The sequence below is a fragment of the Rattus rattus genome, chromosome 6 (genome assembly GCF_011064425.1).
Source record: "Rattus rattus isolate New Zealand chromosome 6, Rrattus_CSIRO_v1, whole genome shotgun sequence".
NCBI classification, from domain to species: Eukaryota; Metazoa; Chordata; class Mammalia; order Rodentia; family Muridae; genus Rattus; species Rattus rattus.
The window spans coordinates 151,044,842-151,108,058 of NC_046159.1; the positions used below are offsets into that span (position 1 = coordinate 151,044,842).

Genomic DNA, 63,217 nt, shown 5'->3' on the forward strand with positions numbered 1-63,217 from the left:
CCCAGCTCAAAAAAAAAGAACCAAAAAAAAAAAAAGAAGAATATTCATAACAGCCTGTAAATGTGCAGAGTGGAATCTCAATGTCAGCCTCCAACTCTCCGCGGCTTCTCTCGCAGTCTCCTCCAGTCGTCTCCTCCTCTTCCCTCAAACTTTTCTCCCGCCCATCCTTCCTTCTCATCCAATGACAGGCCTTGTTCTATCTTGTACCTGCCTTCACCTGTATGACAATCCTACAGGCTTCCATGACTCAAACTGCAATGAATATTCCAGTAGATAATTTTCTGTTATCATAACCCTTCACATCCCTGAAACAATGCCTAAGACAGTATTGGCAGGGCTGCCATGTAAGTGTCCACACCGGTCTGGAATTTTACATTTCTCCTGCTTTGTATGAACGAGCTCTTTTCCATGCATCCTTGCCGGGCTTTAGCGCTGCTGCTGTTTTCGTCTGGCCGTTCTCCTCCATGTGTTGGGGCAGCACATTTCTCTGGTTTTCTTTCTTCTAATGGCCAATTGTGTCGAAGGATTTTAATCTAGCAGCATGGCTACTCTGGCTGGAATACAGACACCTTTAAGACCAATCAATGAGGGTAACGTTAGTTTGTAGAAGGAAGCACCCTGGTTTGAAAGTGATGTCTAATTGAGTGGGCAGACAAGTGATGAATCAGAGAAAGATTTGACAGAATAGGCTACCCCCAACTCTCATGAGAAGAGAGAGGAAAGGGAAGCTACTTAAGAGAGCAGTGCAGAGAGAGGAAGCAGTTTTACCAGGACAGTTATGCAGAGACAGGTTATGGAGAGAGAACAAGCTAGACACAGGCGAAGACAGAATGAGTCAGAGAATGAGAAGGAGCCAGAGGGTAGAACATATTGCCAAAGTTAGTGTGAGGCTAAGTAGAGAAAGTCATTAAGAATCTGAGAGAAGGGGTTGGGGATTTAGCTCAGTGGTAGAGCGCTTGCCTAGCAAGCACAAGGCCCTGGGTTCAGTCCCCAGCTCCGAAAAAAAGAAAAAGGGGGGAAAAAAAAAGAATCTGAGAGAAACCAGACTGAGTCAGCTTGGAGAAGAGTTTTGATCCAGAACAGCTGAGTTGAACCAGCCACCGATCAGAAAGAACTGGAAAGGGTGAGCCTGTTCAGTGGTAAGTCTCAGAGGCAGAACACATTCTAGGCCTACATTAGATTGTGCGGAGACCAGAAGCTTCCAGGACTAGGCCTAGGTTAGCAGACTGAGGCAGTGAGCCTCACAGGCGAAAATTACCTCAGACAAATAAGTTACAGTTTACAGGAAGGGGAGAAGCAACTCCTGTAACTTGGCCTCTGACCTCCTCTGCAGGCTGTGGCAAATGTGGCAGATTCGTGCCCTCCCCATCAGTAAACAAATGTAATTTAAAAGTAGAGCACATTCTAGGTCCCAAAGGATATCCAAACAAATCAAATCAAATCAAAAGAATTCCCTGAAGCTCACCAGACTGCAGGGGACGGCGGCAGACAGGCATAGCGAGAGAAACCACAGCAGCTAGAGAAGCTGTGGAGACTAAACGTAAAGAGACACAGTGGAGGTGTTTGGGGGCGTTACAGCAAACCCCAAGGAAGGCCACAGTTTGAAAACTCATATTTCAAAAATTTGGAAAACTCGAAATGGACAAATTCCTTGATGTTCGTGACCTGCCAAAATTAAAGATGGGGGTAGGGGGGAGTCTAAACGATTTAAGCAGATCTAAAGCAACAAGGTCATAGCAGTAACCTTTAGCAAAGAAAAGCTCATCCCTACATAGATTTTCCCCCAGCTTCTTGCAGGAGAGGTCATGCCAGTGTGCCTTAGACCAGTCAATAAAATACAGAACGAGAAGGAACACTGTCAGATCCTTCAGGAGCATTACCTCGATGACAAAACTGGCTAAGGACAAAACAACAAAAACTAGAGAAGAGAATCTCGATACACATAGACACAACTCGGTGTTTTCGAGAAGACACCGGCAAATTCAGTAATGTGTTAAGTCATACCCCATGACCAGCCTGGCGTCATGCCATAGATACAGTCAGTGATGGTTTAAATCAATACATGCAATACCATATAAAGGCAATGGGGTAGAAATCACATAACCATGTCAATAGGTGCAGAAATCCTTTCATGATTTGGAGGAACTAGGAACAGAGGGCGCATACCCCAACATAGTAAAGACTACATACAGTAAACCTAGAGCTAACGTTACACTAAACAGAGAAAAACTGAAAGCATTTCCCAGAAATGAGGTGGGGGTGGGGAGTGGGGAGGTGGGGGTGGGGAGATGGCGCCGTGGTGAACGTATTTGCTGTACAAATGTGAGGACCGGAGTTCAAATTCCTAGAGCCCAAGTAAATGGCGGTGAGTTCCGTGGCCTGCCTGTAATTCCAGCCTTGGAAGGTAGGCAGGGAATCCTCAGAGCAAGCTGGCCGGAGGGCCATATCACTGAGCTCGGGGTTGAGTGAGAGAGTCTGACTTCATGAACAAGGTAGGAGAGTGGTCAGGGATGACTCCCAACGTCAGCTTCACACACTGTGACCTTCACAGGCAACCTCTGTGCTCTCGCGCTCGCGCACACACATACAACACACGTATGCACGGTGGCACCTCCACCAAAAATATGCACAACGCATGCACACAAAAAATGGAAAAGAGATTTTTAAAATGAAAGTACAAACGACCAACAAATATTTGGGGGGAAATGCTCTCTACCCACGGCTTTCAGAGAAATGCAAATTCAAACTGTGTTGAGAGCGCATCTGTTCCAGTTTTCATTACTGTCACTGCGATAAAGTAACCTGCAGTTCCAGAGGGCACCCATCCACCCGTGATGGATAAGGCGGGGCGGCAGGAACAGGCGCTATCACACTGCCTCATGGCTCGGAAGCAGGGAGATCTGGAAGTGGGACCAGGCTGTGAAACCTGTGCCCAAGGACATACTTCTGCTGGAAGGCTCTACCTCCTAAAGGTTCCGTCCGCAACCTTTGCAAACAGCGCCACCCGCTGGAGGCAGAGCACATGAGGAGGTCAGAGGCTGGGACCAAAGATGACTTGGAGTTTCCAGTTTGGACGTTAGGATGAAGGGACCCGTGACTGGGTGCTCGCTATTACAACTATGGGGAGAGATGTAGGGACAAGGCGGGAATCCTAGTTTGTACAAACTGACATGGAGGTGCCCAAGGAATTTTCACGCCTGGTTGCTCGGTGGTGGATCTTATAAGAGGAGAGCCTGGGTGGGTAAGACAGGTCGTCGGGTGAAAAAGGACACCTGAACGATAGCGTGAAGCAGACCTTAGGCAACAAGGGGACAAGTTAGACCAAACTCCCAACTTCTAGAGCCACAGTGCACACTCTTTAGTGTTAAACAGCCTGCTAGGCAGCCAGGAGGAGTCCCCACTGTAAAATTAGCTTAGTAATAGTCTCTGCTTCCCAGGTAAAGTCACTCGCAGGGCAAGCCTGTCCCCCGAAGTTCCACCCCCAGAATTCACGTAGAGGGAGAAGGAGCAACTGATTGCATAAAGTTGTCTTCTGACCATAGTTTGCAGTGGTGCGCACCCACGCCCTTCCCATAATAATAAATTAAATTAAAAATTTTAATTAAAAAAACGTGCTTGCTATTTGTTAAGCCTCAAACCCCGGGACAAATGGAGGAGGTGTCTGTTTAACAAATCTTAGTTTCGTTAAAGGGTACGCGGACAAAGGGGCACCCAGGACCGTGAAAAGGCAGTTTGTTTAGGCAGAGCCCTAAGACGTGGAGGCAAACGACATTAAATCGTGGTAACAGAAGGTGAGACTAGGTTTGTAAAGCGTCTGTCTTTCAGTAGCAATCTCGTCAAAGGTATTCCTATGGAATGGAATGAGCAAAGCTATAAACATTAGAGCAACAACAAAGATACATCTTTTCCTCTCTGTGTTCTGTCCGTCCCGTACTGGTTCTTTCTGATTAATTCCAACCGTCTGGGGATACAGGTTCCTTTCACTTTGTCCCATGCGTGCCTTGCACATCATTTCTACAGACCTGATTATTGGAGTGAACTGAGGAGGGAGTCAAGGAGTGAAGGGACTGGGGGTACTAAGTCCAGACACAGAATCAAAGGAATTTCAAAGGCTGCAATCCCCGTTGCCGCCACAAGGTGGGGACAGCTTCCTATTCTGGGACCTGGAGTCACGACCCGGAAGTACCTCTTCACCTATCCACAGCAGAGATGGCGGCGGCGGCTGTATCCCGGACGTTGTTGCCGGTGGCCCGACGGCGCCTGTGGGGATTTACGCGAAGGCTTCCGCTCCGCGCCGCCGCTGCTCAGGTGAGCCTCACTTCGTCGCGCCCCAGAGGCTCCCGGTGCGCTCTGGACCGGGCCTCCGGATCCCCTGCCCCGGGGCGCAGGCGGCCGGGCTGCAGAGGGGGCGGGGCGGCTGCTCCCTCCCCACCCCGGTGTGTGTTAGTAAGTTATTACCAATGTTACTGTATGTCGGGCTGTTCTCACCCAAGAAAAGGAAACCAGGACAAGCGCTTCAATTTGAAGTTGGGTTTGCTTTTGTTTTTGATATTTTGAGACATATTTGTTACTCAGAGTTTCTCTGGGCAACATCTCTGGCCGTCCTGGAACTTGCCGCATAGATCAATCAGGCTGGCCTCAAACTCAGATCCGCCTTCCCCTACACAACAGGGCAGATCATGTCCTGTTACATTGATTGATCAGGGAGCAGGAAGCCTTTGGGTTACAGAAGCAGGACAGTGCAGGTTAGTAAAAGTTTCTTTTTTTTTTTCTTTTAAGAATTATTTATTTATTTTATGTATATGAGTACACTATAGCTGTCTTCAGACACACCAGAAGAGGACATCAGATCCCATTACAGATGGTTGTGAGCCACCATGTGGTTGCTGGGAATTGAACTCAGGACCTTTGGTAGAGCAGTCAGTACTCTTAACCATTGAGCCATCTCTCCAGCCCTAGTAAAAGTTTCTTAAGTATCGGTTTCTATGGCTGTGATGAAACACCATGACCATGGCAACTCTTATAAAGGAAAACACATTAATTGGGGCTGGCTTACCGTTCAGAGGTTTAGTCCATGATCATCATGGAAGGAAGCCATCATGGCAGCACATAGGCAGGCTTGGCAGAGAAGGAACCAAGAGTTCTACATCAGGGTTGGCAAGAGATAGACAGAGACAGACAGACAGTGGGCCTGGCTTGAGCATTTTAAACCCCATAACCCACCCCAGTGACGCACTTCCTCCAACCTTCTAGTAGTGCCTCTCCCTGATGACCAAGTGTTCAAGTCTATGAGCATTTCTATTCACACCACCACAGTACCGTACAGGCCTAGTGGTTAGGTCAGTCTCAGGGTTAGCAAATATGGTTTTCTCATTCCAACATGAAAACGCTGCTGAATGGTGAAGCGTCTGTAGTCAAACCAGTTGGCCAAAGAGGACGTGAGGCACCTGCCATGTTTCTGTCTGTCTCTGCCCACACATGTCCTTTGTGAACAGTAGCATCCTGTCTCACGTGTACAGTCAGTTTTATATTTTTATTTCAGTTCCTTTTTTTCCTCAGTGATTATGAAACATTTGTTGAGAGAGGCGCTTGAATTGTGTGGGGTAATGTAGTAACTGCTCCTGTTCCCGGAGAGAAGGGCATGTTCCTGGGGTGTTGCTGTTTGGGAAGAACAGTTGGTTAAGTAGGTGTCTTAGGAGGCTTTGACTGCTGTTGAACAGACACCATGACCGAGGCAAGTCAACTAAAGGACAACATTTCATTGGGGCTGGCTTACAGGTTCAGAGGTTCAGTCCATTTTCATCAAGGCAGGAGCATGGCAGCATCCAGGCAGTCACGGTGCAGGAGGAGCTGAGAATTCTGCATCCTCATCTGAAGGCTGCTGGAAGACTGGCTTCCAGGCATCTAGGATGAGGATCTTAAAGCCCACACCCACAGTGACACACCTACTCCAACAGGGCCACACCTTTTAATCCTGACACTCCCTGGGCCAAGCACATACAAACCATCACACTAGGCTAGCGCTAGAGCCCAGTGGAACCAAAGTTGAGGAAAGAATTTAGTTTTGTCCAGAACTGGGTCCTCATTCTGCATGCTTTCTGCCAATGGCACACACACACACACACACACACACACACACACACTCACACACTCACACACTGATTACACGCCCAGTCTAGGAAAGTGTGTTTTGGATGAGTCTCTTTGAGGGTTTTTGCTCTTTGGATTGACAGTGATGCCAGCATAGTAATGTTTGCTCTTCTTTCCTCCTACACCCATCAGCCATTGTACTTTGGAGGGGACCGACTCAGAAGTACACAGGCTGCTCCACAAGTTGTTCTGAATGTTCCTGAGACACAAGTCACTTGTTTGGAAAATGGACTCAGGGTAGCTTCTGAAAACTCTGGGATCTCAACATGCACCGTAAGTGACTGCTACAGCGTTTACTTGGTACCTCAGCTGGGAGGGAGTGGACGCACCGCAGCTCTCTAGTTGGCTGGTGGTTTGTTGGTTACTTTGCCTGGCAAGGCTCTCGGAGCTCCAGCCTTCCTCCAGTTCTACTTCTGTGCCGGTCCCGTGAGCCCCTCTCACTGTTGATGTCTGTTTTTGATGTTGGTGGGGCTAATCAGCTTCCCCACAGGCGGTGTCCAAAACTCACCTCATGTGTATTTGATAAGTTCAGGGGAAGTCAATGGCTGTGTCTGAGGTTATAAAGCTTATACGCGCGTTGGAGCCCAACTTTCTGACAGTCCCTGATGTTGCTGCCACAGCTGTCAATTGGATGAACTAAATGAGCTTCCTTAAGAATTTGAGTCTGATACTTGTATTTTGTTGTTGTTGTTGTTGTTGTTGTTGTTGTTGTTTTCAAGACAGGGCTTCTTTGTGTAGCCCTGGACCAGACTGGCCTCAACCTGAGATTTGCTTGCCTCTACCTCCCAAGGCCTCACATGGAGGCACGTAACACCACGACCTGGCTGAGTCTGAACTGTGTAACAGCCTGCTGGACATTTCAAGTCTCAGGTTATGGGAGGGAACTGTCACTTCACTGTGGTCAAAGAAAAGGGGTCAGATTAGAAAATATTCCAGAAAAGGGAATGAGATGACCTCCTGTCCAGAAACTGAACTTCATTGTATTGTGGGACTGTGCGTGTGAGTACAGGTACCCATGAGGGCGGTAGACGGTCTGCACCGGAGCTGGAGTTACCGATGGTCGTGAGCTGCCTCACATGGTGCTGGGAACAGCTCAGGTCCTCTGTAAGAACAGCGAATGCTCTTAGCTGTGGAGCGCTCTCTCCAGATGCAGGGAATTTGCCTAATTCGTTGGGTTTCATGCAGGTTGGGCTGTGGATCGATGCTGGAAGTCGGTATGAGAATGAGAAGAACAATGGCACCGCTCACTTTCTGGAGCACATGGCTTTCAAGGTGAGCTGTGAACCTTGCTCAGAGGCGTCCTCTGTGAACGATGATGTCAGCATAGATACTGTGTTTACGGACAAGACCTACTTCAACAGCATGCTGCATGCTGCTTTTATTTTTCCAGTATTTTTTTGAGATAATTGATGATAATTACTTTCTGATATTGAAGGCAGGGTTCTCTCGGGATATAGGAATACAAAATCCATGTTTAGTGAGTATTTTTGGAAGCCTAATAGACCTTACAAACGTGTCCTTGCATGACTGACACAGGCTTCTGTTCAGTGTACTTATTACCTGGTGTGTTTGGAATAGATGAAGGGTAAAAGGAAAATATCCTAACTGCTTTCTCCTCTGTTTCAAGGGCACTAAAAAGAGGTCCCAGTTAGACCTTGAACTTGAGATTGAGAACATGGGTGCCCATCTCAATGCCTATACCTCCAGGGAGCAGACTGTCTACTACGCCAAAGCCTTCTCCAAAGATTTGCCAAGAGGTATCGTTAGCCATACTGCTAAGAATGTGATCTTCAGAAGGCTTCAGACGTAATCTAGCACTGCGGCTTTTGCATGTCTATTGTAAAACTGACAGAAATGTAAAAGGCAAAGCAGCAGCAGCAGCGCGGCGGCAGGAAGAGAGGCATCTGTTCCTATTCTTGCCTCCGGGTACAGATCGAAGACTTGACGAGGGGTTCCTGTACATGGTTGACACGGCTCTCCACAGGCTCAGGCACTTCCGTTCCTGATGCAAATATTAGTCCTGAGCAAAATTAACAAATGCCTATTTATACTATTTACTTATTAATGGTTATATTAGCAGGATAGAAAGCTTTATTTTATAAAAATAAGATGATTGTGTTGACAGGGTAGCACATCAATTTGTATAGGATCTTGAGTATATTAATTACAGAAAACATTTTTTCCAGTAGAAGAATTAAAAACAACATAGCATTGCAAAGTTAATTAGTGAAATTATTAACTTTCATGGCTGCAGAGTGGTAATCAATTGTATTGCTCTAAAATTTTAGTTACTGTAGGGCTTTGTCAGTTTTGTCATGTAGGGGTAATCCACACAAGGACTCTGTGTTGTGGTAACCAGTGATTGCATCAGTTGCTCTCCACATTAGCTTTGGAGCCGTATCTCTCACAGAACCTGGCTCACCCAGATTTCTCTATACAGCTGGCCAGCAAGTTTCATGGATCCTCATGTCTCTGGCTAGCATTGGATTATAGGTGCTCCTGTCTATGTAGGATTATGTAGGATTATGGCCTGATTTTTTAAAAAAAAAAAGATTTATTTATTCTATGTATATGAATATACTGTAGCTGTCTTCAGACACACCAGAAGAAGGCATCAGATCCCATTACAGATGGTTGTGAGCCACCATGTGGTTGCTGGGAATTGAACTCAGGACCTCTGGAAGAGCAGTCAGTGCTCTTAACCACTGAGCCATCTCTCCAGCCCTACGGGCAGATTTTTATGCTCACCCATTCTTGATTGAGAGACTTGGACTGCCTCAGTGAAGAATATGTGCTGCTCTACCAACAGAGAGAATGAGATAGACATTCAGAGGAAACGTGTTTCAGACCAACACCGCTTTAGACTTCCAGTCCCACATAAGCCTGATCCTTGGCCGTCTGCAGCTCTCCTCACTTCCTCTCTTGCGTTATGAGTTTCCTGTCTGGGTTTTATTGATGATGATAAAAACATGAAATTGGTAATTTCCCCCTTTCACAGTCGTTTCTGTGAGCTTTCTCCAACAGCCTGCCGTGTCCTACTCTTGGTATTTGAAGTTAGTTGGCTCAGACAAGGCCCTTGGAAGTGAACTGAAACAGGGAGAGAAATTTACACTAGAGCAGAGCAGGAAACCAATCTTTAAGTTTATTTCTCCTTTAATACATTTATGTTGCTATCACAACACAAAATTTCCTTCCCCTTGGGCTTCTTACCACGTTCGGGCTTGAGCAGGCACAGCTCTGTCAGCAGCTCCTGAAGGCACATTTTGGTATAGCGAGCCTTTGCTTGGCTAGAGTGCAAGCTCATTGCTCTGTGAACATGGGTAGAAACACTTCCCATGCCTCTGGCTGCCCTGCAACTGCAGCCTGGCCTGAAACTCAGATCCACCTGCTCTGCCTCCGAGTGCCGGGGTTAAAGGCGTGGACCACCTCCCCCTGGCTGTTCGGATGTTCTATTTAGAGCCACCTGTGTTAGCAGCCACATTGTACAGTATGGCGCTTAGGACTCTCCAGGCTCTTGTGTACCCCGGGTTCACCTACATTTTAGTGTGCTAACCAAGTTAAACCTCTCAGCATTGCGTGATGGTGCGTGCTGTGGTTTCTGATGCCGCTTTAAGGGATTGTAATCCTTGTGTGTCTTCTGCTTTTTGGGTTTTGTTTTTCAATTAGCTGTGGAAATTCTTGCTGACATCATTCAGAACAGTACGTTGGGAGAGGCAGAGATTGAACGTGAGCGTGGAGTCATCCTCAGAGAAATGCAGGAAGTGGAGACCAACTTGCAAGAGGTTGTCTTTGATTATCTGCATGCCACGGCCTATCAAAACACCGCGCTCGGACGGACAATTCTGGGGCCAACCGAGAACATCAAGTAGGTGTATTTCCCTCGTGAAGACTTGGCACAAAAGTTATGACATAGCAACCAAAAATGTGTGTTTCAGAATACACATTTTCACGATAACTCTCACTCTCTTAATTTAAAATTGTGATTAGCTGTGCGTAGAAACTTGGGAACAAAACCAGGAATGTTGGTGCATTTGTGTTTCTTGATACAAAGGGCAGAACTTTTGCTGCTTAGCTCCTTTTGTGGCTGCTGTCAGCACTGAGAACACCTTTAAGTTAAGGTCTGTGTTCTTCACATGCGGTGTGAAGGCCTGCGCTGCTGCTTTCCTTAACGCTGCCTTCCTGGTAGGCATGCTTGCCTATGAGACAGGAAGATTGCTGAGTTCTAGGTCCCCCGTGCCACAGAGCGAGACCCTGTCTGCAGAGTGAAATGAGAGAAGTAACTCGTGTTCCTTACTGTTTACAGATCTATAAACCGTAAGGACTTAGTGGACTACATAACCACACATTATAAGGGACCAAGAATCGTGCTGGCTGCTGCTGGAGGTTAGTTATGTCTCCAGACACATCCTGAAAATATTTAAGCCACTGGAACCGGACCCCTTAGTAGGCTTCATTCACAGGAAAACTTGACGATCCATTCAGGATATAAGTGTCCACACACGGGGATTACTTAGAAGACCAAGGCTAAAGGACAAGCTGGGAAACAGTTAACTTGGAGGACAGTGTTGTGTAGTTGTGAGCTTTTTAGCTGAGGAGTGGCTTCATCCGTGGTCAGTCCTGGGATGGGAATACCCATTTATGTGTGCTTAGTCACGCACTCGGGAACAACTCGTACCCACAGGGAAGTACACAGGGAGCCCAGAGTGTGCGATGCGGAACAAAGCAAGCAGTGTAGTAAGATTTACCTAGGGGCCGGCGTGTGGGGTCTGTGAACGGGGTGCCCTGGTTAGTTGGGGTCTCACTGCCATTACTAACAGCATACGGATATAAATTCTATTTGGTCCATAGGTTCATTCAGACATTGCTGGAGTTGGAATATCCTAAAGTAAACTGTGTGTCCTGCAGGGTTAGCATTTGTCTTATTGGCTTATACATTTTTATTGTTTTGAAACAGTTTTGTCATATAGCCCAGGCTGGTCTTGAACTTGGAGCCACCTTCCCACCTCAGTCTTCTGAGAGCTGGCCCAGCTGAAGCCACCACGCCTGATGATGCCAAATACATGTGTTCATTTCCACGTCTTTTAAAAAATTATAGGTCCCCTGCATTTTAGGTGGGCTGTTAGAGTAGGATCTGTGAGTCTGGCTTGTTAACAAGATGGCTACTAGTTCTGATGGCTAAATAATGAGGGAAGAGATGGCCAGGCATAAGGATGGTTTCCCGGTTTCTCACTGTTCCTTTGACATCGCTGTCCTGCCATGATTCTGCGTTCTTACCTCTGGATTGATATCCAGTGACTTTCCTATATGGCAGTTCAAAAACAGTATGTCTAAGACTGTTGTGTTTCCATCACAGACTTGTTTGTTTGTTTGTTTGTTTGTTTGTTTCAGAACAGGGTTTCTCCGTGTAGCTCTGGCTATCGTAGAACTCACTCTGTAGAGCAGGCTGGCCTTGAACCTGGAGTTCTACCTGCCTCTGCCACATGCGTGCTGGGATTAAAGGCGGGCATCATCAGTGTTTGGCTATGTCACAGATTCATTTGGAAACCGTGGATATAATCTGCGCTTTTAATAGTTTCGTTCAGAGAAATATCGTTAAGATCTGTTCTTATGTGTTTTGCTTGCATGTGTGCATGTATACCACAGTGCCTGCAGAGGTCAGAAGGCAGTGCGATGACTTGGTCTGGAGTTGTAGATGCTTGTGAGCTGCCATGTGGGTGCTGGGAACTGAACCTGGGTCCTCAGGAAGAGCAGCCAGTGAGTGCCCTCTCTAGCTCTCTAGTCCTCAGCCAGCTCTCTAGCCCCCATTTAAATAAATCTTAATGGCAGTATTCACCCCCCCTTTTTTGGTTATTTTATTTATTTACATTTCAAATGTTATCCCCCTTCCCAGTTTCCCCTCCACAACCTCCTATCACCTCCTCCCTCCCCTTGCTTCCATGAGGATGCTCCCCCACCCATTTACCCACTCCCATCTCCCCACCCTGCCATTCCCTACACTGTGGCATCGAGCCTCCACAGGACCAAGGGCTTCTCCTTCCCTTGATGCCAGATAAGGCCATCCTCTGCTACGTATGCGCCTGGAGCCATGGATCCCTCCCTGTGTATTCATTGGTTGGTGGTTTAGTCTGGGGGTCTGCTTGGTTGGTATTGTTGTTCTTCCTGTGGGTTGCAAACCCCTTCAGCTCCTTCAGTCCTTTCTCTAACTCCTCTACTGGGGCCCCTGTGCTCAGTTAGTGGTAATATTTTTAAAGCATTTGCACAAGCCTAAGTATGTATCATATACATACAATTCCAGAACCTGGAAGCTAAGACAAGAGGATTACAGGATCAAGGCTAGCCTGGGCTATGTAGCCAGACCTATCTCAAATACATACAGATTACTAGGAGTTTAAGCTGATGCGTGTGTTCTAGAACGTTCACTGATGCATATCTTTGTGTCCCATGTTTTGAATAATAAGAAATGCAGGATCTCAATGATTTTTCTGAGGTTGGATTTCATGAGCACATGGGAAAATAGAAATGTTTTCACAATGTAGAGAATTGGTTTTGGTTCCAGAGTTCTGATGGCAGAACTCAAAGACTGAAGCATCTGTGTACAACTCAAAGATGGGGCCGTGTTTTGTTCTTTCTCACTTAACAGGTAACTTACGAGATGACTTTTTCTAGGGTGCACACTGAACTTTTATAACTTAACGTGATTTTTCTATAGAAACAGGGTTTTCTAAGTGACATTTAAAACAGCATTTTTAAAAAAATGTGATCAAATTTCTCCTTCTTGAACTGGCTTGGAGCTCTTTGCCCTGACATTTGTCCTTCCAGAAACAAGCCTAGAAAAGTCACCAAGACAATAAAAACATTTCCAGAAAATTACAAAAAAAAGACAGGAGAGGTCTCAGGCTCTGTCTTTTATCGGAAATACATTTATGTGGGTAAGCACCGACTGCTCAGAGAGGGACGCTGTGCAGAAAGTCGCTTGATTGGCTCAGAGAAGGGAAGTTCTTCATGTGGGAAGACCATCAATCACATTAGTCCTTGTCAGAGCGTTCTACTGCAGTCGGCTGACTTGCGTTGAGTGTATGGCTGTTCGCTACTTAAGAGCATGTTTTCTCTCACTTTAGGTGTTTGCCATGACGAACTGCTGGAGTTAGCGAAGTTTCATTTTGGTGACTCTTTGTGCGTACACAAAGGCGATGTACCAGCTCTGCCTCCCTGTAAATTCACTGGAAGCGAGGTAGAGTGGTTTCCGTCAGCAGTCGGCCCTTAGAAGCCTTACATCACTTAACTCTGAGTATAAAGGGGGAGACCTGACCCAACAGATGAAGATGCTGTGCTCAGAGGACCAGGGTTGGGCTCCACCACCCCAACTGGGCAGCTCACAGCCGCCTGTAACCACCATTCCAAAGATCTGACATCCTCTTGCACAATGCAGTGTATAATGTGGTGGGTGGAAAGGCTACCTTACAAGTCAAGGGGCTGAGTTTCCGCCTTTGCATTGGGTTGTTCTCGGCTTCACGGCTGCTCCACAGACAGCTGTGGGGATGGCTGTTAGAGCCAGAACTTGCAGGGTCTACTTCTCAGTACACTGTTATGCATCAGGCCTACCTAGTTTGCCACGTTACGATGCTTATAGTAATTTTTGGGAGGAGGTCTGATGTTGGCAGCTACATCGATTTATACCACAGTACAGATTTAAATTTGGATTAATAAAATCATATAAGATATTGGTAAAATAAGGGAACTCCTAATCAGGTGGAATTTTAAACAAGATGATCTGATGAAAGAAACTTACTCTGTAACCCATAAAAATCGTCTGAACCACACAGTGATACTGCCAGATAGTCAGGAGTCACAGCGAGCATTTTAACCTCACAGTTAGTGACTCCCATCTTCCTCCCTTACTTCATTAGCTGTCCTTGCTTGTCTTACCTAGATTCGGGTGAGGGATGACAAGATGCCACTGGCACACCTCGCAGTGGCTATTGAAGCAGTTGGTTGGACGCACCCAGACACGATCTGTCTCATGGTCGCAAACACACTGATAGGAAACTGGGACCGCTCTTTCGGAGGAGGAATGGTAAGTGGTTTTTGAAGTAACTTTTCATGGTAAATAATGTAAATTGTCTAGGTGTAAATTCTTTGCAAGACTCTTCCAATGTTCAAAGTAGCAAAAATAGATTATCATGACTTTTGACTTAATATTTATTAACTCATCTTGGATTGCACCTAAGCCAGGACAAAAATAAGGTCTTTGTTAGACTGGTAGCAGTTCACAAAGTAAGGGCAGAAGAATCTGATTTTAATGTTACAGTAGTCATAGTAGGTACGGTGGTGACCGTGGCTGTTCACATGTCTGTGTCAGCGTTAGTGTCCTTACTCTCTGAGCATTTTAGCATGCTCAGAAAACGTTTTCATGTGTCCACACTGCGTGTACTAGTAAGTACTGAGCAAAGTGTCCTTCCTTCCTTACATACAGGCTCACTGTTAGTGCATGGAAGGGTTTGTGTGGTAGTTAGTGGTAGTGTGCTTGCTTCCCAGGCCTGAGCCTGAGCTCAACCAGCAACAGAACAAGGAACTGGCTGTCTAAAGAGAGAAAGCAGACATGGCAAAAAGTAGTTCTAAAGAGGCAGAAGGGATGGACCTCTCTGTACTATAGATTAGTGTGAAAGCTCCATTCCATGGGACTATCTTGGGTTTCCTATGAGTGTCACTTCAGAATGCAGTCAGAGCCTTACATGGCCCACGACGGTACTGTATTGTCTTATGACTAAACCAACTGCAAGAACTCACTGTTTACTATTATGTATTGAACCAGATAAGCGTAACTGTTCCTTTGAATTCTAAAGTTACTGTTGAGGTGTTGCTGGGTAAAACTGGGAGCTTGAGCAGAGCATGGCGGTGCAGGCCTTTAATCCTAGCACTCAGGAGACAGAGGCAGGCAGATCTCGGAGTTTGAGACTAGCCTGATTACAGTGTGTTCTAAGCCAGCCAGGGCTATGTAATGAGACATCTCTAAAAACAAACTCAGAAACTGTTAACCCATCAGGGTTAGCACTCGCCAGTAGCTACAGAGCTCACTTTTTTGTGGGGACTTGGGTTCGTGTGCCCAGTTCACAAACCCAGTTGGATGTTTGCCTTTCCAGAATTTATCGAGCAAGCTGGCCCAGCTCACGTGCCATGGCAATCTCTGCCACAGCTTCCAGTCCTTCAACACCTCCTACACAGACACAGGGTTGTGGGGGCTCTATATGGTTTGTGAACAAGCCACAGTTGCTGACATGCTGCACGCTGTACAAAGGGAATGGTAAGGAAAAGCTTTCAGTGGTTAAAGTCTTACCTAGAATTTACTGTTTTAGACCAGTTTCCCAATGGTGGGAACATTGGCTTTTAAAATGGATGCACTGTTCTTAACAACAAATATTCCCTCTAAACCTCATGTGAAGCTGGCTTGAATCCCCAATACTTCCCAAGGAAAAGAAAAACAATTTGGCCTAGAAAGGCAGGTTAGCAGAGTGAGTGTAAATTTACAGTCATCAGAAGCAGTGGTTCTCAATCTTAGGACTGAGGCCCTTTCACACAGTTCATGCAGTGACCCCCAAGCATACAATTTGTTGCTTCTCCACATCTGTAATTTTGCTGTTATGAATTGGAAATCTGATGTGACCCACAGGTTGAGAACCATTGAGCAAAAGGATTAGTTATTAGGCCAAGGCAGAAAAATATGTAGTGACTCAGAAATTTGTGTTTCTTTATTAAGGGACTGAAGTCTCTAATTTAACTGGGATGTATTTGATCATTAAGCTAAATACTGGGGCTGTTACATTCAGTTGACTTGAGAAACCAAGGGGTGACCGTTGACCTACCTCTCTCAGCGTACATTGCCAGCGTCACAGAGAAGTATTTGAAGCCTCAAGAAGACTCCTCTCACAATGTGTCATTCTATTTTCACACTGAATCACTGTGTCTGCTGATTAACAGCTAGAATCTTTGAGATGGTAATGGTATTTGGAAAAAAGTACTTTCGTTTTAAGATTAGTTAATTTCAGCTGTTTGCTGAATTGAAATAGAATTGTTTGTATGTTGTGGTCTAACATAGCCGTCTTGCTCTTCAGGCCAGCCAAGTTAGATTTACAGCATTTCCCATGTGTTCTAGGATGCGTCTGTGCACAGCTGTTAGTGAGAGTGAGGTCGCACGCGCCAAGAACCTTCTCAAGACAAACATGCTGCTGCAGCTTGATGGTAAGAGGTGAGGCGGGCTGCGCGGAGCTGCAGTGTCTGTCTGGATGCTAGATGTCCTTCCTTCTCTACAGGGTCAACTCCAATCTGTGAAGACATCGGTAGGCAGATGCTGTGCTACAACAGGAGAATCCCCATCCCTGAGCTTGAGGCCAGGATCGATGTAAGTACTAAGCTTTGGGTGGTGCAAAGGCCGAGCGAGGTTCCCAGTCTAGACTCAGTTCAGGAAAGTCACGTATGTGGGATCCGTCCTCACTACACAAGTCCTGATGACGGTATCATCTCCATTGAAGGCTGTGGACGCGGAGATGGTTCGAGAAGTGTGCACCAAGTACATTTATGGCAAAAGCCCGGCCATTGCTGCTCTCGGTAAGCCCGACTCTTCTTACCCATACAGAGTGGCTAAGGACGTGGGGGTCTGTCCTAACTGTTTTTACTGTTCTTTTGAATTCACAGGTCCTATTGAGCGCTTACCAGATTTTAACCAGATTTGTAGTAACATGCGCTGGACTCGTGACTGATTTTTGTGATGAATTATCCTGCACATACATATTTATAAAACTGAGACCTAGAAGTTTTGAAAGACTGTTCATCTTCAAGTGAAAAAATAAAAACTTTATTTGAAACTTTTGCGTTAGTCTGTTATGTGTACTTTTAGAGGCTAAGTCTACAACCCTGACTGTCTGGTGAAATGACTGAACTTTGTGTTGGGAGCAGCACACTGTTAAATGATGACTAGAACTCCAAGTGGGGTGTGTACAGTATTTTGAGTTTTATTATAAAAGTGCACACAGACCGAGACTGCCTGCCCGCGTTACTTCCTGGCTCTGCTGGCATTCAGCACCTGCTCCTGAGCGGCTTTCTTGGCTTTCACCATCTCCACGAGCTCCTGGGAGGAAACGAGGTTGCTGAGGTCAGTATTTTGTCACCAGAGCACAGATAATACAACCTCAGCTGAGAGAGAGAGAGAGAGACCGAGAGACCGAGGGGGGGGGAGGAGGAGAGAGAGAGAGAGAGGGAGAGAGAGAGAGAGAGAGAGCGCAGAGCAGAGCAGAGCCAGGCCACCCTGGGCTACACAATGAGATCTTGTCCCGCAGACCAACACAAAGTCAGTACTGCAGCTGCTGAGCTCACCGCGGCCAGGGACAGGGTTAGTCTTACTTCCTGTAATAATTTTGGCCCTACAACTATTTTGATATTAAAGTCAACACTGTAATCACCCAGCCGGTTGACACATACGAGCACTGACTAAACTGTAATCTAAGGAGTCTATTACAACCACAACCTTGTATCGCCTCATGCAGTCCTTCTTCGTCCTGCCAGGAACGGCTTCCGCGATCTTTTCCCATCTTTCCGGAGTATTTACCGGGTATGTTTTCAAAGCCTGTTCTAGAAGTTTCTGCTCTTCTGTTGTCCAAGGGATGGAATCTATGCAGGGACCTGTTTAAGACAAATTTGTTTGAATGGTAGACAGTGATCTTGAAGCACTTCTTGAATGAATCTGGTGGCACCCATCTCCCCTATCAAGTGAGTGCCCCTTCAGGTACAAGCTGTGAACATAACTCATTCTAAAGGTGAGGAACATATGTTTACATATGAACTTCTATTTCTGAAAGAGAACCCAAGCACTAGTGTGCACACATCTCACATCTCACCTACAAAGCACAGTTTAAGAGGTGTCAGCCCCACAGTGCTGGTCTCCCCACATTTACTTTTTAGATGTAAATTTACAAAGTTGGATACTCAAAAAGAAAAGTCATTTAAAATGGAAGGTGGTGACACATGCACATCACCCCAGCTCATCTGGACACTGAGGAGGGGGATCACTTGAGCCTGCAAGTTTCATAGTGGACCTCTGCGACATACTGTCTTTGTCTCTAGGAAGAAAAAGCCACTTTAGATTTTGATTGTCTTTAGGACCAGGAAAAAGACATAAGTCACAAGCACAAACCCTTTTGCTGAACGGACCCTGGAAAACACTATTAGACAGTGGAAGCAACTGCTTAGGGAAACAATTGACTAAGCTTTCATGACACACAGGCGAACTCAGGGTAGGTTAGTGTTGGGGTCCTATGGTCTCACCATAGCTGCTAACCTCTGAAATGGAGAAGTGCTCATTATCTTCCATAGCCACTAATTTAGTTTTTCAGATTAGCCCTTTGGATTTGACTAAACAGCTAACTGGTTAAAAAAGGGCTAAGCATTAGCGCACTTCTGTGAGATCAGAGTATTGGATACTGAAAGTCAGGCTGGTTACTACTCTATGGCCAGAGGGAAAGGAGAGGAGAGCACCTAGACACTGCTAGGAGTCTGACTGCTGCATGCAATTACTGGCTCTCAACTAAGAAAGAAAAAAGGATACTTGCCCCAAACAAGGCAGAGAACCAGTCTCTTTATTTTAAGCCCAATAAACTAGGCCATTCTGAAGGCAGTTTTTAAGTTGTGGAAAGTGCTTAAGTCCAATGTTCTCTTACGCATCAAAGCTTCTACTTAGCCACACAGGCTTAATTCACTTCTTTGCGACAAAGATGGGTGACAGCATTAACTTCCGTTTTCTAATTACTTTTTCACAAGACTAAAAGCAAAACAATGTATGAGAATGACTGTTCAAATCACAACCCAAAAAACTGTGCTAGGGCTGTAAGTCAGTGATACAATGCCAGCCTAGCAGAGGCAGGGCCTGCATTTGATCTCCAGCATTGCAAAAAGCATCCCCACAAAACAGTCATCGGTGGATAATAAACCAGACTAAGAACACAGCTAAGCCAAGACCACGTAGGAACTATGTTCTGGAGAACCTAGTTAAAGGGTTGGCGGCTCACAAACTCATCAGGTGAAACAACTCAGAGGAAACCTCAACCACTGATAATTACAAAAATAAACACGTTGCCAGGCGGGCTGGTGGGACATAACAGTTCAGAGTAATTCAATTCACTAGAACATAGATGATAGCTATGGAACAGCTTTAAACTTTTATTTTTAAAAGTTTTCAGGAAAGAATCCTTCTAAACTGTGTATTTCCCAAATAAGAACATTTTCCAGCCCTGGCTTATTTCTTTACTATACCTACAGCCGTCTATTCTGAACTATTCGAGACTAAGTTATAGATACATGGGAACCTCCATATTTAAATAATTCAGTTTTTCTCTAAAAACATACATCTAGAGGTCAGAGAACCAGCTGGAGCGGTTCTCTCCTCCCACCATGTGGTCCTTGGGAATGAATACAGGTGGCGGGCCTGTGCCACCAGATGCCTCTATCCACTGAGCCCTCTCGCTCGCCCTACCGCACACCTTCTAAAACGAGGAGATGAGCCATGAATATTAAAATGTTATGTGGTCATATGTCCAGTATCTCCCTGTTAGCAGTGTCCACTGAAACGTCAGTTCTTCCTCTAATGGAATCTCTAGAGAGCTGCTGTTCCCAACTAATGGGGAGTTAGTTAAGTAAGCCTGCTATCGGGCTGAAAGTCTTGCTGTCACCACCTCCCGGACACTCTAGCTTCCAGGCTTTACGTCTCTGGGCAGCGCTCTATGCACAGCAACGCCCTTACCTTCAAATCGCTCTGAGGGTGCCGCGCTGTCAGCCTGAGGGGCCACGCCATGTTCTTTTTTAAACTTATCAAATGCCTTTTTGTTAATGTCATCTTTTTGGTGAGGGTCTGAGAAATGAAAAATAAACAAAAAAACAAAACATTAAAAGATCAACCTAGTGTTTGATTATTTCTTTAAATTACTTTAAAAAAGGTATTCAAGATAAACAAACTGATTTCTCAAAAGCAACTTACCAAGTTTTTGGAGGCTTTTAGCTTTACCAATAACATCTTTGGCAGTTCTTTTGACACCAGAAGAAGAATGTATGTTCATATAATTAGCAATGACTTCCCATCTAGAGAAACCAGTATATAAGTTTACTAAGGAAAAATAAGATAAAACAAAACCTATCACACATTTGCTGTAAGGCAGTGCTATGACCTGAAGCTCTAAGACCTGAAGAGGGCGCTCTAAACTAGCGATGCTGTTCATCTCCACTGCTCATATCGCCTTATCTGGTTCCAGTCAACCATCTGTGATCTCACTTAAATTCAGCCCAGTAGAAATAACATTTGGGGGCTCAGCAGTTAAGAGCACTGATTGCTCTTCCAGAGGTCCTGAGTTCAATTCCCAGTAACCACATGGTGGCTCCTAAAACTCTGTAATGGGATCTTGTACCCTCTCCTGGCGTGTCTGAAGACAGTGACAGTACCCACATACATAAGATTAAATATATATACACACACACACACACATATATATATGCACTGCTGGTTTATATATATGCATACCCTTGCAAAGGAGAAATCAATCTAGAAACAAGAGTCTCAGTTTACTCACACAGAACGAGTGAGTCTGGATTTCTACAGCTGGAGTAAGAATCCTAGCCTTTGAGATGAGCTCTGGTTTGAGGTAAAAAAGCAAGAGGAAGGCTGCAAAGGGGAAACCACACCACACACTCTAGCCCCTGCTGCAAGGCGCGGCGGAAGAGGCCAAGGCTGCTCACACCCCAGCTGCATCCCGCCCAGTTTCCTGGACTGGGATGCACCTGGCTGTGTCTGGAGAGGTGCAGTCAGAATGCACCTAGTGCTCGCATTTCCCACTGTGCTGGAGCTCAGTGAACGGAAGGCGTCTGTCTACACCCAAGCTTATCCCTATCTGTTTCTGTGAAGCTGCTACTTGGATATCCTGTTATCTCCTGGCCCCACTGCACACTGGACATTTCCACAAAAGCAAGTACCTTGAGTTTGTCCCAGCAGGGAAGAGATTGACAGCCTTAATTAATAATTGCAGATCATCTTCTGACCAGTTCTTACTGCCACTCCCACTTCCACCGGTTGACTTCTCTGCATTCTTAGATGCTTGCCGCATCCGGGCATCAGCTTCCTCCTTCTCTTTCCTCATCAGCTCATTGACTTCTTCTATCTACACAAACACAGAGGGCAGAGTCTCAGAAAGCACCCTGTGACCTCACCACCTCTGACTGCGGTGCTGTGGTCCTCAATTTAATGCCAACTGCATTCCAACCCTACACTCTATAGGCAAAACTCAAGCCAGGCATCGGCCTTTACCGAGCTTCTCCTCACTGCACAGGTTAAAGGACGAAAAGACACCACTGCAGCTGAAAGCCCTCGGTCTCACTGGCAAGGTGACTGGGTCTGGTTATTCACACACGAGCTCCCTTAAACCTCCCAAGTTCTTTCTCTGTGGAAATGCAGGCATGCAGGGAGGTTGTCTGTCTCTCTGTCTGTTTTGGAGTTCTGTGCTTTACAATGTTCTCCTCCTTACCTTCAAATCTGTACCCACAAATCTTTATGTGACTTAGAGCTCCTCTAGGTTGCTGCCTCTGAGTCACCTGTGACTTATTCCCCTTTCAGTCCCTCAGAACCATCAAGTCCCTATAATTCTAACTCCGACGCATTTTCCTGATTCTTGTCTTTCTTACAGAAAAATCAGTTATGTTTTTATCTGTCTTACGATTGTTCGCCAATAGCACATTAGTGCAGCACTGAACCTCCTGCTGACAGAGAGGCCTTGTGGGATGGAAACTGGTCACCTAAGTATTTAAAACTCAGTTAATAGTTCGCGTCCTTTCTCAACCGTCATTTTAACAGTGTCTCTCTCCAGAGCTGGTCCAAAGCTTGCACTGAGTCTCCCTTACCACTCAGACGGAGACGTACTTCAGCTCTTAGCGCTTGTTGCATGCCCGTGCATCCTTTGTGCTGCAGGGTCTTTCTTTTGACATAACTGTTCTGTCAATTTCTTTGTGACAATGATAGCACTGGATATTCCCCAAAAGCACCCATACAGATTACTACAAATGCACAGCCCTATATAATAGGACAATCAGGTTTTATTTATTAGTAAGTACCAATACTTGAACTGAATTCAATTTCTGGGCCTGCTTAATTACTTAAAATAAAAGGTGTAGATTAGAGAGAACAAAGATCTTTTTTGTTTATAAATGTTATCCTATGAAATACTCTGGGGATAATCAAAACAAATTTTACCCAATGCTTAAAAAAATCCTATGATTAATGTGCTAAAGACTATAAACTAAGCACTACATGAAGGAAAAATGTATAATTCCACAACTCAGGAGGCAGAGGCAGGCGGATCTCCAAGTCTGAATAAATTGGACACAGGTTACTATTTTATATAGTTTAAATTCTGTGCAAATAAAACATTCCCATGGCTAAACAATCATGCTGTATCCACACAATGAAATACAAAGCACTGGCCCGGCAGTGGTGGTGCAGGCTTTAATCCCAGCATTTGGGGGGCAGAAGCAGGAGAATCTCTTGAGTTTAAGGCCAGCCTGGTCTACGGATTGAGTTCCAGGATAGCCAGGACTATACAGAGAATCCCTGTCTTGAAAATCCAACCAACCAAACAGAAAAATGCTGGCATTTTAAATTTAAATCAGCAAAGCACTTAATATAAACAGTACAAACAAAATATAGTGAGAAATACACACCTAACAAAATCCAATACTCTATGCCTTTTGTAACACATGTATCAAGTGAAGAAATAGGTAAAATAATTAAATGGCAGATATAAGCAGAAGTGATCTATCATGTTACCTGTTTTTCAAGTGCAGCTTTTCCCACTTCTCTCGTAGATGATGCCAGTATTTCATTCAAGCACTGTAGGCTACAGAAGAGAGAGAGCGAGCTGGGAGTGTAGTTCCATGACACAGCCTTTACCTAGCAGGTCAAAGCCATTTTCATCTCTCTCTCTCTCTCTCTCTCTCTCTCTCTCTCTCTCTCTCTCTCTCTCTCTCTCTCTCTCACACACACACACACACACACACACACACACAGAGAAAACCGTGGGGATGGGGGGTAAGGCGTGGGTGAAATGTCTGTTAGGAGCAGTCCCTCGGAATACCTTGCTAGTTCAAGCCGATCACAGAGTTTTTCCACCTCTTCCATCATTTTAACACGGTCTGCCTCATTGTCCGAGAAGTGATTCCAGTTCTAGAAGTACAAGTGTGAATGATTCACCTTCCCTCATTACAAACATCCAAGGACACCATCAACTCAAGCACAAAGCACATTTTTCCCCAGAGCTTGTGGATGGGAACGCACACACTATCTTTGTGTGCACACCAGCTGTATTCTCAGGGGTCTGTCTGATCAGCAAGCGATGACAGGCATTATACAATGTCAGTGTGGAGCAAATCAGAAGAGAGTGCAGAATACCCATGGATGCTTTAACTCCCAGCAATTACTCAGGCACTTCAGGATCCACTCCTAGCTGTCTACTGCCTGGCTGTCCAGATGTGCTGAGTAGGAAATCTGCTGGAAAACTTAAATGTGAAAAACTTAAAGGGGTGTATAATCTGATTAACTGAAGACTATACTCATAGTATAACAGACTAATGTAAGTGAATGTACGACGAGTTAGCTGGAAAACACTTCCCAGCCAGTAAGTTGCTTCCATAGTCACATCTTCCATTTCTTACTTCTTGCTTCTTTTAACCCGTGGAACATGGTTCTTACTCAAGTCCCAAGGCTGCTTTGATGGTGGGCACCCAGGCTTCCACAGCACCACTACAATGCTTTTCCTATCTGTCAGGTCACTCCTCGGGCTTCTCTCTGAGCAGCCCAGTACCTCACTTGCTGTTTTCTAGGGTGACCCCCCTCCCCCCAGTCTCCACATCCTACGCTAATCTCATCTACTTGCATGGTTTCTGTGCTATCAAGATGTTGCCAAGTCTGTAGTGATCCTGCTTGTAAAAATTCTACACTTGTACAGGCCAGAGTCCATCGCAGTGTTCTAAGAAGCTCAACGTGACACACACCAGACCCACCCCTTTCCCTCAGCCCTTGTTCTTGTCTTCCATATCAGTAAGTCACTTCTCCTAGTAGTCCATGCAGAAAACCAAGGCACACGAAAAGTTCACTCCTCTAAACCATCACACAACCCGGGCCAACAGGCAGTAGCTGTCCTGCGTTAGACAGCCCTCAGCACGTTGTCCATTCCCACCCTACCCCATCCCCACCCCATCCCATCCTCATCCCACTCCCATCCCATCCCATTGCCATCCCCACCCCCACCTCATCCCATCCCCATCTCCATCCCCACCCCATCCCACCCCATCCCATCCCCACCCCATCCCACCCCACCTCATCCCATCCCCATCTCCATCCCCACCCCATCCCACCCCCTCCCCCATCTCCACCCCCATCCCCACCCTCCCCCATCCCATCTCCACCCCCATCCCCATCCCATCCCCACCCCCACCCCATCCCCATCCCATCCCCACCCCACCCCATCCCCATCCCATCCCCACCCCCACCCCACCCCCATCCCCATCATACCTACAGTACCCTCGTCCAGGCCACAATACTCTCTAACCTGCATTGTGACAATGGGTTCTAACTACTCTTTCTGGCTCTTGTATTCTGAGCCTCTGAGCAAAACTGAGTCAGGATCAGACTTCAGTCTTTGGCAGACTTCAGCCTTCGGTGACCCATGATACCTCCTCTCCCGGAGCCCCTACTCTCCAAGCCTCACTTGTCTGCATTCTCTGGATATGCCCCTCCCCTTCCCCCTGCCCCTAATCTCTAGTCACAGGGGAATTCCTACTGGAGACAGAAGGCCTTCCTTGCCTACTACCTTTCTGGACTCGTCATATCCTCCATCCTCACTTGAGGTGTGGGTGCCTGCTCACTTGTCATTACTGGTCAGAGGGTCCCTTGAGGGCAAGGAATGTTAATTAAAACTGCCTGGGCTATGAGACATACTGGTCTGGCCACCTGGTGAATGAATAAATCAACTCCTGCTGGTTAACAGCAATAAAACAGGAACCAAGACTAGAACGCCTACTCTAACTTATGAGTCCTGAGTAGACCAGAACGTCTACTCTAACTTATGAGTCCTGAGTAGACTAGAACGCCTACTCTAACTCCTGAGTCCTGAGTAGACTGAGTAGAACGCCTACTCTAACTTATGAGTCCTGAGTAGACCAGAACGTCTACTCTAACTTATGAGTCCTGAGTAGACTAGAACGTCTACTCTAACTCCTGAGTCCTGAGTAGACTAGAACGCCTACTCTAACTCATGAGTCCTGAGTAGACTAGAACGCCTACTCTAACTCATGAGTCCTGAGTAGACCAGAACGTCTACTCTAACTCATGAGTCCTGAGTAGACCAGAACGTCTACTCTAACTTATGAGTCCTGAGTAGACTAGAAGTCTACTCTAACTTATGAGTCCTGAGTAGCCTTTAAATAAAAGATCACAGCCGCATCCCATGCTGATTTGCAGTAACTGCAGTCCAAGCCATGGACCGCCATCTTAGGGGGTTCAGCTGTGCCCTATCATAAAAGCATTATCCCTGCTGGGCTTGTCAACTTCTTCAGAGGGTTGGGAGGGTCACAGGAGTCTCACCAGAGCACCCACCCACTCCCTAACGCCTGCTGTCTGTAACTGCATGGAGCCTCAGGGAGGGTCTACGGCAAAGCCCTCACTCCTGTTGGGTAAAGGCTGTTAGGAGAGAAGTGCCCAGAATGGGGAGGGGGTGGGATAGGGGGCTTATGAACAGGAAACCGGAAATCCACCGGAGAGAAGTGCCCACACGCCTTTAAGTAACCCCTCACCTATGATCTGAGGAAAACCAATAAATCATTGGCTCCACAGAGTGAACCTTGGTGAATTGTACCTCAGTTTGTTGTTGGGACCTTAGGAGGAGGGGCAGAAGGGCTCACCCCTCCCCAAGGAATTTGAGCAAAAATTTGCTGCCAAGTACTGCTTGCAGGTTGTCTCACTGGCTGCCTTAGCTTCGAGATCAGGTTGTTACCTCAGCTACAGGTACAGAGGAGGTAAGAGAGCACCAAGGTATTGAGGTTATCTCCGTAGGGCCCCATAGCTACAGTTCAAGCCAGGCTAGGCTCCACGAGATGCTCAGTCAGCTGCTGGAAAAGCTCAGTAGTTAAACACTTGCCCCAGCCGACTGCTAAATTCAATTCCCGACTGTGAGGAGAGAACTGACTCCCACAAGCTGTCAGCTGATGTCCACACAGCACATCGCGTGTGTGCCCACACACACGCACAGAGAAAAAATGTAATAAAAAGAGACTCTACCTCAAAAAACAAAACAAAACCACAATAAAAACAGAGCAAACCCCCAGATAATGCATTTCAAGATCTGTGTGCATGTGTGTTTGTGCATGGTGAAGAGGAAGCATCTTCAAGGTTCACCATGCGTGCTCCTGCGAGCAGCTGCCTGCAGTACAGCCTACCTTGCATGAGTTCCGAAGTTTCTGCCTTTCCTTTTTAATGGCTTTTTTCTGGATCTCCTTTTCTTTCTTGGCCAACAATGCTTGCTGTCTAACTTCTTCCTCTTCTTTCTCCTTAGCCAACCGAACAGCTTCTAACTCTGCTTGTCTTTGCTTTAAAAAGATGAGCAAAATCATTATTTAATAAGGAAACTAGGCTTCTAAATGCATTATGATCTTATTTAAATGAGTTTAGAAACACGATGGCATCAACTTAGTGAGGAATTAAAGTTAAGGAGAGCTGACAAAATTCTAGAAATTATAAAATTTTACTTATTAGAAAATATAAAACAGACAGTTAAAAAAAATAAAACAAAGGCTAGAGAGACGGCTCAGCAGTAAGAGCACACTGGGGTTTGGTTCCCAGTACCCAGGGCCTCAATCCCATCTCCATGGCATCTAATCCCCTCTTCATCAGCCATGAGTACACATGTAGCATGTACTAACTAGCACAGACACTCCCACATACACACAAGTTAAAATAAAAATAAATCTGGCGGGGTTGGGGATTTAGCGCAGTGGTAGAGCGCTTGCCTAGAAAGCACAAGGCCCTGGGTTCGGTCCTCAGCTCCGGGAAAAAAAAAAATAAAAAAAATAAATCTGGCTAAAAATAATTAAGTCTGGGTATAGTAGGGCACAACTTTAATCCAAGTTCTCTGGAGGCAGAGGCAGAGGCAGGCAGATCTCAGAGTTCAAGGCAGCCTGGTCTACATAGCAAGTTCCAGAGCAGCCAAGGCTGTATACTTGAGATCCTGCCTCAGATAAAACAAAACTTAAAAAGTCATCACTCAGAGTGGCACTCAGTATTGTTTCTAGTCATTCCACCTCCAGGCCTGAAGCCACTGGCATCCCGCACCCGTCTGAAGCCCACCACAGCATCGCCCTGACTCGGCCTTACCTTTTCTTTGGCTTCCTGTTCCTTCCTCCTGGCTTCTGCTTTTGCTCTCTTTTCTGCTTCTTTCTTGGCTTTTCCTTCTTCCTTAAACTTTTTTATCCTTGGGTCACAACTGTAAGCATTATCTACCCAAAAATAAGTTAGTCTTGTCAACGTCTAACATCCCGAGAACTTAAAACAAAGCCCATAAAGTATGCTCACCAACTAAAGTTCTTATTCTGTTCATCTCTTCCTTCTTCCTTTGTGCCCTCGTTGCTCTGTTCTGCTTTTCAATCCATTTCCTCTCATCACGACTGTAAGACGCAAAACATTAATGTCAAACAAGGACTACAGGTGAACGCCTTAAGAGACTAAGCCACTATAACTCGTTCCTAGTATTTAAAGGATGGCTTTATTTAGTATTAATTTTGATTATTTTTCCTGATATTTATGTCAAAAGACTTTCCCTACATAGTAATAAAAAACTAGAACTAGCTTCAGCAACCGAGAGAAGAGTCTACGGAGCTGGACTATTCTGACACTGTTTTTCCTTGACAGTTACTTAGGTGTGTTCTAGCCTTCAGCCCCACGTAGACTCATATATTAGGCGAGCAGGCTCAGAGATTGAAGCATCGCTGCTCTTCCAGAGGACCTGACTTAGGTGCCCAGCGCTTACAGTTGCAACTTAGAGCCCTACAAGTCTAGCTCCAGTGGAATGCAATGTTCTTTTCTGGCCTCTTGAGGCAAAGGCAGGCATGCGGTGTATGTAGGTACATGAAGGCACCCATAAATATACATCAAAGGAATAAGCCCGGCCTACTGCCAAAATGTGCTTATTAGTAATAACGTGGCCATGATTCAGTTATGGGTGACCAATCACCCACTTTGTGACTTGGATTTGAGGTCCACTCCAAAGGACAGAATTCAAGCCTGATAATGTAAACTTGGTCAAAACCTCAGGAATGGAAAGGTTATAGGCCTCCGTGGGGAATCGACTAGTGCTGCTTTGCTAAATGAAGTGCTGTCAGGTTGCCCTTCTAGGCATTTATCCGCAGGCTGGTGCAGCTTCCCCTTAGTCAGAAAGGTGCTGTTTACCGTAGGAAGTGGTCAATGCAGACTCCTTGTCAATGCACTCAGAGTAACTGATAGGAGCAGCTATAGCAGGGCCCTCGCTCCCTGACACCCAAGGGTTCAGGACATCATAGAATGAATGGGAAGAAGACAGACTGGGGCAGCTGCAGGATGTGGAGGGGTCTGTGGAGTGTCTTCTGAACATGCTGGGGCCCTGCAGTCATGAATGCACAGAAGCTGTGGCTCCTGCACAAGATTAAGCCTGCCAACCCCCCTCATGGACGGAGGAGGAAAGCCTGAGGGGCCGCCTCTAACCGAGGGGCTACCGGCACGGCAGTTAAAGGTTGCTCACGATCCAGCAAGTAACTCCACACGGCACATGCTCGTTACAAACAAAACTCCACACGGCACATGCTCGTTACAAACAAAACTCCACACTGCACATGCTCGCTACAAACAAAACTCCACACTGCACATGCTCGCTACAAACAAAACTCCACACTGCACATGCTCGCTACAAACAAAACTCCACACTGCACATGCTCGCTACAAACAAAAGGACAGGAAAGGAGGAACAAAGAGCACATGTGGCGGGAGGGTTCCCAGAGGAGGGGGCAGAGTCGAGAGGATGAACATGAACAAAACACATCCACATGTATGTGAAACTGTCAGGGATTAGACACGTTTTAAAAGGACAGAGTGGCAAGATGGTGCCAGTGCTTGCCTTCAGGCCCGAGGGATGAATCTGACCCCTGGGTGCAGAGGCAGGAGAGAACTCATCCCCACACCCAGGCAAGGACAAATCTGTGTCCCCCACAGAAAATAAATAACACAACATGAAGTGGCTGTGATGCAGCTTACTCTCCTACCTCATACAGGGTCTTAAAACCAACCTCTAACACGCATGTGCACAACTTTTCTTAAAGAAAATCTGGATGTGTGGCTCAGTGGTAGCAACTGCCAAACGTAGACGAGGCTTTGGACTTGGGTCTCTGCTCCACTGTGTGTGTGTGTGTGTGTGTGTGTGTGTGTGTGTGTGTGTGTTCCTCTATGACAACTTATATACATACCATTCTGCTTTTTCTTTTTCTTCTTCATCTAAGTAAGAAAATTCTCTCCAAGAATCAAAATTATACCTAATATAGACAAAAAAGAAATCAAGAAAGAATTGGAGAAATAAATCTTTGTAAGATTACATTAGATACCATTACTTTTCAAAGCAGTGGCAAGCAGATCAAATGTCTAAGGCCTCCCTCCCTGTTGCTATGAGACTAACTTTATGCTCAATGCAACACGACTGTGAAGCCAGCACTGCCTTGCCCGCCGTGAAGTGTAAAACATCACTCCTAGGTCAAAACTGCTGCCCCCGCTGCCTCTTCTGTCTCAGTTCTCACTGCCTACAGTTTGTTCTGAGACGTCTCCTGCCTTCACGCTAACTACTGAGATACAGCAGTCTTAGTTGATGCTTATTTTATTTCTGCTCTGTCATATGACTGTAAAAGCTACTCCAATGGACAAAACAAACTAGTTTTATCTAGAATGACTTTGTTTCTGTATTTATTAGCAGATAATGAAAAGATATACAACGAGGCTGGTTAAGAGCACTGGCTGCTCTCCCAAAGGACACCAGTTCAATTCCTAGCACCCACATGGCAGCTCACAACCAGTGCCCCCTTCTGGCTTCCACAGGCACCCTGTGTGCGGACACGCGTGCAGACGGAACACCCATACACATGGTGAATCAGAGGTAGAAGTGCTGTCTACTTCAAGAGCTCAGCTTGTCCTTCCTCTCACTATGTAGTCCTGTCTGGACTCAAATTCATGGAGATGGGCCTGCCTCGGCTCCTCAGAGGCTAAAGCCACGAATCATCAGACCTGGTCCAAGAACTCAATGAGGTAGGAGTGTCAGCCCAAGCCTTTAATCCAAGTTCAGAGGCAGATGGATCTCTGTGAGTTTGAGTCCAGCCAAGTTTATACCAATTACCCCCCACCCTCAAAAAAGAAAAAGCTGGGTATGGTGATGCCCAAGGCCAGCCTGCTCTACAAAGTGAGTCCTGGACAGCCAGAGCTAAGATACAGAGAAACACTGTCTTGAAAAAAAAAAAAAAAAAAAAAAAGATGGCCCAATGAAAGGCCATGTTAGTTCCCAGTTTCTATTATTCACTGCAATCAGGCCCTTGTTATCTAGATCTCATTAATACATCAATAGAAAGCAGACTGAGAAATCATAGAAGGCAGATACAGAAGATACAGAGCATTGCAGGAGAATCTTTATTCACTTCATACGCTTACTTAAAAGTTCTGCTCTTCCAGTGTGACTGATGAGCAATCAAGGACGTATGAACATCCTTAACAATGACGTCAGCATGTACGTACCAGAAGGAATAAAATGCATCTACATCTTCAAATGATGAGTTCATATCACCAAGTTTGGGAACATTTTTCTTATTTGACCATCTGAAATATTAAGACAAAAATTTGACTCAAATGAGAGATTTTGAATAGGAGCTCAACCTACAACCAGTTCTTTAAAAACAGCAGCTTTTCCTGATTAACCCCTTCCAACCTGCACCCTTTGCAATTCTCTGAAGTGGTGCATTAAGCAGTGCACGAGAGGGCAGGCTGGGGGACAGTGAAACACGACCCGACTATCTCCACTCCATGTAGGACAGGGGTGTAGCCGCTGCCAGGCAGGCTAACTAGGAGAAAGGGCTACTAGGCTTCCAAAGCTCACTCACTGCCGCCCCTTAGAAATGCAGCACAGAAGTAACCTGCAGGGCAGCACGGTCCACAGCGCAGAGGGATTTGCACCCGTTACTCTTTATTTCTGAAAAGGACTAGGAGATGAGGTGGCTACACTGTCCTAGTCTGCTCAAGAGCACAGACTCCCACATTGTCTACACCACCCCCAGTGAGAGCGGCCAGTCAGACCGCACCGCATCACTAACCAGAGCAGTCTCTCGGAGCACCAGGGTGTGAACAGTAAAGCAAGCCCAGAACTCTAGGACCCGGCACCTCAGGCGTTGCTCAGACTCGCCCTGTGACTCCTTGTGCAGTTACGGTAGGCGGAGAATCTGCTCGTGTAGATGGGGACCAGGAACGCAGAAGACAGCAACACCGCACACCATTTAAAACTCACTCGAGTGCAGGAAGTATGTACTGACCCTCACGATGTGGTAACTGACCCTTCCTCAGAGAAGCCTTATGGAAGAAGATGCCTAATAACAAAGGGATGGGGGCTGCAGATGCAGCTTAGTGTGGAGCAGGTGTGCAGCATGCAGCACTGCCCAGGGTTTGACCCACATCAAAAGCTTCCCTCAACTGCCAACACTGACTTGGTGCAGTTACGGGCAGAGGGGACACAGAGGGGACACGCTGTCACCCAAACATCCGCATTAGCATGTTACCACAGGCAAAGTGTCACGGCAGACAGAGTGCACTTTATTAGGGCTCAGCACTGCAGAGAAGAAAGGAGTGCAAGCTACTGATGGAGGAACAGTAGAAACCCAGAGGACAAGGCAGCCGTTGACATTAGGATCAAAGGGACGGTGTGGGGTTGCTTTAACTCACCTGGAATTCCTTTCAAACACTGGAGAAAACACTTGGAAAAAATTGTCCTTTGCTTCACTTTTAGAAGGAACTGAGTTGTCAAAAGTAGGATCTACACTGTTAAATGCCCGCCTTTTCACTGGATCAGACAACATTTCATAAGCTGAGAAAAAAGGAACATGGAAATACAATGTTATAGGTAAGGACACACAGAAATAGTAGTTACCTGCACTGATGTGCAAATGGGGTCATAGCTATACTATATAAACAGCTGTAAATAACTGTGTGATTTACTATTATATAACCAACAATTATTTTTTGCAATGCGGGGGCTGTACACTGACATGTGTACACTTACAGGTGCCAAGCAAGTGTCCGGCCCTGAGCATCAGCTCCATCCCGACCCATTTTTTAAAAACAATTTTTAATTTATTTATTTCATGTATGTGAGTATACTGTCACTGTCCTCAGACACACCAGAAAAGAGCATCGGATCCCATTACAGAGGGTTGTGAGCCACCATGTGGTTGCTGGGAATTGAACTCAGGACCTCTGGAAGAGCAGTCAGTGCTCTTAACCGCTGAGCCATCTCTCCAGTCCCCCATCTCAACCCATTTATAATTAGTAAAACCTCCGAGCAAATGGGCCACAATGATTTAAAAATGTCAAGAGCTTAGAATCTGTAACACCATATAGAGCACCCGTCCCAGGCCCGACAGCGCAGGCCTTCAGTCCCAGGAAGGCAGAGGTACACGGGCCTGCCTGGACTTTAAGGATGGCTGGACAGTTTGGTGGGACCCGCCTTCTTCAGAAAGGGCAGGCGTCTGGGAGGGGGAGCTGGGCTGTAGTTCAGAGGAAGGGTGGTTTCATACCTAGCACTGCAAACACTCCAATATTTATTTATACAAGCATAGGTATATGTGTATATATAAATGTTTTTATATGATCAGCTACAGGTAATCAGGGTTAAGAATCACCTGGGAGTTAATCTTATCTTAAAACAAAACCGAACCTGTCTCCTGGGGATGCTAATAAAATGCAGACTGTAACCAGTAAATCTGGGAGAAGCCTGAGATTCTGCATTCCTAATGGACTGTTGTGTGTGGATGTTAAAAGTCAAGGCAACCTTACTGTAGTGAGGTTCTGCAGAAACTACTAGAAATAGCATGATGCAACCAAAATGTTTTAACGTGTTATAATATATACGGCATGCACAGGAACTCAAGCCCTGCAAGCCACAGGTACTGCTCTTGGAAACCGCGTGAGAGGTATTGTCTTACCTTTCGTTATACAAGTGAAGTAGTCGTTGTCCCCTTCTTTGATGGGTTCCCCAGCCGCTTTCCGCTTGTCTGGGTGATGTTTCAAGACCATTGTTTTGTCTGCAGGGTCAGTCAGATATCACGGGTTTGAGTGGTAACTTTTTAGTGACTTGAAATTTTTCTTATTCAATTTTAAGTCATTTTTTATTGACATTTTCAAATCCATCGCACATCATAATCGCAACTAAAAGAGCAGCCTATAGTTTATCCTTTCCTGTTTCCCTCCTCCTAATCTCCCTGTCCCACTTCCTTCTTCTACTCCACTTAGTGACACCTCTAAGACAATAAAATTGAGCATCTCTACTCACCCACTAGTTTTAAACTATACATTAAGGCAGGGAACCTGCTTAGCATGCAACTCTGGTGTTTTTGTTTTTTTGTTTTTCATGTGCCCTAGGCATGAAACAGCTTTGGCCACCAAGCCAGGCATCAAGCTAGGATGAGCAAAGGCCTAATATGTGCTCTGCCCCTGACTGATGTAAGAACAACACCACAACCCATTGTCTCTCTGCCCACTGCCAGGGGGTGCAACCCTCGTTTTAAAACTATATACTACATTAAGACGATGAACTCACTTAGGATGCAACTCTAGTTGTCAACCTTTTAAGCTTTAGAGTAATGATTCTACTTTCAAAAAGTGAATCCATTAATACAACTTTCATCTCTGTCCAGGCCCAAAAGATAACATATATTTCCAATGTAACTAACTGTTCTCTTTAGGTTTCTTAAATCTTATCGGTTTCATTCAACTGGGATGAAATTTTCAGCAGTAAATGCTATTCCTCAGATTTTAGGTACACAGTTCAGTGTCCAGACAGGTGTATATAATGTAGCCATGACAATACCCAGAAGACAGAGAGGCCAGCTGCTCACTTCCTTCCTGGGACTCCTTTCTTGGGCAGCTCCCATCTGTCCCCTGCTCAACTGGGCAACATCTTCTAATTATGTCCCCATGGGCTGCTTTTGTGTGTTCTGGAAACACGCACGCACGCACGCACGCACGCACTAGCAGGTCTCTATGCCTGGTTTCTTTAACTCAGTACTGTGGTTTGAGACTCACATCCTCAGGCGAGTCTTGGTCATCTGTTCCTGCTCTGTTTTGCTGGGCATATTCAACTGTACCAGATGACACTACCTTGTGTATTTATTCCCCTGCTAGTGAACATTTGAGCGGGTTCCCTCCTGTGTACAATTTGGTAACACTATTGGGAATACTCCTCTGGAAATCTTCTTATGGGCACATCAAATCTGGCTATTTCTATATATCCTACAAGGGCTTGGCACTGTGAGATGCCTTCGTTTCCTGATGGCTGCGACTCTCAGCTTGGACAACGTAGCCACTGCTTCACCTATGAAGAGGCATCTCCCTAGTTCAAGTAGGTAAGCATTAAATATTATTAGGAAGGTCACAGAAATGCTCTAGAAACCCATGAACTGACCTGGATCACTCGGTCTCACACTGCAGAGCACCAGTCACGACCACTGCCATTCAGCCAGTGACAACTTGGACTTCTCTCTCCCCTGCTCCGCTAGCCTGGCCAGCAGAGAGATTCTGTGTAGCATAGCTAACGCATGCTGCTCTCTGAAATACGTGCTCGTCAGTGAAATCTAAGTGGCGTGCTACACTCACCACCTTGGGACACAAACACTACCAGGTGTGCAGGTATACACCTGCAGTCACGGCACCCGGAAAGCAGGAAGGCCACAAACAAGGCCATCGTGGCCTGCAGTGAAATACCGTATAAGCAAAACGGGGTGGGAGATGGCTCAGCGGCTGACGGCACACCGACTTTTGCAAAGGACTCGAGTTTTAGCACCCACACTGGACAGCTTAGACCTTCCTGTAACTCTCTCTGCAGCGATCTGACACCCTCTCTGCCCTCTGAGGATGCCCACATTCATGTGCACACACCCACACATACACATGTTGCATTTCTCAAAACTAAAATCTTTTTAGGAAGCAAATCTAAACGAGACATAATTTTTAATCCAACCAGAACATGGTGATGTAGTCCTAACCCTCTGCAACCCCAGCTCTTGGAAGGCAGACACTAGTCTAAGGTCTGAGACAGCAAGACTCTCTCTCTCACCTGAAAGAAATCCTCAAAAATTAAATACATACATACATACATACATACATACATACATACATACATACATACATACATACATACATACCGAGACATGAAGCTCAGTGGCAGAGAGCTGGTCAGGACTCAGGGCCTCAGGTTTGACTCCCAGCACCACCCAAACCCAAAACCAGTTTTCTTGATGGGCAATTACTCTACAGGGGTTGTCTCTTCATCTTTTTTCTCTGCACCTGAACTCTGAGAACCCTCAAGGCCCCCCACTCCTTCCCTTTCTCAGGCAGGGTCTCACGTACCTAGGCTGCTGCACTCTGGGTTTGGGTTACATCGCCCACATTAAACCTTCAGCTGCTTCAAAATGAGTACTTACGAGCTGCTTTGATCTGTCTCTGTGTGGCTTTGTATCTGACGTGGCCAAGTCCAAGAACTGCATAATGATCTTGATTCTGATAAAGACACAATAGGGAGTTAGAGCACACCCTACCCTCTGTGTTTGCTATCACTATTTTCCAAAGGGAGGCTGCAGCCACAGAGCACCTGCTTAGCATGAAATGAGCCCCTGAGTCCAAACAAAAACGCTTAGCACAATCCAGTGTGGTTCTGTACAAATGGCTCTGCATGGCTGAGTGGGCGAGTGGTGATGGAGTGTACCTTAAGTTCCAGCACTTGGGAGGCAGAGGCCCGCAGAGGCCACTGAGTATTTCTGTGAGTTCAAGGCTACCTTAGTTTACAGATCCAAGTTCCAGGACAGCCAGGGCTACACAGAGAAACCCCATCTCAAAAAACAAAGGAAACCAAAACCAACCAACCAACAAGAATGGCTCGTCAGTCATGTGAGTTAGGGAGCTGTGGATGACAATACAGCCTTCCTGGTGTTAGGCACAGAAGCATAGAGAAGGCTCTAACATTTTCTAAGATTAAAAAAACAAAAATAAGCAAGTGGAAGAACCTGGAACACCTAGCATCTTCTGAACATACCTGACTGAAGAATTTCTTTCTTTCTTTTTCTATATTTTATACCCTTCCCTCCTTAAGTCAGATTCACCCTGCATAATCCAGAACCTGGTGAGGATGGTAACAGAGCTGGCTGGGCCAGCGGACACTGAGAGCACACTGAGAACACAGACCCAGGGAGCATAGGGAGTAAGCTGGCTGGGCCAGCGGACACTGAGAGCACACTGAGAACACAGGCCCAGGGAGCACAGGGAGTAAGCTGGCTGGGCCAGCGGACACTGAGAGCACACTGAGAACACAGGCCCAGGGAGCACAGGGAGTAAGCTGGCTGGGCCAGCGGACACTGAGAGCACACTGAGAGCACAGGCCCGGGGAGCACAGGGAGTAAGCTGGCTGGGCCAGCGGACACTGAGAGCACACTGAGAACACAGACCCAGGGAACACAGGGAGTAAGCTGGGTGGATGGGCCAGCGGACACTGAGAGCACACTGAGAACACAGACCCGGGGAGCACAGGGAGTAAGCTGGGTGGATGGGCCAGCGGACACTGAGAGCACACTGAGAACACAGACCCAGGGAGCACAGGGAGTAAGCTGGGTGGGCCAGCGGACACTGAGAGCACACTGAGAGCACAGGCCCGGGGAGCACAGGGAGTAAGCTGGCTGGGCCAGCGGACACTGAGAGCACACTGAGAACACAGACCCAGGGAGCACAGGGAGTAAGCTGGGTGGGAATTTTGAGACATGAAGGATGCAGCTTCTTTGGAGACACAGTTCTTGCTTTCCTTTCTGCTCTGGTCAACGTCCTAGTGAATTCATACACCAAGGAGGCAACAGTGGCAGTAAGGCCACATTAACCCAAGCTGTCCACTGTATCTTTTTTTTTTTTTTTTTTTAATTATTCTTTTTTTCGGAGCTGGGGACCGAACCCAGGGCCTTGTGCTCGCTAGGCAAGTGCTCTACCACTGAGCTAAATCCCCAACCCCTGTCCACTGTGTTTTAAGGCCGCATTAACCCAAGCTGCCCACCATGTCTTGGAGAAAGAGCCAGCTACTACATGAAGAGGGGGTGAAGGCATGTAGCATGAAGAACAATCAAGTAGCCCATAGCAGGTGGTGCTACCCATGACCCTATCGATGGTCCTAGATGGTGTAAGAAATCAGGCCCAAGCAAGGAGGAACAAGCCGGTAAGCAGCATTCTTCATGGTTCCAGCGTCATCCCCTGCTCCAGGTCCCCGAGCTCCCGTCCTGACTTCTGTGACGGGCTGTTACATGGAAGTGTAGGAGGAAATCAACCCTTCCTACACATGCTGCTTTAGCTCATGGTCTTTACTTACGACAGCAATAGAAACCCCAACTGAAACAGCTCTTATCTTTCATCTCTGAAGAGTGGTCCTAAGACCATGTTTCCAGTAACTACTCCATAACTCTGCTGCTAGTCGATTTCATGAGGAATTCTCCAGACGTGTTCTCATACCATTTCAGCCATTTTCCAACCCACTCCAAAATGGTTCTGTTCTGTCCATTCCCACTGCAGATGCCGACTACTTCCTTAAGTACCACCTTCCACCCTTTTGGATTCCATCTTCTAGGGGCAACCTGGCAGATCCCATCCTTGAGTGGTCTCCCTCCTTCCTACAGACACACTCATCACTCTTACCGGCTTCTTAATGGTCTTCACAGATCAGGTAGGGTTCTCTTACCTCGATGCATACTTAGTCTTCAGGGACCTCACCCAATCAGGGGATACGGGCGAGTCCTCTGTCCACGCTAACAACCCCCCAACCAACTCCAGTGAAAACTTCTGAGTCCCAAAGAGCCACAGCATCTCTGCCTAACCGCCATTCCATTACTCTTCGCTTTTGACATCATTCCCAAACATCAGCCTGTCGTTCCTGTTCACTGATGGCACTGCCCTCTTTCCCACTCAAGATTCTCCCATGCTTTCCACCTGATGGGCATACTCTCCCCTTCACTGGCAGCCATCTTCTGAGCCTTCGGGTCACTCTTTACAAGTCATCACCTTACTTAAAAGGCTTTACCTTAATCTCAGTTGACAGACCTTTCCCATCTACTTCATAGTAGCCCCTTAGATACTCTTGTCCAGCCTGTCCAGCATGTACCAGCCATGAGCTCTGGCTTGCTGTCAGTTCTCTGGAATGCAAGCGATGGTCTGGTGATGTTGTCCTGCTCAGGAGGACAGTCTTGGCATGTGGCAGGGCTTGCTTTATACCTGCTGAGTGAAGCCCTCGGACTGTGTAAGTAGACCCAGCCACTGTGCTCTGTTCTGAGAGTTCCCTGCTCTTCCTTCCTTCCTAAAAATCTCAACATTCAACTCAGCCTCCTGCTGAGCCTGTCTGCCCTCAAGTTACTGCCTTCTCTTGTTTTTTAAAATTGGAAAACAGTATTTCATACCTATGATGTCTCACTTCATCTCCTAATTACTGTACAAACCTGCAAACTCTCACAATTCCAACCCCTTGGTTAGCAATGAGGCCACTTAAACCTGCTTGCCAAATCTACCAGCTTTTTGTCATTTTTCAGGTACAGGCTCACACAGCTTTGCATCAGTGACATTGGTAACTGCCTTTCCCTCTTGAGAATTCTCCCACCCTTAGTTTCTAGATCATAGCACTTAACATTCAGTAAACCTTTGCTGAACTAGTAAGTTTTTCCCCTTCACTTTTAAAAATAGGATCTCATCTATCCCAGGCTGGCCTCACGCTCCTACCAGTCTCCTGAGAGCTGAGATTACAGGTCTATCACCACGTCTGGCTTATGGCTGCTACGAACTGAACCCACCAGGGCTTTGTGCACGCTGGGCAAGTTCTCTACCAACCGAGCCACATCTCCAGCCTCTCCCTCCTCCTTTCCTGCATCCTTCTTGTGCCTTTACTATTCCTACATCGTAAAGACCCATCTTCCTCAACACTCAATCCTCTTCTTTTGAAGAATGCAAGGGCTATCGGGCGCACCTCCATGCTCAGCCCATTACTGTTCAATGTTTAGCATTTACCAAGCACCAAGCTGTTACCTGCTTCATACATGGTGTCATTACTCCTCATTATAAGCCTCTGAGAAGTCCACCAATGGCACCAACAAGAGAGATGAAACACTAAGATGCCGACAACTCTCCCAAGGTCCCAGGGCACCAGATGGCAGAGCCGGATTCCGGCTCAGGCACTTAAGTTCCACAGTATACACATACACTACTCATTTGCCCGTACTCATGTGCATGGCTGGCTCTGCTGACACCATTCACTTCTCTCAGCCTCAACTGCTGTGCCAACCACTCCGGAAGACTCTTACTGAGCCACACACCAGTGTCCAACCAACTATAAGACAGCTTTACTCATATTTCAATACAAAACTGCCTGTAAAGTTCCTTAGTCGGCATCCGAACCCTGGGCACCGTTACTCTTCTCTACCAAACTCCCTCCTGCCATCAGTGTGCTTCCTCTTCCTCAAAACCTGGCTGCACATCTCCATCAACAGGCTTTGCCTGTGCACTAACCCTGGGGCAGAGCGTTATCCATTTCCCTGTTAGGTTTGCCCCCACACCTCATTTTCCAGACTGCCAACAGAACTGCTCTTTTTCTCAAACTTCTATTAGAGACATGTATGTTTGCATGTGCGTTTGTATGTGCGTGTATGTGGAAAACCATACCAGAGGAAAACCTCAAGTGTTATTCCTCATGCAGTCAACCTTTTTCCCTTCCTCCAGTCAGGGTTTCTCACTGGCCTGGAGCACACATTGTATCTAGACCATATACTCTTCCACCACACTGCTGGGATTACATAATGTGCTTTAGTCAGAACCCTCGGGTCCCCAAATCCTTCCTGTCTCCTTTGCTCTCCTACTAAATTCCCAGACTTTTTAAAGTGGGTCCTGGGGGCTAAACTTACACTGGCTTACAAGTACTCCAGTGACTTATCCCCCTGGGGCTAGCCTGGGAAACTTTGCTGACTTAATGTCTCCAAGTCATTAATTCATTCCTAAATATAGCATTAAGAATAGAGCATAAACAAAGTTCCATCTAGATTAGATTTTTTCTGGGCCTAATTTCCCACAGCCACCCGCCATGTACTCTCCTTTGATCCCCCACGTGTGGAAGACATTCTCTGCTCCTGTGTCTCTGGTATCCTGTCTTCTATTCTAAATGCCTTTTCTCCCTTCTCTTTTCATTAACTGCCACTCCTATTTTAAAGATCAACTGGAATTTGTTGTCTGTTTTTTAACAATAGTGCCTTATGTAGCCCAGGCTGGTCTCTAACTGCTGTGTAGTCAAGGAGGACTTTGAACTTCCAACTTTCCCGTCTCTATTCCCCAAGTCCTCGGATTACATACTATGGTCAGTGCTAGGCCAACTCTGGGCTTAGCAATACCTATGCCTATCATGTTGAACTGCCTTACAATACACAATACAGTGTGCTAGTGGGGAAACTAGGAACGTGGCCTATGTTTAGATGCCCTGAATGAGAGAAAGCTCTACATAGTAAATACCTTCCAATCTTTGGGATCAAGTGTTTTCAGCATGGGGAATTCTTCTAACTGTAACTCTTCATCTTCTGATTCCTCTGACAACTCTTTCTTATCTTCCAGTTCCTGAAAAGATGTGGAAGCATTTCTGTTTCTCCTCTTAACGAAAGCTTCAAACCATCTTCCCACGGGTTCGACTTGACAGACTGCAGAGGCTGTGATGGAGAACAGTACGACTTTAACCTACTGCATGGAGCACATCTATTTCCAGGCAGCACGATTTCTTAGGAAGAGCAGAACAATGACGTCAGAGTATAATTTTAAAACCACCAACTATAAAAACACCAGTTTGCATCATGGGTAACAAATTATCATTGGTAACATCTTTTTTTTCCAGCAGTCTCTTCCAGCTAATGTGCCACTAAGGCTGATGGGAGGGAGGGGTTCAATGCCCAGAACCCACATAAAAATAGGAGAGACCTGACTGGGTGAACTTTTCCTTTGACCTCTGCACACATGCTGTGTGGAACTCAAAAACACCTGGTCATTTATATTTTTAAGCAAGAGAAAAGAATTTCAGCAGTTCATCAATATTTTCCTGAGGCTGTGAGAAAGGAGGGCAAGGAACTAGTAATAGTAATAAAACAATAAATGATAAAAAGCCACCAAGAAAACAAAGACTGCACACTCAGGGGATCTTAGTAATAGTTTAGCTATTAAAATGGTTAATAATTCTAAGGATTCTCCAGCAACAACCTGTTGAAATAGACAATTTTCCAAGCCAATGCTGGGGACTTATTACTGTTTCTATGTCCTAGTGACATAGGCTGGATGTAAATCCAGAATTCCTGGGCTTTAATCCAGAACTGTAAATTTCTTGAAACAGATTGAATCATTTCAGGTTGGAAACAATACCAATCTTATCCAGTTCCTAGAATATTTGAATGCAGTTTTACAATTATAATCTGTTGTAGAGAAGATGACATGGAATAAATCACTGTACATCTGTATAACAGAAATTCAAAAATGGTAATCTGTGTCAGGGAAAAGTGAGATCATAATTTTAATTTCATAAGAAATCAAAGGCAATTTTTTTGGTGCACAATTTGTGGGCAACATTTTCTAAGAACTTTTCTTTTTCACATTTTAATTGTTTTATTATGATATTAAATTTTCCTCCACCTAACACAGGCAAGGAATCACACGCTAAAATGAACCAGCTGTGTAGCGGGGGCGTGGCTTTCAAAACAGTGCCTTTGAAGCCATTCTCTCCAGTTCAGGATTACGGAGACACACACATGCAACACATGCCGTGGGAAACATTTAAAAATCACATTCAACAAGTGCCCATGGTAAGCGGCAAGAGGCTACGGGAATTAATGCAGATCCCTAAAATGGGAGACCCGACACTAGCAATACTTTCTGGCGTGCTGGGCTGTAAACCAAAACACCTACAGCAGGAGGCTAAATTGCACTTTTAACCTTCCTTAGTGTATGCCAAGCTTTCCAGGAGCATCCACAGGGGGCTTCCAGCGGAACGAGGAGAGTTCAGACACTTAAAAAATACATAGCCGGGAGCAAAGGCAGAGGTAAAGGGCTTAACACCGTTAACATGGCTTTGTACCACTCCCCGCACGTGGGTGCATGCAGCCCGGTCGCTCCGCAGTGGGCAAGAGGATGCTTTAGGGGGTCTTTCGGAGAGCAAGAGGGCTCGGTCCTCAACTGCTCAGCCTCCTCCATGAATCAGCAGCCCCAAGAGAAAGAAGTAACCACAGGTGCACAAGGAAGACGCCCCCACCCTCCTTTCTGAGAAACCGGGGACACTTCAAATTACAGCACCGAGCAACAGGGGCTCCTCACGGTCCCACGAGTACCGGAGCAGATCGCCGGGGTCAAGGCTACTGAGACAAGGGTTGCTGGGGAGAGGGCTGAGGCAGGGGCGCCCGAGGCAGGACGGAAACTGGGTTGGTGGGCACGTACCGGAGGTCAGAGCGTGGGTGATGGCGGTGCCCTGGCCCTCCGCGGCGCTGGGCAGGAGCAGCATGCTGGCTGGGGCTGTTCCCGCGGACGCCGCGGCTCTCGTCCAGCAGGCAGGGCCCTCTGCGTCCTCACTACCTGCTGGGCTGAGCCTCGCGCCTAGGCTTTACGCCCAGGAACCGGCGCATGGAGACGACCAGTAAGCACTTCCGGGATGGGGCTTTCGCGGCGCGGCCGCCAATCCCACCCCTACGGACTCGCGCCAATGCGCGCGGCCGCCTACTTCCTCTGTGACTCTAAACCGACTGGAATCCAAGAAACCCGAACGAACAGTTCCTAGACGCATCAGTTCCTGCGTGGAAAAGGATTGTTTTATTTTGCTTCTTTGTTTTTGTTTTTGTTTTCGCACAAGGGCAAGACGGAGAAAATATCTTTAAAAACGAACTTGGCTCACAATGTCACCCAGGCCGGCCTCTAACTTGTGAAAATCCTGTCTCAGTTTTCCAAGTTCTGAGGTTTCAGTCATAAACTACCACTGATCTCTAGGTACCTCATGTAAATGGAATCATATAACTATATATTATTGTATTATTATATTAGCTGTAATTAATTATATATTACATTATAACATTGTCTCTATGTGAGTGGTGTATTCACTAGTATAATGGTCACAGGATTTTAATATATTCACATACCACATTTTTGTCTATCCATTCATATGCACTCGGTCTATTCTTCATTTGGCCTATTGCTAATGCAGCTATGATCATGGCTGTACGAGTGTCTTTTTGAAATCCCACTTTCAACTATTCGGCATTAGATATTCGGAAATGGGATTACTAGTGTATATAGATTTTATTTTAGTTGTTTTCAGTTTTCCACAACCAACAGTGTAAAAAGGATTTATTTTTTTCCCCAACATCCCCTCAAACTTTATTTTCTTTTCTAAAAATAATAGCGATCCATGGGTCGGGTGTGGTGATGCACGCCTTTGTCACAGCATTCCAGGGTGCGAATACCTGTAAGTTCGAGGACAGCCTGATCTACACCACAAGTTGCTGGACAGCCAGGACCACATAGAGCCCAGTCTTAGGAAACCAAAAAAAAAAAAAAAAAAAAAAAGTGCTTTTGATTTGAACATCCTTTCATACGTCCATTTATTGGAATTTGTCTATCTCCTTTACCTACCTTCGTTTCCCTTTATCTTTTAAATGCCCCCCTCCCCACTTCCCATCATAAAATCCTGGTTGTTTTCTTGTTAAATTGTAGTTCTTTGTATAACCTGGATGTGCACTCCCTAACCGAAATGCATCACCTTTATTCATCTAGCCAACAACTGTGTCTAAACTGCCAGGCATTTTACAAACACGGTTATTCAGTGCCTTCCCAATCTTGTGAGATAAAGAGGAAGTAGATATTTAGAGATTACATTACCCGGCTGTGTGTATTATTTATTAATGACTAAATCAGGATGTAAGTTCATCAACTGAGCCAGGGCTAGTCTTGGAAGTTCGTGTTCGGGTACCTAAAAAGACCAGACTTGTGAGGGAGCGGGCTAAATAAATGTCTCATAACAGGTAATAATCCTCCCTCCAGTCTGCAGTGCGTGGAGTCCCAAGGTGCAGGGTGAACCCGCGCCAGAGCGCTGAGCTACTTCCGGTGGGGAAGAAAAAGGGAAGACACCAGCGGAAGTGGGGAACGTGCTGTGTAATCACTGAGACGCGGAGGGGCTTGCGGCTTCTAAAATGCCGGATTACCTAGGTGCAGACCAGCGGAAAACCAAAGAGGATGAGAAGGACGACAAGCCCATCCGAGGTGAGAGGACACGGGCTCGCCCTCCCAACCGGGAGGGACGGGCGCTGGCACCGGTCGGCCTTGGACCCGAGCTGTGACCGGTCTGGGCCTCAGCCCTGTCTGCTTCTTAACTGTTCCTTACTCACTTCTCCTGCTGGCTAACTTTTTATTTATTTATTTTATTCGAACAGTTTACCAGGCGTTGGAGTTCTGGATCCAGTGTGGCCTTGCAGAGCTTCAAAAAGTGGCCAGCCTGGTGGGCTTTGAGTTCTACCTCCCGGCCCTATCTCCTCCTTCCCAGTTGTAACAGCTTGGTGCTGTCACTGTAGGGACAATCCTGAAAGACGATGGTTCAAAAATCGAGTCAGAAGAGATAAACTGTCTCATCCTTGTCCCTAGATTCTAGCCAGTGCTGATTTCAGCCAAGAAATAGTCATTTTACATTTTTCTAGATATTTTAATATATGTGGAAGTATATATTAGACACACGCTCGCGCGTGTCGTAATCATAATGTATCTTGCAGTATATCAGCATCATGAATTTAGAGATTTTATGATAGCAGGTGCTTATTGTCCTATGTCGTGGCTGTACAATGACATTTAATTATTGATAGAGATTTAGAATGCTCCAGTTCACAAATGACCGTGTTTTATAACCTACCACATGGAAGTTCAGGCTAAATTCTAGTAGCAAAGATTTCATTTTGCCAAATTACTCCCCGTAGAGACTAGACTTGTTGACATTTTTTTTACTCGGTGTATGAGATGTGGTCAACGTTTGGATGTAATCTCTGCCCCCATAGATTTTTTAGTCTCATCTTCACGCGTTTTAAACTTTTCTCACCTTAAAAACTATTTTTCAGTGTTGGCGATGTCTAGCTCTTCCCTTTCTTAACAACTTCAACCCCTACAACTTCAACCCCTTCTAGCACCGGTCCATCACTGTTTATGCCTCATCCCCCAAAGAAAACATTTTTTTTTTTTTAATTTTCATTGACTCTGCATTAAAAGTGTTTTATACAACATTGAGAGTTTCAGGTAATTAGGACCTATTAGAAAGATTCAAAAGTTTGTACATCATCTGTTTATACTAACCTAACCCATGTCTTCCTCTGGATGTGATATTTTGTAAAAGGATTAAGGTTATTTTGGAGTTCAAGTTTGACTGAAGTGTTGGATTTTATGTGTATCTTACGTGATCTTTACAGAAACACTGTGAAGGTAAAATTCCCTCCGTGTTAGATGATGAAATTCATGCTTGAGAAATTAAATGTTTTTCCTGAGGTGATCCGGCAGATATATGACCTTATTTAATTTAAGCCTGTCCCTGAGGTTGCTGCACTTTCAAGCCCCATATTCTATTGGCCCCTGTCCTGGTTCTGTGGCATCCTTTTGAATGGCATTGGGAGTTTGATACCCTGGGATCACTGACTTCAGGTGGCTGTCATCCTAATCTGATGACTCTTAGACTCCATTTTCACTTCTAAAGTAGCAAACTTTATACCTTATGCTTTCTCTTCTTAACTCTGGGCACTTCATTGTTTCCTGTCCCTTTCTGCTTATAGGCTATCCACATTGTTCAAACCAGTTCAAACATGTTGGTCAATTTACTTTCAGCTCAAGCTTCCAGTTCCTGTGCTCCTCCTGCTGATTATTGTGACTGTTGGCCCCACTTGGCCAGAGTAGTCTCAGTCAAGCCTTTTACCTCTTCTTTAAGCCCTCAGTTTAGCCCCTGTGCTAAACGGCTGATGGGTGACTTTTCTCTTTCCCCAAGTGTTCTCTTCTATGTTACCTTTCTCTCAGTTCTGCCTCAGAGGACTCTGCCAGTTTCTGTCAAATCTAACGACATTTCTGTTCCTGGTCTTACCTCTCCTTTCTCCCCTGGGACTTAGTCACTGTTTGTGTTTCTCTAGAATTTTCTCCTTTCGTTTCTCTAAATATACTAATATCTACGTTGTCTTAGAAGCATAATTTGAGAAAATCTATTCTCTTTTCAGTCTACAACCCATCTTCTTCTTTGTCTATTCTCCCTCCTGCCTTCTTTCTTCTCTCTTTTCTCCCCCTCCTCCCTCCCTGTCTCTCTTTCTCTCCTCTCCTTCCCTCTCGCTCTTCTCCCGTTCTTTCTCTCTCCTTTCCTCTCCTTCTTTCTCCTTGCCTAAACAGCTGAAAGGACAAACTCAGTAGTAGGAGGACCTGGATGTGAATCTTGGTGTTGCTTCATACCAAATGGTCATGTACTTACAAAGAAGTCACCTAAAGTGTTTTCTCCAGCGTAGTTCGGAAGCAATGGTGTATGTGGATGAAGTATATATCATTTGTCTAATCACTGCGACTCACACAGTGGCTTTGAGCAGATGCTGACTTCAGTTGTCTTGTGTCCTCTGCTTTACTAGGTAGCCTTACTAAGCTTCTCTAACCGAATTCTGTTGCTTGTCTTCTTCGCTGTTTCACTTTCCTTCATTGTATCCTATAATGGCTTCTCTAGAATCCCTTTCTGGTGATTCCCTTCACTCACGTCGGGAACTGTCTCCTCTCATGATTCCCGGCTAACCTTTCTCCCTCTCTAGTTTATAAAGGTTTATGGAAGGTGGCAGGCAGGGCAGGATCAGTCCTTCTCGGCAGCTGCTTTCCTCGGGGTCACTAGTAGGCTGCTCAGCTGCTCACTGCCTCCTCTGGTACATCCCCACCTTCTTGATGATGAATTTCAACTCTATTAGTTCTTGGAGACCTTGGGAAACATTTCATTAAGCCACACACCTCCAGCGTCTTACATGCTAAGCTCGACTTTGTCTTCTGACTAACACCTCTGTGAGAGTCTGGCGACCTGGGATTGGCCTCATATACTCCATTTTGTTGCTTAGCCACTTCGTCCTAAGGTCCAGTTTTGTGGGATTTTTGAGACAGTGTTTCCATGTAACCTTGGTTGTCCTAGAACTTGCTCTGTAGACAAGGCTGTCCTCGAACTCAGATTCTCCTGCCTCCGCCTCCCAAGTGCTGGGATTAAAGGCTGTACCACCCGGCCAGTGCTTTGTACTTCGTTGTGTGGGTACCGCAGGATTGTTTAGCCAGGGTCCACAGTGGGCGTGTTTTATTTGTGCAGTTTGAATGTAATTCATTCTCCCTTCCCCAGTCTTACTCAGGTTTTGGACCTCCATTACAACATTTTGATTTGACTAGAAAAGGTGACCAGCTTCCCTCTCTTGTTGAACTTCATGTTAATCCGTGTTTCTGTTTTGTTTTAGCTCTGGATGAAGGGGATATCGCCTTGTTGAAAACTTATGTAAGTCTTTCAAATGGTTTTAACATGGAGATGTTTTGTGTTTAAACAAAACTTGTTTTTGTTTTATCTTTTTAAACTGATTAGAAGGGACTATCAAAGAGCTCACACTAATTAGGAGTTATCTGCCCAAAATTTCTGTCTAGATGACAACAGAGTGGGTGTGCAGCATGCCTAACCTTACTCCTGGTCTTTTACAACCTCTAATAATGAGGGCTGGAATATGGAAAGATATTTAAATGACTTGTGTAAATGTTCACTGTAATTAAAATCATTGTGACAAAATTGAATTTGAAATGGAAAACGTAAGTGCTACTTTCCTATTAGGCATGGTAGCTCTTGCCTCTCACCGAGCACTCAGGATGGCCATGAGGGTGAGGCCAGCCAGGACTACTTAGTAAGATGCAGATCAACCAATATAGGGCGAGCCCATCGGTGCACGTGGAAGCCACTGTTTAGGAACATGTCTGAAGTGCTCTCCCTCCTCTGGTAACTCCCCAGGCTCTGATACAGTAAGGCTCGCCATCGTCAGATCATTGCTGTTAAAAGTTGTATGTGACATTAGGGAGCTGCTAATATTCGGATGTTCTAATTAAACTGATGTTTATTACCTAGGGCCAGAGTACTTATTCGAGGCAGATCAAACAGGTTGAAGATGACATTCAACAACTTCTCAAAAAAATTAATGAGCTCACTGGTACGTATTTATTCTAACTTCTTTTCTTTACATGAATTGTTGGTTGTGCTAAAACTTTGAATATAAATTTTAAGTTAATTTATGACTTACAGATTTTAAAAAGTTGTAAGACATTTGACCACCTTACATCCTTTTACTGCGTGCTCTTTTAGAGCTGTGTTTAGTCCCTGTGCAATTACATAACGTCAACCTTTACACAAGTAATATTTCTGCTGCTCAAGGCCTAGCTCTGTAAACTCTAATACGTCAAAACTTTATATTGATTTAAAAATGTGACTTTTTAAAAGATTTATTCAGTGTAGCTATGTCTGGTTGTTGACACTTTCTTGGGAATTTAAATAGTGAAGTCTTATAGTATAAGAAAACAAAACAAAACAAAAGTGAAGTAGGCATTACTTTTTGTTCTGATTGCTTCTGGGCCGTGGTTTTGGGTGGGGCGATGGGGTAATGCTTCTGTGTGAAGGTGTTAGGCAGTGTCAGGCGGTGGCTTAATCCCTGGGATGTGCAGAAAGGTAGGACTGGCTGTGCATGTGTAGTGGTGAGAAGCTGGGTGCTGCTAAGCACCCTACAGAATGTGCAGGACAGTCCCTGGGGAAGGACTCATTCAGTCCAAACACCAGCAGTGCTGGGGCCGAGAAAGCTTTCCTGAATTGTGTCATCGTTCTCTGTGTAGGTATCAAAGAGTCTGACACTGGGCTGGCCCCTCCAGCCCTCTGGGATTTGGCTGCAGACAAACAGACACTTCAGAGTGAACAGCCGCTACAGGTTGCAAGGTATGCACATGCTCTTTGGGACTTCGTTTTTATTCCTAAGCGTTTAGAGCTTGGGACTAATATAGTGCTTAAGTACTAATATGATGCTCAACACAGGGCTTTGCTTTACAGTTCGTAGCAGAGCGTTCTACAAGCATCCTGACTTAGAAGTCTGTATCGTAAGTAGTCACTAAGACATGGGAAGTTACGATCTTAGAAAAGTAGAGATGCTCAGAGCCCAGTGTGGAGACCTCCGTTCTCACGGTGTGGTGATCTTCTCATCCTCGCACATGTTTCTTCATGTATGTGACAGCGTGCAGAGAAGTGATCTTGAGTCCTTCCATTTAGTTATTGTGTGAGCACTCCTGTGTGCATGGTGTGGGTCTCAGGGTCAGAAGATAGGTTTTGGGAGTCCTCTCCCCTCTCCTTTACCATGTAGATCTAGGGAGTAAACTCAACACCAAGTTTGGTGACAAGCCGCCATAAGCTGCTGAGCCAGCTTACCAGCCCTTTGTTTTGGTTTTCTGTGGTTTTGTTTGTTTGTTTGTTTTTGTTTTTTGAGATAGGGTTTCCTTGTAGCCCTGGCTGTCCTGGAACTCATTCTGTAGACCAGGCTAGTCTCAAACTCAGAGATCTCTCTACCTCTCCTGAGTGCTGGGATTAAGGGCGTGCACCACCACAATGGCGATGTGTTTTGAGTTTGCCTTGCATTAGCTCTGGTAGCCTAGAACTATGTATGTAGGCTTGGCTGACTTGGATGATCCTGTAGCTTGTGTCCTGAATGCTGGGATTACGAGTTTGCTGTGTCAAGCCTCTGCCCAGGCCCACCTCCATATCTTTCTGTGGGTGCATTCTGTTCTGGTGTGGTTTCTGACACTGAGTGTGAGGCCACTCTGACACTGGTCACTGATCTCTAGGCATGGCTTCCTTAAGTCTGATGATAATGTGTGACACTTAGAGTGGCTGTTTAATAAGACCAGCACCTTAGCTACCTGAGGGACGGTTTCTTTGGATGATTTATTTCTTCTGTCCCAGGGCCATGATTTCTTATTTCTTTTGATGTGTTAAAAAGTCTTCTTCTGACTGGGGTGTGGTTCAGTAATGGCTCTGGGCCCTGGAGGAAAAAACAGTAACTGGCATCATAATCCATCAGCTCTGGAAGTGTCTGTCGTTGCTGGTGCTCACTGCTGCTTTTTAGGGGTTTTCCCCGCCAGCCTCTTGTTTGCTCAGCTGATGCTAAGTAATTGTGGCCGACTGCTTTTCTTAGGTTCCCTGCTGATATCTTCCAGCTGAGCTTTGACAGGCCCTGTGATCGATCGATCAATCGATGATCGCTTGTGAGGTGGGTTTCAGGCTTCCTTCCTAGAGCGGAGAGGAGGAAGAGACTGAGTTCACCGCACCAGGATTCATTTGTTCTTACTGAGATCCAGCCAGTTTGTAATTTACCTTTTTATTTTTAATGTTTTTAAATGTTAAATATTAGCTCTAATGGGATGCCTCAGCACGTGTGTAGAGGTCAGAGAAAACTTCGTGGGAACTGGTTCTTGCTTTTCACCAGCTGGGTCTCAGAAATCAGAGTGAGGTCATTAGGTTGGCAACAGTGCCTTTTCCCACTGAGCCACGAGCCACCAGCTTGTTACCAAAAAAAGAAAGAAAACGGGAAAAATCTTGATGCTATGGTCCTTTAGTGGTTTTCAGGGTTCCAGAATACTGACCTTTCTTTCTGACTAGTTCTGCTGCCATTCCTACTGCTTTGAAGTAAGAGTAGGCTGTTGAAGGTCCTGATTCGGCCGTCGTTTAAGTCAGTTTCTCTATATATACTTGTTTCTTTTTTTATTTTTAATTAATTAATTTATTTATTTCATGTATGTGGGTACACTGTGGCTGTCTTCAGACACACCAGAAGAAGGCATCAGATCCCATTACAGAGGGTTGTGAGCCACCATGTGGTTGCTGAGATTTGAACTCTGGACCTCTGTAAAAGCAGTCAGTGCTCTTAACCACTGAGCCATCACTCTAGCCCTCTTGTTTCTTTTTTTTTAAAATAGGACCTCACTCTGTAGCCTAGGCTGGTCTCAAACTTGTAGTGATTCTCCTGCGTCTGCCTCCCAAGTGTTGGGATTATAGGAGTGGAAAAATACCGTTTTATTTTTAAACTGTTAGATGAGCCAGACACCAGATGCGGTAGTACATGGTGGTCTGTCCACACCTGTAATCGAGTGCAGGGGGCTCACCATGTGCTTGCTGCCAGCTGCCAACCTCAGCTACCATTAAGATGTCTTAAACCAAAAGACAAATGAACACTCCCATCCCCAGCCTCCACTGGCTTCCCTAGGATTAAAAATACCAAAAACCTACGTCTGTGCCTATGGAACAGCAGGCCAGTCAGTTAAAGTAATAATATACTTAATTCTTCCTTGTCACATGTGCTATAAATGAAGCACTTCTCCATCGGTTCTTTCAACATGCCCACTCTGGAGGCTGCTGTGTATTTCTCTGTATTTGTTGCTATGGTTTAGGCAATTGCTGCCCTATATGGATTATATATTCAATTTTCTGTCTTCTTTAGTAGATACTTGGACACACATGGTATTATATTACCAGAACTCTTAGAGATTAAATATTTTCAGATTAAAAATAACAACAAAAATGGATTTAAAATGTGAACCCAGGGGAAGAATGAAAACACATAATTACTGAGTTCAATAGAAGGCACATGGCTATATTCTTACAGAGAAAATGAAAAGAAAAGCCACCTAAGACAAAAAGGTGTCTGATAATGAAGGGACATGAAGAGGACAGTTGTGGGTTTCGTTTTTCTGGGGAAGGGTATGATCTGAAATTTTCATGGCCTACCTGAGGCTGGGCAGAAGGCTCTTGGCGAGCATTGGCCCAGAGTCTGCAGTTTGGGTCTGCACTTGTTCCTTCTTGCACTGCCTGCCTGGGAGGAGCTCCCTCACAGGAACTCACTGGCGTGGTCTGGGTTCTCACTCTCATGAAGCCTTTCGCTGTGCTAGATGTACCAAGATAATCAACGCCGATTCGGAGGACCCGAAATACATCATTAACGTGAAGCAGTTTGCCAAGTTCGTGGTGGATCTCAGTGATCAAGTGGCCCCTACTGACATTGAGGAAGGGATGAGAGTCGGGTAAGTTGGTACCGAGCCTTCATTTTGAATGAGAAAGCAAAATGCCGTGCAGTACAGAGGGCTGGTGCACCCCACCATCTTTCCTCACACCAGCGTAGCCTTCCCACTCCCACCATTTCGTCTTGTGCATGGCGTCCCAGTTGAAGACGCGAGGTGGAGGCTTGAGAACAGTTAGAGGAGCGACTGATGTCTGCAGAGCACCTAATAAGACTGCATAACTCTTCTCAGTAACTTCTGGGACGCTGTCTCCTTTACTTACTTATAATTTGGTTTTAAAAACACTAGCTAGGGTTGGGGATTTAGCTCAGTGGTAGAGCACTTCCCTAGCAAGCGCAAGGCCCTGGGTTCGGTCCCCGGCTCCGAAAAAAAAAAAAAAAAAAAGAAAAGAAAAGAAAAGAAAAACACTAGCTAGAAAAAGTCCTCTGAAAACTTAAAGAGCATCTATTTTGTTTTTTATTTTTACTTCCATAGCGTGGACAGAAATAAATACCAAATTCACATTCCACTACCTCCTAAGATTGACCCAACAGTTACCATGATGCAGGTAAGAAACCTGGGGAAAGGGACTGGCATGACTTGCAAGCCAGGCATAGTGGCTTCTAGCTGTAATGCCAGCATTTGGGAGACTTAGGCAGAAGGATTGCCACAAACTAAAGGCAGCCTGGGCTACATAGTGAGTTTGAGGTTAGCCTGGGCTGCAAAATGAAAGCCTCATTCATAAAATCAAACAAAACCCCCAAAGGAAAAAAAATTTTTTTTATCTGTTCCAAAAAAGTTTGAAGATTTTAAGCAGTTAATGGATGTTATGCCCCAAAAAGTTACCAAAAAAATTAAAAGATATTTGGGAAGTCATTAGTAGTATTTGTCACTTACAAATGTCATAATATGTAGCACAACAAATAGTTCTAGGACAGTGGGATCAATCTCCTAACATAAAAGTTCTAACTCGCTTTTTATGACCATTCTTGGTACAGACTGGTTTTTATGGTATTAGGTCTGCTGTGGGGGATCTGGTCTGCTACTCAGAAGTCTCTGAATGTGTTGTATAACCTTTCTCTCTCAGGTGGAGGAAAAACCTGATGTCACATACAGTGACGTTGGCGGCTGTAAGGAACAGATTGAGAAATTGCGGGAAGTGGTTGAAACCCCTCTACTCCATGTAAGTCGCTGAGTGTCTCACCGCAGCTCCTTTGTGTGACGAGTAGCGGCCTCCTGTGCAGTGAGCGCAGCCCTGCTTGTGTTGCCCACAGCTTTTGAATGTTTTTTCTTAATGAAAGAGAACAAACAAAAAGAAGTGGGCTGCCAGGTATATTATCAGACAGAGCTGCTGCTTAGGTTGATAAAGGAAATTAGGAGTGGCTGAGAGCGCTGTGTAAGTCTTACTGTTGTTAAAGAAGACGGCAGTTGTCCCAGTGGCATGAAGAGAAAAACGTTAAGCCTTAGAGGGTAGGAACATACTGTACCAAACACTGCCTTCTTAGGCGCTGTAATTATTCAACGTGAAGTGTTAAAGCATCTTTAAAGGCACTTAGGTACATTGATATGATTTTAATGTAGATATTATGTCTTAGAATAAATGAAAGTATTTTAGATCACGCAAATGATCTGTTTCTGTATGTCTTATTTTTATATTATTTTCTATTTTTATACTTTATATATTTATCATACAAAAGTGGTAAGTGTGAAATTTGTGTCTCCATCACAGCCAGAGAGGTTTGTTAACCTTGGAATCGAGCCTCCGAAGGGTGTGTTGTTATTTGGACCACCAGGCACAGGCAAGACCCTCTGTGCCAGGGCAGTGGCCAATCGGACTGACGCTTGCTTCATCCGAGTTATCGGGTCTGAGCTTGTACAGAAGTACGTCGGTGAGGTAAAGTGAATGCCAGAGTTAGAGATCTACTCTTCTGTGGGAGATTGTGGTATTTGCATAAAATTAAACAATAAGTGGGGGTGGGCAGTGAGTGGGATATAAAGTGAATAAGTAAAAAAATTAAAATTAAATTGAAAATAATAATTCCAAGTAGGCTACCTTTTAATTTTTTTTTTTTTCTTTTTCTTTTTTTCGGAGCTGGGGACTGAACCCAGGGCCTTGCGTTTGCTAGGCAAGCGCTCTACCACTGAGCTAAATCCCCAACCCCTACCTTTTAAATTTTTGAGCAACGTGTTTCCTCCCCAGAAGGATGGAATTTAGTGTAGTTTATCTCAGGGACAGTATTCTGTGGTTTAATGAGAGAGAAAACGTGGATTGTCTACATGTGTGGGCATGGGTATCTATGTATACATGCTGCCTAGCTAGATATATGTATTCAGGTTAAAGTCTAGGGCTGCATATATTATATCTAAAACCTACTGTTTAATATGCTTATGACTTACCAGAACAGCTACATGACTTAGTATGTATTTTAATTTCAATATTTGGATCGGAGCTTAATGGAATTCAGTGTTCCCGTAATTCCAAGTGGCAGATCAGATACCTGCTCTGTTTGCTCAAGTTCACTTTGCCGCTTACCTCACTGAAGAGTGCTCCCTGGACACCCTCCTGTCTGAACGCCTGCCTGCGGTTTAGTAGACAGAGTCACGAAAGTTACAGTGTTGTGTTGACGCTCACAATAGTAACTTGGTAATACAAGCAGCAAACCAGGGGGTTGTTTTGTTTTGTTTTGAGACAGGGTTTCTCTGTTTATCCCTGCCTGTTCTGGAACTTTTTGTAGACCAAGCCAGCCATGAACTCAGAGATCCGCCTGCCTCTGCCTCTGAGTGCTGGAATTAAAGGTGTGTGCCGCCACTGCCTGGCTCAACCATCAGGATTTTTTAAGAAAGCTTTAGATGCTAATGGTTGAGAATGCTGGTAGAAAAAGTGTTTGCAAGTGTGCAATACAGTTTGTTTATTTATTATACTTTCAAAGATTTTGAAACCAACTCTGTAATAATCACATTTTCTTATTAGGGGGCTCGAATGGTTCGGGAGCTTTTTGAAATGGCCAGGACAAAAAAAGCCTGCCTTATTTTCTTTGATGAAATTGATGCCATTGGAGGTATGAATGATCTTTTATTGATTTAGTTACTTTTAAGAGTGTGTGGTTAATGGGGGCTGGAGAGATGGCTCAGTGGTTAGGAGCACTGACTGCTCTTCCAGAGGTCCTGAGTTCAATTCCCAGCAACCACATGGTGGCTCACAATCATCTGTAATGGGATCTGGTGCCCTCTTCTGGTGTCTGAAGACAACTACAGTGTACTCATATACGTAAAATAAATAATCCTTTAAAAAAAAAAGTGTGTGGTTAAGGGTCAACCTATGGGGGTCAATTCTCCTACCATATGGGTACCAGGGATCAAATTCAGGTTATCAGGCTTGGAGGTGGGCACTTTGCCCTGAGCCATCTCATCTTTCCATGGTATTTTAAAGAACTGCATGGAGTGGACTGGCCTTGAACACAGAGATAGGACTGAAGACGGTGTTGATTCTGTCGTCGCAGCTGCCTTGGTAGTGTTTGATGTTTCTCAGCTTCACTGCTGGCCTGGCATTGTTTGTTTCGTTGTAGCCCTGTAGTTGTATTTGTTCTTTTTAGTCCAGAAACTTCCTTTCAGTATGCTCTGAGGAGCTGAGTCAGTCATAAGTTCTTAAAGTCGCCTTCATCACAGAAAGCTTTGTTTTTGTTCTTCAGTCGTCATCATCAATCGCAGACTCTCTCAATCCTATTAGAGAGGTGAAGCTATTAACAGACAGTGTGGGACATGTGCACCTCTTAGCAGCCCAAGTTAGGGTCTTTGGGACTAGAAAGTGAACTGTGGAAAAGAGTGACGAGGCAAGAGATGCTAAGAGCAAGAACAGCCGATCTGGCTGGCTCAGTTGACACTGGGATTGCCTAAGGAGGAGCGCATGTCCGTCCCTGTGGGAGATAAGGGAGGTAGAGATAAGAACAGTGCAGCTCGGGGGTTGGGGGTTTAGCTCAGTGGTAGAGCGCTTGCCTAGGAAGCACAAGGCCCTGGGTTCGGTCCCCAGCTCTGAAAAAAAGAAAAAGAAAAAAAAAAGAACAGTGCAGCTCACAGTTCCAATCTGGTGACTCAGTACTCTTAGGGTAGGGGGAATGTTAAAGATCTGAGTCCGATGTAGACGGAGTATAGGCCGGGAGAACGGGATTCAGAGTCTCGGAGTGTCTGCCTTAGTCGTGGGAGCTCCTCGGTGGTGGCTGCTCTAGTCTTCTGTTTTCAGATGTTAGGTTACAGGTGCTGTTCTGGTCTATGTGCAGTGCTTCAGCAGATGGCGTCCCAGATGTCCCAACACCAGCTGCATTCCTCAGGGTTCCTCAGTGCAGATGCCAGCTTCCCCCTTCCCTTCTCAGTGCCCCAGGTCCGCTTAGAGTCTGTTAACATTCCCCATGCCCCTGTAGACCAGGTTTGCAGCTTGCTGAATGCTACACAGATCTGATTCAAAGTTGAGTTTCTATCAGCTCATCGGTATTCTTTTGACTGGTTCAGCATGGAGTCAGTGCTTGTGACACTTGCTGAATTTCTTAGAACCCCTTGGCTGCCACACCACCAACAAACCATAAGTCTTTTTCAAATGGTGTCTTGCTTTGTCAGTTGCCTTGTCTGAACATTCAGTGCCAAGGAAGGGCTTTTCTTCTTGTCTCCTGCTAATGCTGTTGCTGCCCTGGGTATGGCCTTTTTTCTAGCTGTTTAGAGTGTCCAATAGTCTCTATTTTTATTTTTTGTGTGTAGGCAAGTATGCATGTGTGAGTGCAGTGTCTCCCGAGGCCGGAAGAGAGTGTCCTGTGCCCCTGGAGCTGGAGTTACAGGCACTTAGGACTGGCACATAGATTGTAGGGAACTGACTGCAGGGCAGGGGCGCCTTCTGCAAGAGCAGTAGACGCTCTTAACCCGGAGCCATCTCTCTAACCCACAAGCGTTTGTCAGAAGCCACGGAGCTGGAGTTGCCAGCAGAGTGAGCCCCCTGTAAGGTTTGGGAGTGAAATCGGGGTCCTCTGCAAGAGCAGCAAGCTCTCTCCGCTGCGGGGCCATCGCTGTTCCCCTGACCTTTGCATAGCTGTTTTGTCCTTAGCTTTCCCCAGATGATTACCTGGAGACCAACCAAGGTATAGATGCCATTTAAACTCTCCCAGCAGGAGTGGTCTTGATTAATCTGCAAAACAAGTTTCTTAAGGGGTAACTCCATAAGGATACTTTTAATACAAAGATAACTTATGGTAAATTCTTCTTTCTTCTACTTTGGTTTTTTTCTCTGTGTAGCTTTGGCTCTCCTGGAACTCTGTACTCCAGGCTGGCCTCAGACTCAGAGTTCTATCTGCCTCTGTCTCCCAAGTGCTGGGATTAAAGGTGTGCACCACCACTGCCCGGCTTATGGTGCATTCTTTCTAAAGCAGAAATTTGTTCAGACCTGGCAAAATTCCAGCCCTGAGAAGGGGAAGTGGACACAAAGTCTCATCCCTACTCAAGAAGCTGTTTGATCAAGAAGTGATGCCTGCTGGGAAAGGAAAAATGAATATTCCCCACGAGCGCTGCTGTTTATATCATCCGCACTCCAGGGCGGACTTCGGCCCAGGACTAGTTGGCCAATGCAAAACAAACTGGTGTGCTTTGCTTTTCATTTTGTTTTGCTTTGAAATATTTTGCTTTCTAATTCGTTTTATACCTTCCAAATAGGGTGTGCACTTTGCTGTAAGGGAAGGCTGTGAGTTAAGGTGTGGTGTTTTCAGGTCTTGACTAGACACTCTCAGTGGACCTGAGCTGCTTCTCTGTTGTCATCTCAGGGGCTCGGTTTGACGATGGCGCTGGGGGTGACAATGAGGTGCAGAGGACCATGTTGGAGCTCATCAATCAGCTGGATGGCTTTGATCCTCGGGGCAACATCAAAGTGCTCATGGCCACTAACCGACCTGATACTCTGGACCCAGCGCTGATGAGGCCAGGGAGGCTGGACAGAAAGATTGAGTTCAGCTTACCTGACTTAGAGGTTAAAACAGGAACTTTATTTTAGGAAAAAAATCTTGAAGTTTTGTCTTATATATTTTCATTTTAATATATGTTAATTCCTTAATTTTTAGGGTCGAACGCACATCTTTAAGATTCATGCTCGCTCAATGAGTGTGGAAAGAGACATCCGATTTGAGCTACTAGCCCGCCTGTGTCCAAACAGTACTGGTGAGTGGCAGGACCTGCTGGCTTCCTGTCAGTCTCAGGGCCACAGTAATTAACAGTCTTGTTTTCTCTTTGTTGGGCAGGAGCGGAGATTAGAAGCGTTTGCACAGAGGCTGGTATGTTTGCAATCCGAGCCCGGAGAAAGATTGCTACAGAGAAGGACTTCTTAGAAGCTGTAAATAAGGTCATCAAGTCGTATGCCAAATTTAGTGCTACTCCCCGCTACATGACATACAACTGAGCCCCAGAGGCTTTGACTGAAGGAACTTCCTGTGCGTTCATAACTTGTTACCGCCTCACAAAAATAAAAGACTTAAAAACTGTGTTTGTGCTTCCAGATCACTGTTCCTGCCGTGCAGTATTGGTCAGCACAGCGTTCGGGGTAGGCACTGTCATCCGGAGGGTTGATGCGTAAGCACTCTGAGCCCACAGTGACCCTCACCCTGCTGTGCTGGCTGGCACTGCGCACAGGTCGTTCCATGTAGATCCTCAGGAGGTGCAGAAAATCCACATGCGTCACTGTGGGGCTTGCCCAGAGTTAAGGGTTTTGAGGGAAGGTTTTGGCCGAACTGGGTTTTGTTTTGTTTGTGGTAATGCCTTACTGAGTTTTTGAGTGCTAGGCAAACACCCTCCCACTGAACAATATACCCCCAGCGTGGCTGAATGGTTTTTTAAAGTTGAAGAAGCATTAAATACATTGTCCGTTCCATTTGACCAGTTGTAAATCAGTCAAGAACTGGTGGCCTTAATGAACAGTGAAATTGGCAGTAGGTAAAGAAGGTAAAGTGTGAGGATTTAGGAACTTCAGAACTGTAAACTTAGAGAAAAATTACTTCCTTAGAGGTTGAAAGGTGGTAAAACTCTGATTAAACTCATCTGTAGTGAGTTACTTTTAATTAATTAGTTAAATTTATTTATTTTGAGGCAGGGTCTCTAGGAGCCCTGGCTGACTTAGAACTCACTATGTAGATGAGGCTGGACTTGAGCTCATATCTGCCTGCCTTTGTTTCTGCCTCCCAAGTGCTGGGATTAAAGCCATGTGTCTACAGGCCAGACACTCGTGTTGTGTGTAATTTTAAAAAACTTACTTCCACCATTGCCCACCACTCAAAATACGTTCCCACCGTTGTCTGGGACCGAGGGCAGCACTCTGATTGCTCCCAGCTTCCTCTTGTCCCTCCCAGTTTAGCTCTGAGAATGGCTCCTGCCAACCCCTCTCCCAGTTTGCCCGGGAGCTTCAACCCTATAGCTGCTGTGGGTGCTCTGGCCTATCCTGGCTTCCTCTTTCCTCCTGGCTAGCCCTGCCAACCACCTTTCCTGGGATGGCTGCAGTCACGTGCCCTGCCCCCCCCAGATAGCAACCAACCCCAGAAAACCCGGAGCTGCTGTCTGCACTCCACCAGCCCCCTCAGCAATTGACACAAAAGCACAAGAAACAGTATTTTTTATTGAAGTATAATATTCACAAATAAATTGCTAAATACCAAAGGACTGTACATTTTTAAGTCAGAAGAAAATGGAGACCAGAGAAAAGTTGCTGTGTTACACTGGAAATTTAAGCTTAGAGTTTTCAAGTCGAAAGAGCCTTTTATTTGTAAAATACAGTGATTTTTTTTTTTTTTTAATTAGAATATTTTTTCTAACCCTGCTCTACGCTTGAGGTGTGAAATAGAACAAACCATTCTGAAGTTACACTCGCAGGAGAGTAAATTCAGGTCAGTGGCCGGAGAAGACTTTCATGAGTTCGAACTCAATCCCGTCCACGTTAGTGTACAGCGGTGGGGCAGTGCTAACTTCTGACGGTTTTGCTGGTGGGTCTGAGGGGTTTCTTTTAGTTGGCTATATATTTGGAGAATTAGATAATACGTTATCAGTTATCTCAAAACATCAGCAAGAACCTCAATATACTAACCTCTATGAAGTATTCCTGAAACACGCAGCGTTTTGCACTCATGGAGGCATAAGGCTCAAGAAAGTTGTTTGACTTTAGAACTTATAGTTAAGGACTTCCCCACCTATCACAGACCTTCCTTCTTGGGTCCCCACATAAGGGGACCTACCACCACCACCATGGAATAGAAAAGCACAACTTGTTATTCTGGGAGAGATTCTCTGGGTGCTGCCCTTTGTGCACACAAGAAGCCGGGCTCATTCCCTCAAATTTCTCACTCGCTGGCAGATGCCTCTACTACACAGGACCAAATTCCGTGGAATAGACAGTTTAGACCCCAAAAATTACAAAATGAGCGGCTCCCAGGTCCTGAACAGGGTCCACACTGCTATTTTCTGGGTTCCCACCATCAACTGCTAATCGGATTACATAGATTCATGAAGTATACCATATAGGATTTGAGAGCAGGAATTTCTCTACCAGACCTTCCTGAAAACAGCTTTCCTGTACAACCACGAAACAAGGCTGGCCTAAGTCTTAGGTCCTAGATCTGCCATCCATAATGCTTTTCAGTTTTAAGTGTGCGTGTGTATGCGTGTGAGCATGTGCACGCATGCATCACGCTAAACGTGTGGAGGCTTGAGGACCCCCTAGGGGAAGTTGGTCCTGGGGATTGGACTTTAGTCATCAGGTTTGGCCTAGACCTACCCACTGAGCCAACTTGCCAGCCTTCTAGTATGAATGATTAAGAGTGGAGAAGCATGGTAAGATATGCCAGGCCCACAGCGAACAGGCAGGCTTATATGTGGACTTTTTGCAAGAGAGGAAAGAGTTAAGCTTTAAAAAAAGTCAAGAAAATTTCCATGTGAAATAATTCTGATTTGGATGTATTTACATATAGGTGCAGTATTAAACACAACATTTTCAGGTGCGTAATAAAACAAAGCTCTACTTTTAACCTTGCAAACAAGTGTTTTTTATGTACACGATAGGATTCTACTTTTAAAAAAGTTTAAAATGACAGAATTCAAACAAAATACAAGCAGGTAAGATGTAGAATGAATGTCCTTCGGTGAATGTGTTTATTGGCCAATAGGACTTGAAACTGTTGCTAAGGATACACAGTTCAGTGTTTTGTAACAGTGTTTAAAGCTTTAAATTCTACTAAAGTGCTCCAAATGGCGTAGGCCCTTTTACAAAGACTTCTACTGTCGGCATAAGACTGTGCCTATGTGCTCTTTCCGAAGACAGTCTGTCAGAAAGCACACGTATCTGGTCTTGTGTGTGGTGCCTGCAAAGAAATGCCTGATGTAACTCTGTTTCACGCAGGCCAGGGTGAGAAGGACGTGGTCTGCTTTGAACCATTAGTGAAGTTATTAAGAGATGGAACGTAGCACAGTACTATAATTCTACTGGGATCTGGCAGTATCCTCAGGGAAACTGACAGAGTGACAGAAGGCATGGCAAACGGTCACAATGACCAATTCTTAACCTCAGCCCAGGCCTCTAACTCCAGCACTAGTTAAGTAACATGAGGAGGACCAGGAGTTTAAGATCTTCCTCAGCTAGCTACAAAGTGAGTTCTAGAGACCCTTCAAAAACAACACACACACACACACACAAACACACACACACACACAAACACACACACACACATACACACACACACACACAGACACACACATACACATACACACACACAGACACACACATACACACACACAAACACACACACACACACACACACACCAAACAAAACCCCAACAACTCCTAAGCAGAAAGAGCTTCAGACAGGGTGGCCTACACTTTGATTTATGGGAAATAAACTGATCTTAGAAGTTTAAGGACTGGGCAGTGGTGGTGCACTCCTTTAGTCCCAGTACTTGAGAAGCACCAGCAGACAGATCTCTGCGAGTTCCAGGCCAGCCAGGGCCACGCAGAGAAACCCGGCCTCACCAAAGGGCCAAGATGAAATTGGCTTACAGCGCCCCCCCCCAACTTTAAAAAATATTAACTATAAAGAATGTGAGAGAAGTTTTGTACTAACAGGCTGCTTGACGAACCACAAGCTTCTGAGGAAGATAGCCACCAACTATATCTAGGAGGCTAGTTTTCTTAAAGATTGATTTTTAAGGGTATTCCACCATCAACGACAAAAGCAAAACAGATAGCGAGGCTCACTGGTCAGAGTTGTGATACTTTGAGCATCAAAAAAAGAACAAAATATTATAAAGCACATTAAAGCCATAAAAAGTCCCCAAGTCTACTTTGAAGATGATAATTAAATGGACATGGGACATTCAGCCTGCATTGCTCATAAGATCTGTTTAAGAATGACCAAATATTGAAGTTGAGGAGGAAAAGCTATCGTTTACACAGACTGATCTGCTAGTAAGTACAAGACGAATGAGAAGGCTAGAAAGAAATGGGCAAGCTTTAATAAAAGAGTTCACTTCGGCAAGGACTGTCACTCAGTGTTCTAATTTCTG

The 63,217-nt window shown here is 45.5% G+C and overlaps 3 protein-coding genes and 1 non-coding gene across 4 annotated transcripts; 2 read left to right on the plus strand and 2 right to left on the minus strand.

Moving 5' to 3' along the window:
- Positions 1–4,173: 4,173 nt before the first annotated feature.
- Pmpcb (peptidase, mitochondrial processing subunit beta) lies at positions 4,174–17,013 on the plus strand. The gene is made up of 13 exons (XM_032907088.1): positions 4,174–4,308; positions 6,283–6,423; positions 7,336–7,422; positions 7,778–7,907; positions 9,817–10,015; positions 10,454–10,533; positions 13,269–13,381; positions 14,081–14,224; positions 15,291–15,451; positions 16,301–16,386; positions 16,458–16,546; positions 16,677–16,752; positions 16,840–17,013. Exons 1-13 carry the CDS (start codon positions 4,210–4,212, stop codon positions 16,902–16,904), a joined length of 1,470 nt encoding a protein of 489 aa, XP_032762979.1. The 5' UTR covers positions 4,174–4,209; the 3' UTR covers positions 16,905–17,013.
- A 118-nt stretch (positions 17,014–17,131) lies between these two features.
- On the minus strand, positions 17,132–43,270 carry Dnajc2 (DnaJ heat shock protein family (Hsp40) member C2). The gene is made up of 17 exons (XM_032907089.1): positions 43,013–43,270; positions 41,057–41,247; positions 35,971–36,046; positions 33,475–33,573; positions 32,216–32,357; positions 31,022–31,102; positions 29,716–29,781; positions 27,797–27,888; positions 27,599–27,720; positions 26,665–26,814; positions 23,307–23,395; positions 23,000–23,069; positions 21,157–21,341; positions 20,171–20,271; positions 19,937–20,044; positions 17,669–17,823; positions 17,132–17,272 (listed from the first exon to the last, which is right to left on the minus strand). Exons 1-17 carry the CDS (start codon positions 43,074–43,076, stop codon positions 17,198–17,200), a joined length of 1,866 nt encoding a protein of 621 aa, XP_032762980.1. The 5' UTR covers positions 43,077–43,270; the 3' UTR covers positions 17,132–17,197.
- LOC116904690 lies at positions 33,898–34,040 on the minus strand. The gene has a single exon (XR_004388386.1). It is a non-coding gene; the product is annotated as a small nucleolar RNA SNORA48 (small nucleolar RNA).
- A 1,402-nt stretch (positions 43,271–44,672) lies between the features above and the next one.
- Positions 44,673–59,162, plus strand: Psmc2 (proteasome 26S subunit, ATPase 2). Its single transcript, XM_032907090.1, has 12 exons — positions 44,673–44,824; positions 48,046–48,083; positions 48,696–48,777; positions 49,451–49,550; positions 52,547–52,678; positions 53,150–53,222; positions 53,742–53,837; positions 54,384–54,548; positions 55,626–55,713; positions 58,450–58,652; positions 58,744–58,840; positions 58,921–59,162. The coding sequence occupies exons 1-12, from the start codon at positions 44,755–44,757 to the stop codon at positions 59,076–59,078; spliced, it is 1,302 nt and encodes a 433-aa protein (XP_032762981.1). The 5' UTR covers positions 44,673–44,754; the 3' UTR covers positions 59,079–59,162.
- The last annotated feature ends 4,055 nt before the right edge of the window (positions 59,163–63,217 follow it).

Coding starts and splice junctions, on each gene's coding strand:
- Pmpcb (XM_032907088.1), top strand. CDS start 4,210: ATGGCGGCGGCGGCTGTATCCCGGACGTTGTTGCCGGTGGCCCGACGG. Junction 10,534..13,268: donor CGTGCTGGCTGCTGCTGGAG/GTTAGTTATGTC, acceptor CTCTCACTTTAG/GTGTTTGCCATGACGAACTG. Junction 16,547..16,676: donor AGCTTGAGGCCAGGATCGAT/GTAAGTACTAAG, acceptor TCTCCATTGAAG/GCTGTGGACGCGGAGATGGT.
- Dnajc2 (XM_032907089.1), bottom strand. CDS start 43,076: ATGCTGCTCCTGCCCAGCGCCGCGGAGGGCCAGGGCACCGCCATCACC. Junction 31,103..32,215: donor GTGTTTGAAAGGAATTCCAG/GTGAGTTAAAGC, acceptor TTAATATTTCAG/ATGGTCAAATAAGAAAAATG. Junction 27,889..29,715: donor GAAAAAGAAAAAGCAGAATG/GTATGTATATAA, acceptor TGCGTCTTACAG/TCGTGATGAGAGGAAATGGA.
- Psmc2 (XM_032907090.1), top strand. CDS start 44,755: ATGCCGGATTACCTAGGTGCAGACCAGCGGAAAACCAAAGAGGATGAG. Junction 48,084..48,695: donor TCGCCTTGTTGAAAACTTAT/GTAAGTCTTTCA, acceptor TTTATTACCTAG/GGCCAGAGTACTTATTCGAG. Junction 48,778..49,450: donor AAAAATTAATGAGCTCACTG/GTACGTATTTAT, acceptor TTCTCTGTGTAG/GTATCAAAGAGTCTGACACT.